This window comes from Scyliorhinus torazame, chromosome 5 (assembly GCF_047496885.1).
Source record: "Scyliorhinus torazame isolate Kashiwa2021f chromosome 5, sScyTor2.1, whole genome shotgun sequence".
NCBI classification, from domain to species: domain Eukaryota; kingdom Metazoa; phylum Chordata; class Chondrichthyes; order Carcharhiniformes; family Scyliorhinidae; genus Scyliorhinus; species Scyliorhinus torazame.
The window spans coordinates 144,032,249-144,101,067 of NC_092711.1; the positions used below are offsets into that span (position 1 = coordinate 144,032,249).

A 68,819-nucleotide genomic window follows, 5' to 3' on the forward strand; every position below is an offset into this window, starting at 1 on the left:
CTAACTCGCCAGGACAAGGGAGGGGAGAATATATGACTGTAATGTTTAGGGCAGCCTCCCCCTTGGTAATCGCAGGAGGAGCTGTACTTGTCCTTATCAACTTGCTCTGAAAGGCCTTGGTTTAAAGTTTGCAAAAATGCTTTTTCACAGACGGAGTTTTCCTTTGAGACACAAGCCTGTATTTCATTTCCAGCTGTCCAGCTGAATTGTTTCATTTTGTCGCTCAGTTTCCTGTGTCTTCAGGCAGGTAAAGTGACACCATTGCTATTCCTCAGCAAATTTGTGTTCCTTCAGGATTAGTCTTACCCTGTGGGTTTACTAAATGTCTCCTTTTCCTTCAATTCTCAGTATCTATTGGTTCTGGCCACAGGGAGATGAGGCTCAGTATCCTCGGCCCAAGGGCGATTGGTGATTGTGTTTTATCCACTAGGGCGGCCCCACCCTATCTGCCCAACTGTGTTGCTGCAAACTGCAGCCACCGGCTGGACTGGATTGTCTCATTCCTTTGTCTAATTATTCACTAAATATAGGCTGCTCAGAATTATTACCCCTTTTGTTCTCTAAACTTCTTCTGACCCATCCGCCAGCTTTCCTGTCCCCCAGCCGTAAGGTGTGGGTCCCAACCATCTTTCTGCATTAACTGAGATTGATGTTCCGCTATGAACCCTGTGATGGAGCTCACGGCTCCTCAATCAGAACCCGGAACATTCTTTCTTTTTGTATTCGGCATTATTTATTTATTTATTTTCTGATGCGATGGAGAAAGAAATCTAACAAATAGACAAAGGGAAAGAAAATGCAGTGAACTATGCGGCTTCAACTAGACACTCGAGTGAGCATTGGCCCACTTGCATGGCTTCAACAACCTGTGCAGCTTCAACCAGATGCTCGAGTGAGCGTTGGCCCATCTCCGCGGCTTCGAATCCGTCAGTCACGTTAGCGTGGCTTCAACCAGAATGGTCCGCCTGCGTTCATTCCCTGGTGCGCGGTTTCAGATAGACACTTGAATGAACGTCAGTCACGCCTGTGCAGCTTCGTCAACGTTGGTCACAGCCAGACATAGTGTTAGAGCTAGGAGGGCCAGGCACGTCGAGGATCACCGAGGGTACTGGGCGCAGGGGTGGGGGAGGGGGGGGGGGCACCACGCCACCACGCCACCAGGAGTGGGATAACGTACAGCACAATAAATACCTCTTTGCACAAACATTATGATGCCTCTGTCACTTTCTTCTGCAATGCGGGCAGACCCCTGGTCCCTTTGCCCATCTCTCCAGGCACCCCCCCCCCCCCCCACCACCACCTGATGTGGCACCCACCCACCCTCTGGCCGTGGACATGTCCCTGAGGCTCTGTCCCATCCCCTGGGTGTGCGGATGCTGCGTGTATGCTCTTGTCCCCCGCAGTGTCCAGGCATCAAGGTTTGATTGCAATGCTAGGCAATGACTCCCACATGCTACAAGGCCTGCCCACCCACAGGAATCCTCTTGGCATCTGTGAAGGGCTCACAATTGCCAATTCCCTATCAGCAACAGCCTTCAGCCACACAGCCAGAGGCATCAGCAGTCGGTGGGGGTTACGGGTGGCTGTTGGGGCAGATGGGCAGGGACAAGGGTTGCCCCCGGAACTGGAACACATGATCCAGGGGTTGGCATGGTGGTGCCCGAGTGGTTGCCACCCCCAAGGCCTCCCCCCACCCCACCCCATGGCAACCCACCCCTGCGGAAGGTCCCCCACCCCCCCCGAGTACTGGGGCAGCATGCCCAGTGCCCCCGGGCTCTTTGCCTGTGAGCAAAGATGGCTACTCACCTCCTCGGCTCACCTCAGGAGTTCTTCTGACTGGTTCAAGCTTTACAAAAGAAATACTAATCGCCGCCAGTGTGAGCACTTGCTGAAGAGATCGCTGAATGACGGAAGGCCATTGGATCTGGGGTAGCTCTCGTTAATTGTATGGAAATAGGGCTGAAGAGGTGATAATTGGTTTCTCACCTCGCTACGGCGAGATCCTGATTTCACCAAGGGCAACGGGCCGGTTGCATCGCAAACTGTTTGGCGCCTGGCGCGGATCTCGTTTTTGGCATTTCCCGCTATTCAGCGGCCTCGTTACTCTCAAAATTCAGTCCTGGATGTAATTGAAGCAGAAACAATAACAGCAAAATCCAATTCCTGTAATCACTTGTGAACTTGTTGGTGTCTCAGCAGGTGCGATGAATCATGGGTTCCCTTCCCACACTGAGAGCAGGTGAACGGCCTCTCTCCAGTGTGAACTCGCTGGTGTGACTTCAGGCTGGATAACTGAGTGAATGCCTTCCTACATTGAGAGCAGGTGAAAGGTTTCTCCCCAGTGTGAACTCGCTGGTGTATCCGCAGGTGGGATGAATCTCTGAATCCCTTCCCACACTGGGAGCAGGTTAACGGTTTCTCCCTGGTGTGCACTCGCTGATGTGTCCGCAAGGTAGATGAATCACTGAATCCCTTCTCACACACCATGCATATGAATGGCCTCCCTCCAGTGTGGACTCGCTGGTGTCTCCGCAGGCTGGATAACTCAGTGAATCCCTTCCCACACTGGGAGCAGGGGAATGGCCTCTCCCTGGTGTGAACTCGCTGATGTGACTTCAGATTAGATAACTGAGTGAATCTCTTTCCACATTGAGAGCAGGTGAACGGCCTCTCCCCAGAGTGAACTCACTGGTGTTTCTTCAGGCTGGAGAACTGAGCGAATCCCTTCTCACACTGAGAGCAGGTGAACGGCCTCTCCCCAGTGTGGCTGCGTCGATGAATCTCCAGCTGAGATGGGATTGTGTATCCATTCCCACAATCCCCACATTTCCATGGTTTCTCCATGTTTTGGGTCTCCTCGTGTCTCCCCAGGTCAGACAGACAATTAGTTGAAGCCTTGACCACACACAAACTGGTGAAGGGCTGGTTTAGCTCAGTGGCTAGACAGCTGGTTTGTGATGCAGAACAAGGCCAGCAGCGCGGGTTCAATTCCCGTACCAGCTTACCCGATCAGGCGCCGGAATGTGGCGACGAGGGGCTTTTCACAGTAACTTCATACTTGTGACAATAAAAGATTATTATTAACACGTGTATGGTCTCTCCCCGCTGTGAATGGTGTGATGTATTTTTCAGGCAGTGTAACAGGTTAAAGCTCTTTCCACAGTGAGTCCCCTGGAACACTCTCACTCGGGTGTGTCTGTCTCGGTGCTTTTCCAGTCACATTGATGTTTAAAATCTTTTGAAGCCAACAGATTGGGCAAACATTTCTCCTTCTAGATTCAAAGGCCGATGATACTCAGATCCCAAGGTATCGAGTGACTCTGTAAGACCGAGACGTGACAATTGAGATCTCTGTCTGTAATTCCTCCTCTTGTAATATCTGTAAAAGGAGTTTACAAAAGTCAACACTCAGTACAGGATAGAAATTCAGAACAGAGAATTCTAGTTTCTATGGAATATTCCTTCCTCTCATTCCCCAATACCTCGACTACAATACCTATTCCCCAGACCTAGTCTCCAGGGAGTGGACTCGGAGGGATGGAGTTTCGGAGCTGTGAGTACAAAAAAGGCCTCAAGGGAACTCAATACAGTTCCAAAAACAAGTAGCAGGATGGTCTGGACTGGGCAAATACACCGGTTATAAAGTTTACAGGAGGGACAGAGAATTCGGCAGAGGGGGTGGAGTAGCCTTACTGATTAGAAATACTATCACCTCAATGGTGAGGATTGGATTTGTTAATTGTCACATGTACCGGGATACAGTGAAAAGTATTGTTCTGCGTACAGTTCAGACAGATCATTCCATACATGAGAACAATACATTGGGCAAACATCAATACACAAGGCGCCTTCTCCTCCTCCAAAATAGCCCCGTAAACCACCAATACTACCCCTTCCCCAGTCCCCCTGTCGCCCCGGCTCTACTGGGAAGCTCTATCTCCTTTCTGGCAAAGTCTCGAACCTGCATATATCTAAATATTTCCCCTTGCTCCAGCCCATACTTCGCTCCCAGCTCCTTCAATCCCGCAAAACGACCCCCAAGAAATACGTCTTTTAGTGTCCTAATTCCTTTTCAATCCCATCTCCGAAAATTTCCAATCCCACTTCCCTGGCTCAAATGGGGCAGCACGGTAGCATTGTGGATAGCACAATTGCTTCACAGCTCCAGGGTCCCAGGTTCGATTCCGGCTTGGGTCACTGTCTGTGCGGAGTCTGCACATCCTCCCCGTGTGTGCGTGGGTTTCCTCCGGGTGCTCCGGTTTCCTCCCACAGTCCAAAGATGTGCAGGTTAGGTGGATTGGCCATGATAAATTGCCCTTAGTGTCCAAAATTGCCCTTAGGGTTGGGTGGGGTTACTGGGTTATGGGGATAGGGTGGAGGTGTGGACCTTGGGTAGGGTGCTCTTTCCAAGAGCCGGTGCAGACTCAATGGGCCGAATGGCCTCCTTCTGCACTGTAAATTCTATGATAATCTATGGTTATCCTCTCCTTAAGGAGAAAGTCGGCATAGCTTTATTACAGGAAACTCATCTGGATGATGAGCACTTTAAATTGAGGCGGGATTGGGTGGGGCAGGTTTTTTCATCTTTTCATCAAGTAGCAGGGATGTGGCAATCCTTATTAATAAAAATATCCATTTTAAGGTTGAAACCTGCACCAAGGACAAAGGAGGTCGATATGTGATCATTAGAGGTTTGGTGCATGGAGATGTTGTTTCAATAATGGATGTTTATGGCTCCCCGAATTGCTCCCGGAGTTCATTACTAAGGCCTTTGTGGATTTTGCAGTTAGCTTCAACTAACTCTTTTGTGGTTGGTGATTTCAACTGTCCCTTAAATCCGCTGGTAGATAAGCTCCTGGTTACCAGGACCCCCCAACCCCCTTCCACCCCCACCCCCCCTCCACCCCCACCCCGCAAGCCAGGGCATTGGCCTTTACTTGTGAGGAGGTGGGTTATGTGGATGTTTGGAGAACTTTGCACCCGAGGGGAGGAGATTTTACCTTCTTTCCAGCTCCACATCAATGTCATACTAGATTCAACAACATTTTAATATCAAGGACGATCCTACACCTGGTGTCCTCTTGCACCGTCGTGACCATCGGTTGTGGACCATCCCACTGTTTCTCTGGAATTCTACTCGAGGGTTCACCCCCAGGTCGAGAATGTGGAGGTTTGTTGCCTCTCTGATAAGAGATACTTAATTTACTAAGCATTGTAAAAACGAGTTTGAGTTTTTCCTTTGGATTAACACGACCCCTGGTATTCCCCCTCCATTTTATGGGAGACATGTAAAGTTTATGCTCGTATGCTGAAGAACCAGCAATGTCTGGGGGTTTGTTTCACGAAGGCCGAGCAGAATTATAAGGAGATTTTGAATAAGCTATTGCTGCAGGAGGTTAATGCGGCAAGAGTGGCTTTGGACTCCCTATTGATTCAGCAGGTCGAGAAAGGTTTGCGAGGCAGACATTGTACGAGGTTTGGAATAAACCACGCAAATACTTGACCTGTTTGACAAAGAAAAAGGCCGACATTGGAACAATTCCCTCTGTGCGACTTGGGGGAGGGAAAAGGGTTGTGAGGACAGAGGAGATAAACAGGGATTTGGGGAATTCTGTGCAGGATTATAAAGTCTGTGAAGTCTGGTGAAGTGTTGCTGGATATGGAGCATTTATTATCTTCCCTGAAGCTTCCGTGGATATCAAGTGGATTCAATTATTCTATTAAAGGTAAAGTCGCCAAGGTCCCAGATTACCATAGGCTGCTTTCCCCTTTGAGGGGGAGAGCTGACCTGGTGGTGATTTAACCTGAGGATCAACACATGTCGGGTGAGGGACAAAGTTGAGAAGGTGGGATCTTCATGAATAACTTCAGCTGGGAATTGAAGCCTCGCTCTGCATCAACGAACCAGCTGTCCAGCCAACTGAGCTAAATCTTGTTGTCTGTTATATTACAGGCTGGTCGGGGCAGGGCTCCATGGATGGTTTATAGTTGTCATATTTGAGCGTGAGAGAGAGTATCGACAAATAAATGTGTCAAGCTGAGGGAGCAAAGGATGTCAATGTCTTTAAGAGAGAGAGAGAGACCTGGGCCAACTTTTCCAGAGTCTCTACCCTCCCGGGATTCACTTCCTTTCCCTTCAGTTGCTGCAAGTGACCAATTGAAAGCGAGAATGAGAAAAGAAATGGAAAGGGGAGAAAATAAAGTGTTTTACTCGCAGATGTTGGATACAGGAGGGCGTTTCAGTCTGTGTGAAGCCCAATCTCCTTTCACACAAAGCCCGCGCTGATTGGAGGACCAGCGTCCTTCCGGTCCTAACTCTATCCATTAGCCAACACCTCACAGGAAGGTCAGGGGCTGGGATTTCCTCCACACATGCGCAGTACCTGATCACCCGCCCGTGCGGCGGATAGAGCGGGTTCCCCAGCGCAGGGGATTGTGGGAGCTACGGCCGACACTGTCCAAACTCCTGGGGTGAAAAGTGGAGGAGGCTTGGGCGGTTGTGTGCGAGCTTGGTGTCCGCCCCCGGGCCGATTCGAAAGGCAGGCCGCCTCTGGGAGCTTCCTGGATGGGGTGAAACAGCAACTCGGCGCCCATTGCTCCTGGTCCCCGAGGGAAGGGGAGAAGACCGGTTTCGGAGTACTGCGACCAGTTGTGTTTCAAGTCAGCGGTTGAGCTGCGGAGACGCTGCTTCGGACTGCGAGGTTTGCTGTCGGCGGTTTTGAGTTCGCCCAATGGAGGACGAAGGAATGGAGGAAGGATGGCAGCTGGATAGGCTGCTGGAAGCGGCGGGTCGGAACCGGGGTGTAGATTGTCCGATGGGCGGCCTGCGGCCTGCAGCCCGGGGTGGGTTGCTGCCGTTCCTGGGGTCTCCGGGGGTTCGGCCCCCCTGGACGCCCTGTGAGCGGTTGGGACTGACTCTGGGACTTTCTTCCCCGTTGTCGACTGTTGCCAACATTGGAGCGACTCTGGCCGCTGCCATTGGAGGACTTTGAGGACATGTTGTTCCTTGTGAAATTTCGGCAGGAGCGCCGGGGTCATGATGTGGAACGTGCAAAATTAATGGACTCTTTTTACAGACTTTTTTTATGTGTGCTGAGGGATTTGTTTTCATGTTTTCTTTGCTTTTGTTTTATTTAGCAGCCTATGACATTTAACTCATTTCGGTTTCTCCGAAATGGTATTTAGTATTAGTGGTGGAACGCTAGTTGGTGCGAAACTGCTCTCCCTCCGACTGGTCCCGTGCCTTTGGGCGGGGTCCAGGAGGGGGGAACCCTCTCTCCTCCGCCGCGCCTGGGTCTGGCTCTCCGGAGGTCTGTGCTCTTAGCGAGGAGGGGCCTTTCCTCCGGGGTGTCGGCTGCAGGTGAACGGTGGTGGGTGAGCAGGGATTAGTGTTCGGTGATTGATTCTATCCTGCTAAATCTTTTCTGGGGTGAATTGAGGCCTGGTGATTGGGTTTTTGATATGATACTGTTAAAATGAATCGAGGCCCTGTGGGTCATATTTGTTTCCGAAGCGGCCGTATTGTATCGGGGCCTTGTGCCTCGCGACTGCTTGCTTGTGTTTAGAGGTCGTCACCTTGAAATGTACTTGTGTTTTGTGGATTTTATTTTTGTTTTTTGTTTCATCTCTTTTGGAGCGGTCGTATGGTACCGAGGCCTTGTGCCTCGCGACTGCTTGTTTTATGTGTTTAGAGGCCGTTACCTCGAAATGTACTCGTGTCTTGTGGTTTTTTGTTCCTTTTTTCTTTGGAATGGTCGTTGGGTTTCGAGGCCTTGTGCCTCACGACTGTTCGTGTTGTGACTGTTCGATTGTTACTTGAACTATGCGTAGGGCCTGTGCCTTGCGGCTGGTTGTGATAAGTGACTGGCTAATTGGTATCTGGAAACGTATTTCGGCCCTGTGCCTTGCAGCTGTTTGTGTTCAATGACTGTTACAATGTTACTGTGAAATGTAATTGGGCCTTGTACCTTGCAGCTGTTTCGTGTTCAGTGACTGTTTAATCGTCAATTTGAAGTGTAATGAGGCCTGGAGCCTTGTAAATTGGTTTCTGTAATAATTGTGACGACAATAAAAGAGTTACTCGCAGATGTTGGATACAGGAGGACGTTTCAGTCTGTGTGAAGTTCAATCTCCATTCACACAAAGCCCGCGCTGAATGCCTGGAGGACCAGAGTCCTTCCGGTCATCCAACCCTTCCCATTGGTCAACGCCTCAGCAGGAAAGACAGCGGAGAGTTTTCCCTCGCACATGCGCAATCTAGCCTCTCCCTCGGACATGCGCATTCCTGGGCCGGGGGGAGGGGAAATCAACGTGAGGCTTCTCGGTCTGGCCGGAGCTGTCAGCCGATTGCCTGGAAACCTTGTCTCGAGCAAGGGGGAACAATGAGTGGGGCGGAGGAAGTATGTTGACCAATGGGAAGAGTTGGTGAACCGGAAGGTCTCTTTTCCACCATCCAATCAGCTCCCCCCGTTGTTCGAACGTGGAAGCTGGACAATGAGGAAATCTGGGGCCTCACACAGACTGAAAACTTATTCCTGTCTCCAACATCTGTGAGTAAAACACTTTATTTTCTCCCCCTTTCCATTTCTTTTCTCATTCTGACCTTCAATTGGTCACTTGCAGCAACTGGAGGGAAAGGAAGTGAATCCAGGGAGGGTGCAGACTCTGCAAAGCTAGGCCCAGGTCTCTCTCTTCAAGACATTGACATCCTTTGCTCCCTCAGCTTCTCACATTTATTTGTCTGGCTAAAAGGATGGTCTCTTTCCCAATGTTCACAATTAAAGGGGTGGTTTGTCCATGCGATGGCTGATATTGAAGGGGACAGTAAATTAATACCAGACAGAGACATTTCTCGTGCTGTTATATGGTACACATTAGATATATTATTTATGGTTCTGTAATAAAGTACAATCCAGTCATCTCTTCCCTTGGAGGGTTATTAGTCTCTGGATTTCTCTTCCACAGGGACCAGTGGGGTGTGGGGGTCATTGAATATATTCATGGATGAGTTGGACAGATTTTTAATAAATTGTTATGTTTTAAATCATTTTTAAACACTGAATACAACAGAATAACAAAAAAAAATCGTGGCAAATGGGCACCGAACGGAACAAGGAGATATTGCCAACATAAATCCAAGCAACACATTGCAGAATTCATTTGGAACAGGATATTTGAGGGACCAGAGCCTCGAGATGAAATGCCAGATCAATTGAAGAACCAGTTAACAGGTTAAAGTAGTGAGTGGGGAAAGAGGGTAAGATTATATAACAATTCAGTTTGTAAACCCCAAAATATCACAAACGGACTAACAGCGTAATCAAATTAAAATGAATAACACAACATAGATGACATAGAACTCCTGTAGTGCAGAAGGCTATTCGCCCGTTCACATCTGCACTGAGCCTCAGAAAGAGCATTTCACTGAGGCCCACTCCCCATCCAATCCTCGTAACCCGGTGCATTGATCATGGTCAACCCACCTACCCTACACATCTTGGACACAAAGGGGCAAATTAGCGTGACCAATCCACTTTCACTGCACATTTTGGACAGTGGGAGGAAACTGGAGCACCCGGAGGAAAGACACAAGGAGAATATACAAACTCCACACAGAAAGCCACCCAAGGATGGAATTGAACCTGGGTCCCTGGCACTGAGGTAGTAGTACTAACCACTGTGCACTAAGTTAAATTGAATTCACTCATGGAAAGCCCAGGAGGAGCAAGTCAGTCAAATTGGAGCCTATTTATTTGAGATAGGAGTCCCACACTTTACCCAATGCATCAGACTCAGAATGAATTACAGACATTAAAAATTGAATGGAGATGCATTCCATAATCAGCCTATGCCAGTTTTGGATAGAGGGAGAACTGACTGGTCTGCTTCTGTATTGAGCCAGATGAATGTTGGCTCCATCCTAACCCAATCCCTTATGAACATAAGACGAGAGGCCAATTGATGAAGCCTGATTTTCGGGACACCATCTCCTCCCTTCGCTCCTGGTGATTGGAGCTTAACAAACTTGAGGCAAGGTTTATTTTTGTTCCAGATAGGGTCACAGATGTTTACAGCTTGGAAACAGGCCCTTCAACCCAGCTTGTCCATGCCGCCCAGTTTCTATCACAAAGTTAGTCCCACTTGCCAGCATTTGGCCCATATCCCTCTGTACCCACCCTGCCCATGTAACTGTCTAACTGCTTGTTAAAGGACAAAATTGTACCCGCCTCTACCACTGCCTCTGGCAGCCGTTCCAGATGCTCACCACCCTCTACCAGCCTCCCCGAACAGGTGCTGGAATGTGGTGACTAGGGGCTTTTCGCAGTAACTTCATTTGAAGCCTACTTGTGACGAGCGTTTTTCAATTTATTTTCATTTCATTCATTTCTATGTAAAGAAATTTCTCCTCTGGTCTCTTTTGTATCTCTCTTCTCTCACCTTAAACCTGTGCCCTCTAGTTCTAGACTCCTCTACCTTGGAAAAGATGTTGACTATATGCCTTTTCTATGTTCCTCACTTTGTAGACTTCTAGAAGGTCACACCTAAGCCTCCTTCGCTCCAGGGAGAAAAGTCCCAGCCTATCCATGTGCGGTCTTACCAATGTCTTGTCCAACTTCAATAAGACATCCCAACTCCTGTATTCAATATTCTAACCAATAAAACTGAGCATACTGACTGCCTTCTTTACCATCCTGTCCACCTGCGACTCCACCTACAAGGAGCTATGAACCTGTACTCCTAGATCTCTTTGTTCTGTAACTCTCCCCAACATCCTACCATTAACTGAGTGGGTCCTGCCCTGATTTGATTAATTTCCCAAACGACTCTGGTCAACAGCAGTATAGGCAGCATCTGCAGAGGGTACAACAGTCTGGGCAACACATTCATTTTAATGAAGGCAATCCTCCCTCACCATGAAATCGTAAGAGCCAATCACCGGGCAAGGTCCCACCTAATAGTCATCATCAGCTGTGGAAAGTTGACCTCATATAGCTGCCTAAAAGAGGGGCCATTGACATCCCCAGGTTTGTAAATGGCTTGGAGGGGGGGGTGGGGCATCTGAAGGGGAAGTTAGCAAGAGGAGGGGGCTTACCCCTCAACCCCTCCCCACCGGCATGGGCTCGAACTCAGTAAAATTGATCTCGATACAAGAGAAGCCACTAAATCTATCCACTGCTCGAATAATGTCCAGGACTGAAAGACTGGGGTTCAACACAAACAGCAGCCTGTCATCTGCACACACAGTGATCTTGTGCTGCCTCACCCCACCCTCCAGGCCCGACATCAGAGGATCCGATCTGATATCCTCCGGAAAGGGCTCAGTGGGCAACGCAAACAGCAAGGGGGACAGAGGGCAGCCCTGTCTAGTCCCTCTCTGAAGCTCAAGGCTTGATGCTCTTAAACCATTGGTGAGCACCGCCGCTGCTGGTCTGTGATGTAACAATTGAATCCACTCAATATAATCCTCACCCAACCCAAAGCCTCACAGCGGATACACCAGATAATTCCACTCAACTCAAGCAAAAGCTTTCTCTGCATCGAAGGAGATCACCAGCCCATCCAGTGCATATTTCTGAAAAGCCTGAATCACATTCAGCAACCTTCCAACATTGTTACTGGAAAATCTTCTCCGTATAAACCCAGTCTGGTCCTCCCGCACGATTGTCGGAAGGATGTCCGCCAGCCTTATCACCAAAACATAAGATCGCAGTTTCAAGTCAACATTCAAAAGAGAGATTTGGCAATAAGAGGCCCACTCCTCTGGGTCCTTGCCCACCTTCAGAATTAAAGAGATAGTAGTCTCAGAAAGAGTCAGTGGCAGCATCCCAGAGTCAAAAGAGTGACAATACATACCCACCAACGGGTCCAATAACAAATCCTCAATCCCCCTGATAAAATTCACACCCACAGCCATCCGGTCCCTGGTCTTTACCCGGCTGCAACTCCTTCACGGCCTTTGACACTTCTTCCCAAGAAAAGGGAGCATTAAGATTTTCTGAGGCCTGCAGAAGCTTCAGGGAAGAGAGAAAATGCTCCACACCCACCAACACATCACCAGACTGCTGAGACTTGTGTTATCCTGCATAGAATTCCCCAAATCCCTGTTTATCTCCTCCGTCTTCATGACCCTTTTTCATCCCCCAAGCCACACGGAGGGATTCGCTCGAAGGTCGGCCTTTTTCTTTGTCAAACAGGCAAGTATTTGCTCGGCTTATTCCCAAACTCGAAAACTTTGACCTCACAAACTTTCAACTTTTCTCGGCCTGCTGAGTAAACAGGGAGTCCAAAGCCACTCTTGCTGCGTTAACCTCCTTCAGCAATAGCTTACTCGGGCCCTCCATATGATTCTCCTCCACCTTCACCAAACAAACCTCCAGACGCCGCTGGTTCTCCAGCATCCTGCACCTTTTATTAGCAGTGTGAGAAATGATCAGCCCCGAGCATAAACTTTACACGTCTCCCACAAAATGGCAGGGGAAATCCCAGGGTTCGAGTTAACCAAAAGGAAGAACTCAAACTCTTCCCGGAAGTGCATAATAAATGAACTCGGGGAGGCTCCAAACCTCCACATTCTCGACCTGGGGGTGAGCCCTCGAGCAGAAACTCCAGACAAACGGGGGAAGGTCTGTGATTATGATGCTCCCTGTGGTGCAAGAGGACACCAGGTGTAGGATCGTCCTCGGCACAAAGAAGTCGGCGATTCTAGTCTGACATTGCTGTGGGGCTGGAATGAAGGTAAAATCTCTGCTCCTCGGGTACAAAGTTCTCTAAACATCCACATAACCCACCTCCTCACTGTTATGATCCCGGACCAGACCCCAACAGTGGCTCGGATACTGGCCAGAAACCCCAATATTTTATTTGTGTTTTGTACGACTGTGAGGAAAGGATACCTCACTCCAGGTGTGATTTTATGAAAAATAGGGCCATGCTGTATGAAAACAAACTTTATTACTGGCACAATATTAAAATAAGTTTAACATCACACCAGAAAACTGCTGACAATTAGCCCTTAAACAATGCTAATCAATACAGTGAATACAGTAACCCTTAACTGCTACCTTTATTCCCACTCAAACAACAAAAACACATCTCAGCTCTCAATCCACCGTTAAACAGTTAGCCCTCAGAGATGTTCTTTGAGAAAGGGAGATCTTGTGTCACTGCGTTAAAGAAAAGATCTGAATCTTGTCAGAACCATGCAGAAACTCTGGCTGTATTTCATCGGAAGCTGTTTCAGCTTGTTACAGCTCACCTTCTAATTCCACTCTTCTGCTTGGAAAGAAACTGCTAATCTAGCTCCAGGCATATCTTTTCAACTGAACTGAGATGCTTGACCTGTGCTCATATCTTCAACTAATTCTCAACTAAAACACTGCTTTCCTGCAAAAAGCCTGAAACCGTGGCTCCTCCCAGTACTGACATCATCTTACCAAGATTAAATCTAATTAACTCCACAGGGAATCCCCTTCATCCAAACAACTTTCCACTAGCCCATGTTTTTTACGATGCTTTAATTGCACCTCTGGCACCAAAACTTAATTTTCTTTCAAACTAGGATTTCTTTTAGAAACTTGACTGCCGCAGTGACACACACTAACTCAGGTTTTTAACCCTGACTGCGCTAAATACCCAGAATACAAAAACTCTGAAATTCCGACAGTCATCAAATTACAAGCCAAGGCCAACGCCCTAGCTTGCAGCGTGGGGGTACCGGGAGTTTATCTACCAGAGGATTTAAGTGGCAGTTGAAGTCACCAACCACAAAAGAGTTAATTGAAGCTAACTCTGCAAAATCCTTTATAATTAACTCCGGGGAGTAATCCGGGGATCCAGAAACATTCACTATTGAAACAACATCTCCATGCACCGAACCTCTAATGATCATATATCCACCTGCTTTGTCCTTGGTGCAGGTTTCAACCTTAAAAGTGATATTTTTATTAATAAGCATTTCCACACCCTTGCTACTAGACGAAATGGAGGCAATAAACGTGGCCCACCCAATCCTGCCTCAATTTAAAGTGTTCCTCATCATCCAGATGGATTTCCTGTAATAAAGCTATGTCAACTTTCTCCTTAAGAAAGGAGAAGATCTTTTTCCTTCTGATAGGGTGATGGATGCCCCGTACATTCCCTGAGAACATTTGAAGATTGACTGCCGCCATTAGTTAGGCGACAGAGAGAACAGGAACAGATTTTCACACCACAATCGGGCATGCGCCATTACCCCCTCCTCCAACTCACTTTACACCAGAGGCACCAAAGTCTCCCCAAACTGCTCCTTTCACAGATAAAAGCCCCGTCTGTACCAGAGTAGGATAAAGTCAACAAAACATAAACCCTCCCATAATAACAAAAATACAAAAGAATCACCACCACAATAGATCCAAGGGGACATTCCTCAATAAGACTGAGGACCCGGAGGATTAACCCCACGGCCAGACTGTCGTTACCCTCAGGATACCTTCTCCAAAATGAGGAGAAGAAAAGTAACTTTTGTAAATTGTTTTTACAGGATATTAGAAGAGGAGGAATTACAGACTGAAATCTCAAACATCACGTCTCAATCTGACTGAGTCTCTCAATTCCTTGTAACTGAATATCACCGGACTTAGAATCTAGAAGGAGAAATGTTTGTCTTTTCTGTCCGCTTCAAAAGATCAGTGTGACTGGAAAAGCCCCGAGACACACACACCCGAGTGAGAGTGTTCCAGAGCACTGACCGTGGAAAGAGTTTGAACCAGTTACACAGACCAAAAAAAAATCACACCATTCACAGTCTGGAAAGACCGTACACGTGTTGTGTGTGTGGACGAAGCTTCAACTGATTGTCAAATCTGGAGAGACACGAGGACACCCCACCCTGGAGAAACGGTGGAAATGTGGGGACTGTGGGAAGGGATTCAGGGTCCCATCTGCACTGGAAGCTCATCGGCGCAGTCACACTGGGGAGAGGCCGTTCACCTGCTCTGTGTGTGGGAAGGGATTCATTCAGTTATCCGCCCTGCAGAAACACCAGCGAGTTCACACTGGGGAGAGGCCGTTCATCTGCTCTGAGTGTGAGAAGGGATTCACTCAATCATCCCACCTACGGACACACCAGCGTGTTCACACCGGGGAGAGGCCGTTCATCTGCTATGTGTGTGGGAAGGGATTCACTCAATCATCCGACCTGCGGAAACACCAGCGGGTTCACACTGGGGAGAGGCCGTTCATCTGCTCTGAGTGTGAGAAGGGATTCACTACTTTAAGGAGTCTGCAGATTCACCAGCTAGTACATACTGGGGAGAAGCCGTTCACCTGCTCTCATTGTGAGAAGGGATTCAGTCAATCATCTGACCTGCGGACACACCAGCGAGTTCACACTGGGGAGAGGCCATTCATATGCTCTCAGTGTGAGAAGGGATTCGCTCAGTTATCCGCCCTGCAGTCACACCAGCGAGTTCACACTGGGAAGAGGCCGTTCACCTGCTCTCAGTGTGAGAAGGGATTCACTACTTCATCGAGCCTGCGGAGACACCAGCGAGTTCACACTGGGGAGAAGCCGTTCACCTGCTCTCAGTGTGAGAAGAGATTCACTCAGTCATCCGAACTGCGGATACACCAGCGAGTTCACACTGGGGCGAGGCCGTTCACCTGCTCTCAGTGTGAGAAGAGATTCACTCGGTTATCCCACCTGCAGAGACATCAGAGAGTTCATACAGGGGAGAAGGCATTAACCTGCATTTAATGAGAGAAGGGATTCAGATATCGATACTCCCTCCAGGAACCCTCGCGAGTTCACACCTGGAAGAAGCCATTCACCTGCTCTGAGCATTCAATGATCCGGAGACACCAGCGTGTTATTTCTGGGGAGAGACCATTCATCTGCTCTCAATGTGGGGAGGGGTTTTGTGATTCATCACACCTGTTGTGACTCCAACAAGTTCACAATAAATTATAGATGTTGGCTCCGTTGTTATTGTTTCTGCTCTCACTGACATCCAGGACTGCATTTTGTTCATTCTGACATCTGGTGAATGGTGATGATTGGAGGGTTTCTTTCTGCTGGACTGGCCGGTCTAACACCTCTGCCTCCAGTGGGCTGACCATTTTTGAGGTTAGTTGTGATTACCTGGTTCCAAGTTTGACGAGGAGCACAGAATGAAAAGGTGTTTGCAGGTTGGAAGATATTTAGTTCCCAAAGCAGCCATGTTGCCATGAAGATGGGCTGTGGTGGTTACAGGGTTCTTTTGTCTAATTTATCTGGGTGTTTCTCACATCTTTGTATCATTGGAACATAGAATCAGGAGTTGGCCATTCAGCCCGTCCCTTTGTGTTATTGGTGTTTAGAAATCTGTCAGTCTCTGTTTTAAACACACTCAATGACTGAGCTCCAACAGCCCTCTGGGGTAGAGAATTCCAAAGATTCACAACTTGTAGATCTCTGTAGATCAAATGATTGCCCTGTTCTATCCCCGTATCCCTGTTGGTTTCTTTCCCTCAAAAGCCCATCCCATTTTCTTTTGGAAACATTTCATCATCTCCGCTTCTACCCCCCTCCTCGGAAGTGGGTTTCAGGTATTTCCCAAATACTGCCAATCTCTGGTTCAAGTCTAAGATTTTCTTCAAATGTAAACGAGAATCAAAGGGCAAAGCAGGAGGCCATTAAGCCCACCATTCCCATGTTAGTTCTTTGAATGAACAATCTGATTGGTCCCATCACCCTGCAAGTTTATTTTCCTGCAGAATCTGTCCAGTTCCCTTTTGAAAGTTACAGTAGAATTTACTTCCTGCACCATTGTCAGGCAGTGAATCCCAAATCACAACTCGTTCTGTTTTAAATCAAATAGCAAAGGGGCTGGTTTAGCACACTGGGCTAAATCGCTGGCTTTTAAAGCAGACCAAGGCAGGCCAGCAGCACGGTTCAATTCCCGTACCAGCCTCCCCAAACAGGCGCCGGAATGTGGCGACTAGGGGCTTTTCACAGTAACTTCATTGAAGCCTACTTGTGACAGTAAGCGATTTTCATTTCATTTCATTTCAAATACCTTCACGAGATACTGTGTTTGGATTTTCACAGGGTATTTGAAATGCAGTGAAAGACATGATTGTTACATAAAATCAAGTCTCAGTCTTTATGAGTGATCTTCGTGAGTGGACCGAGTGTGATATATCCAAGTTTGGAAACTAGTTCTAAAAATAAATTACATTTATTTGAGCGGCACAGTGGTATAGTAGTTAGCACTGTTGCCTCACAGCACCAGGGACCCATGTTCAATTCTGGCCTTGGTTACTGTCTGTGTGTGGTTTGTACATTCTCCCCGTGTCTGTGTGGGTTTCCTCCGAGTGCTCTGGTTGCCTCCCAGTCCTAAGATGTATGGGTTAGGGTGATTGGCCCTGATAAATTGCCCCCCCCCTCCGTGTCCAGAGATGTGCAAGTTAGGTTATGGGGTTATGGGTGAGTGGATATGGGTGGAGTGCTCTTTGGAAGAGTCGGTGCTGACTCAATGGGCTGAATGGCCTCCTTTTGCACTCAAGGGATTCTGTATCTATTTCTATACCAACTTTCATGAACACAATCTCCTAAAGCTTTTTACAGCCTTTGAAGTACTTTTGAAGTGTAGTCACTGTTGTAATGTCCTCCCCTAATAGGCGCCGGAATGTGGCGACTAGGGGCTTTTCACAGCAACTTCATTGAAGCCTATTGTGACAATAAGCGATTATATTATTATAATGTCGGAAATTCTGGGTATGCCTCATTGATAATATTTTGTTTTAAAAATCAATCACTCGTCCATCTTCACTGTTATGAGTAACAAGGTTAAGGAAACCATGTTAAACTCTAAAACGTGACTGGACCTTTATTTTAAAAATTAATTCTGTTCCAAACCAAAGCTGAGTGAGGCAAAATTGTTTCCAGTAACAAATTGTTCCAGAATTTTGTAAAGTTACAGAAGATCATATATTGCCAATGTCTGGCTCAAGTCGAAGACTCAATGTTCAATCCAATCTAGGTTAGTAAGAAAGAAAGGTATTGTCTTTCACAAAACTGTCATTTTCAACTAGTGAATATTGTATTAACCAAATATATTAATTAAAGATTACTGTATTAATTAGCTACCAGTCAGTAACAGATGACTGATTAAGTAATGAGCATTATTTGAGTTCCAATTAAATAATCAATAATGGATCAGTAGTTACAGTAAGAGACTCAGTTTTATTTGCTGTAAAAATGTAAAAGCTTAATTGCTGTGCTTGTAAAGAATGTGCAATGAGGATAAATGTACTGGCAAGAGAGACCTTCAAACTCTGATTAGCCTCAACATTTGAAACTGTTTGAATGAGTCTGCACCGACCCACTTAAGTCCTCACTTCCACCCTAACCCCGTAACCCAATAACCCTTCCTAACCTTTTTTTTGGACACGAAGGGCAATTTATCATGGCCAATCCACCTAACCTGCACGACTTTGGACTGTGGGAGGAAACCGGAGCACCCGGAGGAAACCCACGCAGACACGGGGAGAACGTGCAGACTCCGCACAGACAGTGACCCAGCGGGAAATCGAACCTGGGACCCTGGTGCTGTGAAGCCACAGTGCTATCCACTTGTGCTACCGTGCTGCCCCACATGTTACAACATGCTCATGTTACAACAGGCCCAACTCTGACGTGAAGTAATGGTCACTTTGGGGATAAAAGCAGAGGTTCTGAAGGTCTTCCTTGCTGCCAAGTACTGAAGATTCTTGAGGCTGAGTTCCAAGTAAATTACTGTCAAAGGAGCCAGAGAGGGTTTCGCTTCTACAGACTGATCACCCGCATGAAGTTGTAAAAGTCAATGTCTGAAAGTTTCTTTGAATAAACTTTTTAAATTTAACATCAAGAGAATTCTGCCTTTGCCTTAATTGCCTTGTCTGAACCAAAGTGAATTTCTTAAATGGTAAGTTGGGGGTGGCTGAAATCAATAAAGTTCCAAATAACAAGTTCAGAAAACACTGGTGCAGCACAGTAGCATTGTGGATAGCACAATTGCTTCACAGCTCCAGGGTCCCAGGTTCGATTGCGGCTTGGGTCACTGTCTGTGCGGAGTCTGCACATCCTCCCCGTGTGTGCGTGGGTTTCCTCCGGGTGCTCCGGTTTCCTCCCACAGTCCAAAGATGTGCAGGTTAGGTGGATTGGCCATGATAAATTGCCCTTAGTGTCCAAAATTGCCCTTAGTGTTGGGTGGGGTTACTGGGTTATGGGGATAGGGTGGAGGTGTTGACCTTGGGTAGGGTGCTCTTTCCAAGCACCGGTGCAGACTCGATGGGCTGAATGGCCTCCTCCTGCACTGTAAATTCTATGATAATCTATGATAAATCTTCAATTTAAAAACTTGCATTTCTATAGCACCTTTCACAACCACAGGACGTCCCAAAGTGCTTTACAGCCAATGAAGTATTTTTGAAGTGTAGTCACTGTTACAATGTAGGAAAAGTAGCAGCCAATTTACACACAGCAAGATCCCACACACAGCAATGTGATAATGAGCAGATGATCTGTTTTTAGTGATGTTGATTGAGGGACAAATATTGACCAGGACACCGGGGATAACACCCCTGTTCTTCTTCAAAATAGTGGCTGTGGGAACTTTTACACCTACCTGAGAGGGGCAGACAGGACCTCAGTTTCACATCTTATTTGAAAGAAGGCTGTTCTGACAGTGCAGCACTCCCTCAGTGCTGGGACGAGGAATGTTGGATGTGATTTTTGTCCTCAAGTCCTTGGACTGGGTTTTGAATCCACAACCTTCTGACTCAGAGGTGAGAGAGCTGCCCACTGAACCACGGCTGACACTCGAGACAATACAAAGTTAGAAATGGAAAGTTACCCTTTAAAACCCCCCACCCATTGTCTCCAGTGCCTAAATCTAATAATAAACACCCCAATATAAATAACGTGGATTTGACTGACAAATGTTTAAGTGTTGGTTTAGAGCCACAAGTTCTGACTTCCCATTTGAGCCTCGGGCACCTTTCTGTCTCTATTGCTCATGTCAATGACAGTCAGGCAATAGAGCTGAGGCTGAATTTAGCTGAGAATAACGGGGCCTGTGCGCAGTTGGGAAAATGCCATGGACGTCGCACTAATAGAGAGACAGGAAAGTGCTGGAGGACTGACTGGGAAATGGGCCTCCAACCAATTGTTATATCGGTCACTCAGAGCTAAAGAGAAACCTGTCTCTGTAAATACATATACAGGGAAGAGGCTGCAATGAAATCTGTCCCTTTTAACCTGCACAAAAGCAGGAGGCTCAGATTCACAGCTTGCGGGAGGAGACCATTCAGCCCACCGGGTCCCCGCTATCTCTTTGAGAGGACTCTCCCATTCCTCCAAATACTCTGCTCTTTCCCCAGAACCCTTACAAGTATTTACCATTTGGAAAGATACAACTGAATCTGCTTTCAGACAGGTCAGAACAACTCGCTGTGTCAATAAATAAAATAAAATCTCATCCCCCCCCCCTCTGGCTCCTTTGCCAATTACCTCAGAGGGACTCACTTTCTGTTAAAGAGCCTGTCAACCCCTCTCACCCACTTTCCCTGAACGACATCAATCTAATCATGAAAAATCAAATGTTGTAATGATAAATGTTTATTAATGAAGCATAACATGGTTAAAAAAAACAGAAAATGACTTGAGGATCAAAGACAACCAGAGTAAAAGGATGTTCACAATGTTCTGGACCCAAATTGTTTCTCTTTAATTCATCTGGAGCCTGTTCCCTGCTCTCTTTGTGGAACACCTCCGCTCAGTCCTCAAGCATGACCCTGACCTTCCGCTTGCTGCCATTAGAATTCACCGCCTTGCTCTCAGGCTCACATTTCTGTCCTCGGCCTGCTGCAATGTTCTGGAGAAGCCCAACACAAGCTGGACCAACAGCCCCTCGTCTTCCCATGAGGCACTTTACAGCCTTCTGGACTCAACATTGAGTTCAACAACTTAAGACCCTGAACTCTCTCCTCCATTTTGATTTGTTTTTTTACCGAGTGACAGTCTGCATCTTGTTTACATGTTTTGTTACTTCCAGACAGAGCTGTCCTTTATTCTGCCATTAACACTTACTCTGGACCAATGCTATAGTTCTTTTTTTAAATTTCTTTAGAGTCTCCAATTATTTTTTTCCAATTAAGGGGCAATTTAGCGTGGCCAATCCATCTACCTGCATATCTTTAGGTTGTGGAGCTGAAACCCACAGACATGGGGCGAATGTGCAAACTCCACACAGACAGTGACCCGGGGCCGGGATCGAACCTGGGACCTCAGCGCCGTGGGCAGCAGAGCTAGCCACTGTGTCATCATGCCGCCCCAATGCTGTTTCTTTACTGCAACCAGTACCTCTCCCTTTGCCTTTTGTAACATGACATTTTTGTCTTTTAATCTCACCCACCCTCTAACCAATCCCTGACTTTCTCTCTTGTTCTACCTGACCCTCCCCCTTTCTCACCAGCATCAAACCCATCACATTTCTCCCTCTCTTTAGTTCTGAAGTAGAGTTACATTGGACGTGAAACGTCAACTGTTTCTCGCCCCACAGATGCTGCCAGACCTGCTGCGTTTTTCCAGTTCTTTCTGAATTCATTTTCGATCTGTCTGTAGTTGGGGAAAAACACTATTTAGTGTCCAGGAGGATACGGAGTAAACCACTGAGGACTGAGATTAGGAGAAAGTTCTTCACCCAGGGAGCGGTGAGTCTGTGGAATTTGCTACCACAGGAAGCAGTTATGGCCAAAGCATTGTATGTTTTCAAGAAGGAGTTAGATAGAAATCTTGGGGTTAAAGGATCAAAGGACACGGGGGGAGCGGGAACAGGTTACTGAGTTGGGTGATCAGCCATGATCAGAATGAATGGGAGAGAATGCTTGATGGGCCGAATGGCCTCCCCCTGCTCCTATTTTCCATGTTTCCATTTCAGTAGAAATTTTCACTCCTGTTCCGATCCCAGTTGACGTTATAACGGAACAGGAAGATTCATAATGGAACCCTGGCTCAAAAGACTTTAACTTTTTTAAATCAGAATCACGGGGCTACTGATTAGTTTATCAATAAGAAAAAAATTAAACATAAAAATGGATTATAATACAATCCTCCTTTACACCTCCTTCCGCTTCACCAATACACACAAGTTTTCAGACTCACATGGATGACAAAATACATTTGAAGCCCCAAGGATCTCATTGCACAAAGTTAGTGTTTCTGGATTTCTCCTGAGAATCCCCCCAGAAGACTGTCATATAAGAGTTTCCAAACTCCACTCCCAAAATACTTTAAAAAATATTCCCTTATAAGAATACCTTTACTTAGTGATCCACATTCCAAAATCCAGTCCAACTTTTCCAAAGGGGCCTTTTGACTCTATTTTTAGCAGTACATCCGGGCCAGGATTTTGGATCAACCCATTTATGATTTCACTGCTTTCATTGACTTTCACTGTTACTCAAATTCTGATATCCAACCAATACTTTGCAATTTGTTCATAGACGGTATTAACACATTTTGACAGTGAGGATTATTTTTAGGAAACGTTTGTCTTGTATTTTCACTAACCAATTCCTTCTCAGCTTTGTCTGATTCTTGAACAGAATCCTGTTCTCATTCCAGGTTTTCAGACCCAGCTATCCCTGAGTTTCCTCTGAATCTTCTTTCCTGCACATTACTCCAATGTACAGCTTTTCTTATAGCAAAGCTGAGAGAGTTGGTTTCTCTCTCCAGCTTCTCCGAGCAGAGTTGGGAGCTGTTCACTGCTCTGTGATCTGATTCCAACTGCCTGCAACTACTGCTAGCTTTCAGCTATAAACTAAAGAACAAAAGAAAGCTGTTTGCTACTTTACAGGGCCTCTCTAGTTGTTAATCAATTATATTTCCTTTATGTGGAGCTATCTAAACACAACAGTATCTCAGGATGAAGCTAACCCCTACGCAGACAGCCTTTAACATCTAACTACAGCTCCCTTCGAGGCACAAAACTATAACTTTTTTCTAATGTTTATCCATACAAAAATAAATCCCTTAAAACTACCTTTGGTTACCTAATACTCTCAGTCTCAAAGAGCATCAGCCCACTGGAAGCAAAGTTGTGAGACCGGCCAGTCCAGCAGAGAGAAACCCTCCAACCCTCCCACTTCACCAAGTGTCAGAATGAACATGGTTCAGTCCTGGATGTGATTAACAGCAGCAATAACAGCAGAGTCCAACCCCTGTCATCATTTGTGAATTCGCTGGTGTGAAGAACTTTCTCCTAATCTCAGTCCTCAGTGGTTCACCCCGTATCCTCAAAATTCACTGGTGTTTCAATAGATCGGATGACCGAGTGAATCCCTTCCCACAAACCCTTCCCACAGGGCTACTTCCTGGTGTGAGTGCACTGATGTTCCACCAGTACCGAAGAGCTTTCAAACCCATTCCCACAGTCAGAGCATTTAAAGGGTCTCTCATTGGTTTGGGTGACATTGTGTCTCAACGGGTTGGGTAAATGAGCGAATCCCTTCCCACACTCAGAGCAGGTTAATGGCCTCTCCTTGGTGTGAACTCGCTGGTGTCTCATCAATTGGATTGCAGTAGTGAATCCCTTCCCACACTCAGCAGGTAAATGGTCTCGCCCCAGTGTGAACTCGCTGGTGGATCAGCAGGTCGGGTGACTTAGTGAATGCTCTGTCTTACTTGCTCAATCCAGTTGCTCTTTTCTCTTTTCTAAGTTTGTGGAAACTTTTGCTGTTGTTTTTTGATGCACGCTTTCTCTCGGACTCCAATTTCCAAGACATTTAATGATTTTGGAGAGGAAAGGGAGGTTGAAGATGGGGAGGCAGTTTGCACAGAGGGTGGGATCAAGGGCTGGTTCTTCATGGAGAGGGTGATGTTAGCAGTTTGCAGAGTGAGATAGGAAGTGAGGGAACAGTGAAAACAATCAGCTCACATGGGGAACATGTCTGCTCAGTAACTTAGTGAGGATACGGTCAAGGGAGCAGGAGGTGGGTCTCGTGGACAAGGTGAGCTCAGAGGGCAAGAGGAGAGATAGGAGAAAAACTAAAGAAAGGTGGGAGGTCAAGGCTCAGGGAAGGATGAAGTTTCGAGATAGTTTGAGCCGGTGGGTTAGTGGGAGGGAGGCAGCTGATCGATTGTCTCAGTGACAAAGAAGCAGCACAAGCTCCTCACACCTGGGGGTGAAGATGGAGGAGACAGGAGAGGGACAGCACTTCAAACTTATGTTGGAGACATTAAAAAGACATGTCACACTACATTTAACATAAAGCTGATTTATTTATCCTTTATCCAGAATATTAACCCCTAATTGAGCAGGAGTATATTAGCATCAGCAGGAACAGACCCAATGAACACAATTGCATCCTGGATGTTATCCACTGCAGAATCCAATCACAGTAATTACATGTGAACTTGCTGATGTATTAACAGGCTGGACAAACAATCAATCCCTTCCCACACACTGAGGAGGTGAACAGCCTCGCTCCAGCATCAGCACATTGGTGTGTAGTGAGTTGAGGTGATCGCCTGAACCCAGTCCCGTATGAGAGCACCTGAACGGTCGCTTGTCAGTGTGAACACGTGGATGGGATATCAGTTCTCCCAAACCTCTACAGCACTCCCTGGAGGTGAGCGTTCAAACAGGTTATCAGTGTGACTGCGCTGGTGTTTCCGCAGTTTGGATAAATGAGTGACTCCTTCCCCACACTCGGAACAGGTGAATGGCTTCTCCGCAGTGTGACTGCGTTGGTGTTTCCGCAGGTTGGATAAACGAGTGAATCTTTTTGCACACTCGGAGCAGGTGAACGGCTTCTCCCCAGTGTGAACCCGCTGGTGTGTCAGCAGGTTGGATGAATGAGTGAATCCCATCCCACAGTCAGAGCAGAGGAACGGCCTCTCCCCGCTGTGAACTCTCTGGTGGTTCAGCAGGTTGTATGAATGAGTGAATCGCTTTCCACACTCAGAGCAGATAAATGGCCTCTCCCCGGTGTGAATTCGCTGATGTGTCACCAGAGTGGATGACTGAGTGAATCCCTGCCCACACACGGGACAGTTGAACTGCCTCTCCCCAGTGTGATTGCGCTGATGAGCTTGCAGTTCAGATGGGTATCTGAATACCTTCCCACAATCCCCACATTTATATGGCCTCTCTCCAGTGTGAATGTGCTTGTGTTTCAACAGGCCAGAAAATCGCCTGTAGCCCTGTCCACACTCCGAGCACGTGTACGGTTTCTCCCCATTGTTAACGGTGCTTTTTCCTTCCATGTTCAAAATCTGATGATACTGACTTTACGATGAATTGGGCGACTCTGTCAGATCCTGATGTGAGGTTCAAGTTTCCCGACTGCAAATCCTCCCCTTCAAACACCCTGTCAAATTGATTTAAAACAGAAAAAAAGGGAGTGAGAGAGAACCCACAAAAACAGAAAGGCAGGTTGTGAAACTGAGCTGAATGAATCTGGTCATTTGTGGGGCCGGCACTAGGAAAAGTGACCACGAAAACTGGTGGATTGTTATAAAAACACAACTGGTTCACTAATGTCCTCAGGGAAGGGAAGCTGCCACCTGGTCTGGGCCGAGAGAAGACTCTGGGGGGGGGGGGGAGAGAGGGAGGTGGAAGACATTTTTAAAATATAAATTTAGAGTACCCAATTCATTTTTTCCAATTAAGGGGCAATTTAGCATGGCCAATCCACCTACCCTGCACATTTTTGGCTGGTGGGGGCGAAACCCACACAAACACGGGGAGAACGTGCAAACTCCACATGGACAGTGACCCAGAGCTGGGATTGAATCTGGGACCTCAGTGCCGTGAGGCAGCAATGCTAACCACTGCGCCACCGTGCTGCCCCAGGGAGGGGGAAGACTTGAGGGAGTGGATTTTATATATCTTAAACTCGACCAGAGCTTTCATGTTACATCCAAAACCCTTCACCTGGAGGTTATGTGAATGCTATCATCTACAAGTGTCCCTCCAAGTCAAAAAACTCCCCGAATTGTCTGACTCAGTACTGGATAAGCAGAAATGCCCTCCATTTAAACATTGGAAAGAGGAAAGCAATCATCTTCAGTTTCTGTTACAAACCCCACTCCCTAGCTATTCTCTCGATTGCAACTCTGAGGCTGAACCAGTCTGTTCATAATCTAGTTGTCAAATTTCATCCCAAACTGAGTTTCTGACTACACAGCACGAACATTGTCTATTTCCACCTCAGTAACATTGTCCCGATTTGCTGCTGCCTCATCCCATCAGCTGCTGAAATTCATTCATTCCTTTGTCACCTCAAACCTTAACTACTCTAATGTTCCCCTTGCCAGCCTCTCAGATTCAACTCCACATAAGGTCACACCAAACTCTGCTGCTTGTGTGCGTATTCACACTAATACCTGTTTATCCAGCACCTGGAGTGACCAACTCCAATGGAGAAACATAGAAAATAGAAGCAGGAGGAGGCCATTCGGCCCTTCGAACCTGCTCCACCCTTCATTATGATCATGGCTGATCATCAAGTTCAATACCCTGATCCCACCTCCCCCACCCCCCCCCCCCCCCGCCCCCACACCCCACCCATATCCCTTCAGCCCCAAGAGCTCTATCTCATTCTTTTTTCAACATTTCACAACGTTTTGGCCTCAACTATTTTCTGTTGTAGTGAATTCCACAGATTCACCACTGCCTGGGTGAAGACATTTCTCATCTCAGTCCTAAAAGGTTTACCCCTTATCCTCAAATTATGAACCCTACTTCGGTCTCCCCCACCATCCGGAACATTCTGAATCTATCCTGTCTAATCCTGTTAGAATTTTCTAAGTTTCTATGAGATCCCCTCTCACTCTTCTAAACTCCAATTAATATAATCCTAACTGACTTATTCTCTACTCATATGAAAATCCCGCCATCCCAGGAATCGGCCTGGTAAACCTCCGCTGCTCTCCCTCCATAGCAAGAACATCCTTCCTCAGATAAGGAAACCAAAACTGCACACAATACTCCAGGTGTGGGCTCACCAGTGCCCTATACAACTGCAGTAAAACATCTCTATTCCTACACTCGAATCCTCTCGCTATGAAGACCAACATACCATTTGCCTTCTTTACTGCTTGAATGCCTGCCACTGCCTTGCGAGGTGGGGTAGATGGTGGGAGGTCTTAATGACGAAACCTTTGTCAGGGGGAAATGGGAAAAATCTCTTGAGACTGGACTGTGGAAGGATTGTGGAAACTGGAGCCATGAGCGTTTTAGGGGTGCCAAGTGGATACCATTTACATGGTGGAGGAGGCCAAAGAGTTGTCCAAAAACAAAAATATACTCTTGTAACATTCCAGATATAAATATTTGACTTACACTCTGCCTATTCTACCTGCCAACAGTGTGCACACAGCTCCATCGGACCTCATGCTGTTCCCAGACACTCCATGCTGGTCCCCAACATATAAACACTAAACCTCTGTCCAGCTCCACTCCCCTGAAGCCTACCTCCCTAACCCTAACTACCTGCACAGTCAGAAGTCCCTCTCATCAAACTTCCTCCCCACTCACTCAGAAGCCCTTCAAACCCCCTCCCCTTCTCACTCAGAGGTTCCTCTCTTCAGAAGTGCTCCCCCACTCACTCCAACTGCCCCTGCGTGCTCACAATCTACTTTCCCCAATCTTTGTACCCCATTCCCTGTGGCTATTATTTAGATCCAAAACATTAACTGTTTCTCTCCACAGATGATGCCAGCCCTGCTGAGTTTATCCAGCATTTTGTGTTTTTATTTCACATTAGGGCAGCACAGTAGCACAAGTGGATAGCACTGTGGCTTCACAGCGCCAGGGTCCCAGGTTCGATTCCCTGCTGGGTCACTGTGCGGAGTCTGCACGTTCTCCCCGTGTCTGCATGGGTTTCCTCCGGTTTCCTCTGACCGTCCAAAGACATTCAGGTTAGGTGGATTTGCAATGATAAGTTGCCCTGAGTGACTAAAAAAGGTTAGGAGGGGTCATTGGGGTACGGGGACAGGGTGGAAGTGAGGGCTTAAGTGGGTCAGTGCAGACTCGATGGGCCGAATGGCCTCCTTCTGCATTGTATGTTCTATGTCCTATTACCAACATCTGCAGTATTTTGCTTTAGTTTGAACCTTCTGGGCAACCAATCCGGGAAGCCAAAGGCCAACCAATAAAGGCAGTGAAAGGCCAATCTGGGCAGTGGAATGTTCTCCAGCTGGCTCTTTCCAGCTGTTTCGTTTTGAGGGTTGTCATCATCCGGGTCGCTGGCCCCCTGAAGCCCCGCCCACTCGTCCCGCAAAGCCGCGCGTGCGCATTGCTGCCCACCGAAACAAGATGGCGTGCGCTAACTCGGGCCTGTTCCCGGGAACAAAGCCCTGGAGTAGAAAGTACGGGATCTGCAGGCTTCTTCCGGGTCTTGCAGCCTGAGCGAGTATTTTATAAAGCCTCTGCTCCCTCCTCACCCGGACTCGTCTCCATTCCTCCCTCCGCCACACTGACTCTCACCTACCGAAAAATCTATCTACTGCATCCGCAGGGTTCCGAGCAAAGTGACACTGCGCATGCTCGATAAAGCCTCGCACTGCGCCTGCGCACAGGGCTCCAGTGGGCTGAATAGGGCACATTCACATACGCCAGGGATGCTGGGTAATAACAACACCATTGAAACCCCGAATCGGGAGTAGAAAATGTTACCTAATTGAAATAATTCTGCTATCTTCTATTTACCAATGTGATTTAAATGGCTGCTCTCCTAAGAGAGTACATTGAGCTTTTAAAGGTTTCCCTCGGCTCCCCTCCAACGTAAAGTAAAGTCTCACTGCATTCAATATCAGAATAACTGGTTCCTCTCCTTATTCCTTGATACTGAATATTTTTTCAAAGCACCTCCCAAAGTCACCACCTCCACTACCTAGAAGGACAAGATGTGGAGATGCCGGTGTTGGACTGGGGTGAGCACAGTAAGAAGTCTCACAACACCAGGTTAAACACGTTTGTTTCAAATCACTAGCTTTTGGAGCACTGCTCCTTCCTCAGGTAGAAGGACAAGGGCGGGAAACACATTGGACTTGCAATTTAACTCCAAGCCACACACCAAGTTCCTTCCCTGTCGCTGGGTCAAAATCCTGGCACTCCCATCCTAACAGTCTGTGATTGTACCTTCACCACATACACTGCAGTGGTTCAAGAAGGTAGCTTGACAGCATCTTCTCAAGGGCAATTAGGGATTGACAATTTTAAAAACTGGCCTGGCTAGAGATTCCCACACCCTGTGACAAAACAAAAATAAAAATAATTCACTGTATTATAGAATGAGGCAGCATAGATGGAAGTTACTTGGCTATCATGTCTGTGCCAGGTCGATGGAAGATCTATCCACTTAATTCCACAACCTAGCTGTCACTGTCAAAACAATATATCTCGCTGTAGCAATGAAAATTATGGAAATGTTTTTTCAATTGGATACTTCTCAGACACACTCACTCTGTGTATTAAGCAGAAATCAAGGGTTCACTGGTTAGTTGTTTTTTTAAATTTAGAGTACCTGATTATTTTTGTCCAATTAAGGGGCAATTTAGCATGGCCAATCCACCTAACCTTCACATCTTTGGGTTGTGGGGATGAAACCCACGCAGACACGGGGAGAATGTGCAAACTCCACACAGGCAGTGACCCGGGGTCAGAATTGGTCCCGGGTCTTCAGACCATGAGGCAGCAGTGCTAACCACTGTACCACCATGCCGCCTGTCTAGTTACTTAAGCATAGTAAAGGGAGTGACAGAATAGATTAATTATGGAGTTACAAAACACATACCATTCAAGTAGGGGCAGCATGAAGACAAGTGGTAGTTGTAGGGAATTCTATAATTACGGGATAGAAAGCATCCTTTGAAAGCAGGATTGAGAGCCCCACATGGTATGTTGCCTGACCGGTGCTAGGGTGAGGGACATCAATAACCAGCTTGAAAGGATATTGGAGAAGGAGGGGGTGGATCCAGTTGTTGTGGTCCACGTTGGGACAAACAACATAGGCAAGACTGGGAAAGAGGACCTGTTGGGGGAATATCAGGCACTAGGAACTAAATTAAAACAAGTCCTCAAGGGTCATAATCCCTGGATCACTATCTGAGCCATGTGCAAATTGGCATAGGGATTAGAAAATTAGGGAAGTAAACACGTGGCTGAAGGAGTGGTTCGGGAAAGAGCGGTTTCATTTCATGGGGCACTGGCATCAGTATTGGGACAGGAGGTATCTGTACCATTGGGACGGTCTCCACCAGAACCGGTCTGGGACCAGTGTCCACATGGAAAAGATAAATAAGGAGGTCACAAGGACTTTAAACTAGCAAGTGGGGCGGGTAGAGAAACGGGAAGTAAATGGTTAATGTAAAGCAAAGCAGCAGGTTAGCACATGGGAAGAACTCAATTGTTATTAATGGAAGGTGCCTCAAAAATAAGGTATTATAACTAGCATTCAAAACAAGACAAATGTGTTGACGGCACAAATCATCGCAAATGAATATGATTTAGTGGCCATTACAGAGACACGGTTGCAAAATGCTCATGACTGGGAGTTAAATATCCAGGTGTATCAGACTATTGGAAGGAGAGACAGGAAGGTAAGGTGTAGCTCTGATATGTAAGGATGGCATCAGGGTGGCAGAGAGAGATGATATAGAGAAAAAGGTTGAATCCATTTGGATAGAAATTAGAAAATAATAATCTTTATTATTGTCACAAGTAGGCTTACAGTAACACCGCAACAAAGTTACTGTGAAAATTCCCTAGTCGCCGCACACTGGCGCCTGTTCGGGTACACAGAGGGAGAATTCAGAATGTCCAATTCACCCAACAGCACGTCTTTTGGAACTTGTGGGAGGAAACAGGAGCATCCGGAGGAAACCTATGCAGACCACAGAGAGAACGTGCAGACTCTGCACAGACAGTGACCCAAGCGGGAATTGAACCTGGGACGCTGGTGCTGTGAAGCAATAGTGCTAACCACTGTGCCACCATGCCGCCCATAGTAAGGAGTAAGGCGAATAGTAAGGAGAAACGTTCACTGATAGGCGTAGTCTATAGGCCACCAAATAATAACATCACAGTGGGATGGGCAATAAACAAAGAAATAACCAATGCATGTAAAAATGGGACGACAATTATCATGGGAGATTTTAATCTACATGTTGATTGGTCAAACCAGTCGGCCGGGGCAGCCTTGAGGAGGAGTTCACCGAATGTTTAGTTTTCTCGAACTGTATGTAATATAACCTACGAGAGAGCAAGGTATCCTAGATCTGGTCCTGTGTAATGAGACAGGATTGATTAATGATCTCTTGTTAGGGATCCTCTCGGAAGGAGCGATCATAGTATGGTTGAATTTAAAATACAGATGGAGTATGAGAAGGTAAAGTCAAAAATCAGTGTTTTATGCTTAAACAAAGGAAACTACAATGGGATGAGGGAGGAGTTGGCTAAGGTAGACTGGGAGCAAAGCCTTTGTGGTGGGACAATTGAGGAACAGTGGAGGACTTTCAAAGAGATTTTTCACAGTGCTCAGAAAAAATATATACCAGTGAAACCGAAGGGCTGTAGGAAAAAGGAAAATCAGCCATGGATATTTAAGGAAATAAAGGAGGGTATCAAATTGAAAGAAAAGGCATACAAAGTGGTAAATATTAGTGGGAAACTAGCGGACTGGGAAATCTTTAACGGACAACAGAAATCCATGAAAAAAGCTATAAAGAAAAGTAAGATAGATTAGGAGAGTAAACCAGCTCAGAATATAAAAACAGACAGCAACGTTTCTACAAATATATAAAACAAAAAAAAGAGTAGCTAAGGTAAACATTGGTCTTTTAGAGGATGAGAAGGGGGATTTAACAATGGGAAATGAGGAAATGGCTGAGGCATTGAACATGTATTTTGTGTCAGTTTCCAGGCATAATCACATTGAATAGCAGAGCTGGCTCGAGGGGCCAGGTGGCCTACTCCTGCTCCTAGTTCTTATAGGTGGGCCTTATATCCAGGTAGACATGCTGATTAGATATCATTTAGACTCCAAACTTCATTCTATCTTGAAATTAAATATACAATTAAAGTAAAGCCATTTTAAAATACTTTCTTTTTTTTTTAAAACATGAATTTAGAGTACCCAATTATTTTTTTCAAATTAAGGGGCAATGTAGCATGTTCAGTCCACCTACCCTGCACATTTTTGGGCTGTGGGGGTGAAACCCACGCAAACACGGGGAAAATGTGCAAACTCCACACGGAAAGTGACCCAGAGCCGGGATGGAACCTGGTACCTCGGCGCCATGAGGCAGCAGCGCTAACCACTGCTCCACCATGCTGCCCTCCATTTTCAAATTCTAATATTCTCAACACTTTCCTGGGACATTGGAAACCAAAAGTCGAACCACTTTCAGCAGAGCAGCCTTTCCACTTGTCGACACAGTCTTCCCAGTCAAATAACCTGAGGCTCCCTTTAATCATGAACCAATCAGGTCACTTCAGGTTTGATAGCAGCAAAATTCAGAGAAGGTCACGTTACTCCCCCTTAATTCCTCCATTTTAATCAAAATTAAAATCAGTTGTACAATATAACAATCTTAGAACACATCACATTTGTCAGTCAAATACATATTGTTTATACGGAATATGTTTATTATGAGATTTAGGCACTGGAGGCAAAGGGTGGGGGTTTTAAAGAGTAACCTTCCCTTCCTAACTCTGTATGTCTATAGTGTCAGCCGCGGCTCAGTGGGTCGCTCTCTGACCTTGGTGTCAGAATGTTGTGGGTTCAAATCCCAGTTCGGGGACCCGAGAAGAAAAATCAAAACCAATTGTATGAGTGCCATCACCGAGGGAATGCTGCACTGTCAGAGGTGCCGTCTTATGAATGCGTTGTCAAGCAGAGAACCCATATGCTCTCTCAAGGGGTTGTTAAATAAATTACGGAGCCAACATTTTTGACTTGTCGCCAACTATCAGAATGAACAAGTTGCAGTCCTGGATGTGATTAACAGCAGCAGGAACAGCAGAATCCAACCCCTGTCATCACTTGTGAACCCGCTGGTGTGACAGCAGGTGGGATAACTGAGTGAAGCCCTTCCCATATTCAGAGCAGGTGAATGGTCTCTCCCCAGTGTGAACTCGCTGGTGCCTCAGCAAGTGGGATGAATCAAGGAATTGCTTCCCACATTCGGAGCAGCTAAAAGGCTTCTCCCCAGTGTGGATTCGCTGGTGTGTCCGCAGGTCAGATAGCTGAGTGAAACTCTTCCCACACTCAGAGCAGGTGAATGGCCTTTCCCCAGTGTGAAATCGCTGGTGTGTGAGCAGGTTAGATGAATCAGTGAATCCCTTACCACACTGAGAACAGATGAACGGTCTCTCTCCAGTGTGAAGTCGATGGTGTCTCAGCAGGCTGGATGACTGAGTGAATTCCTTCCCACACTCTGAACAGGCGAATGGCCTCTCCCCCGTGTGAACTCGCTGGTGTTCCCGGAGGGTGAATGAAACACTGAATCCTTGCCCACACTGAGAGCAGGTGAATGGCCTCTCCCCAGTGTGAACTCGCTGAAGTGTCTGCAGATTGGAAGATGTACTGAATTCTTTCCCACATGTGGAGCAGGTGAACGGCCTCTCCCCAGTATGAACACGTTGATGTGTTTCCAGGTTAGATCGGGATTTAAATCCCTTCCCACATCTGGAGCAGGCGACCGGTCTCTCACCAGTGTGACTGTGTCGATGAATTTCCAGCACAGATGGGGATCTGAATCCCTTCCCGCAATCCCCACATTTCCACTGTTTCTCCATGTTCGGGTGCCCTGATATCGCTCCAGGTTAGACAATCAATTGAAGTCTCAAACAAAACATGGGTACGGTCTCTCTCAACTGTGAATGGTGCGGTGATTTTTCACGCTGTCTAACTGGTTAAAGCTCTTTCCACAGTCAGTGCACTGGAACACTCTCACTTGGGTTCCTGTGACTCAGTGCTTTTCCAAACACACAAATCTTTTGAGACAGGCAGAACTTACAAATATTTTTCCTTCTAGGTTCAAAGGCGATTATATTCCGTTCCTGATTAATTGAGTGACACCGTCAGGAGGTGATATTTGTGTTTTGAAATTCTCGTCTAATATCCTGTAAAAGGAGTTTTCAAAATTAATTCACTGTCAGTACAGGATAGAAATTAGAACAGACAATTCTAGTTTCTGCTGAAGATTCTTTCCTCTATCATAAATCACCGTCCCACACACTCTCCCTCCATTCTCACTCTCCTGTATCTAATATTCACCCTCCCAGTTCTCTTGAGGGTGCTGATTCAGGTTGATTGACAGATCCCTGCTTCCTATCCTGGACACAGAAACCCAAAAATCTTTGCGCAGGCTAGCCAGACAGATATATGTCTATATTACTGGACTAAAATGATTAATGTATAGAATTGTTTCAGTTGGTTGAGATACAGGGGATTGTCATTGATCACGACTTTGAAATTGCTGCCTATAAGGGTAGTCAAGCAAAGACAATCAATAATTTCCCAATTAAATTGGATGGGTGATACAAGGTTGCAGAATTGGACCCACTCGAGACTGACAGAATTGCTTGACAGAGTTGGCATCGACTTGAAGTCTGCAATAGACTCCTTCTGTGCTTCAATTACTCTATAACTGGAAATATATAACGCAGCTACAGTACTATATTACTGGAAGACTAGAAATAATAAATATATTTTATTACACAACCATAAACATCTAATTTGTACCAGGGGCAGCACGGTAGCATTGTGGATAGCACAATTGCTTCACAGCTCCAAGGTCCCAGGTTCAATTCTGGCTTGGGTCACTGTCTGTGTGGAGTCTGCACATCCTCCTCGCGTGTGCGTGGGTTTCCTCCGGGTGTTCCGGTTTCCTCCCACAGTCCAAAGATGTGCAGGTTAGGTGGATTGGCCATGATAAATTGCCCTTAGTGTCCAAAATTGCCCTTAGTGTTGGGTGGGGTTGCTGGGTTGTGGGGATAGGGTGGAGGTGTTGACCTTGGGTGGGGTGCTCTTGCCAAGAGCTGGTGCAGACTCGATGGGCCGAATGGCCTCCTTCTGCACTGTAAATTCTATGATAATCTATGATATAACAACACTGGACATATCACCGTCCAATATTAATTTACCGTCCCCCAGATATGGTTCTGGGTTTAGGGAGATAGGGCGGGGGGGGGGGGGGGGGGCGCAGGTAGGTCTAGGTAGGGTGCTCTTTCATTGGGTCGGTGCAGACTCGATGGGCCAAATTGCCTCCGTCTACACTGTAGGAATTCAATGGTTCTGTTCTATTCTATCTCCTGGGAAAACCAGCCCTTTAAATGTGAAGATTGGGAAAGAGACCATCCTTTTAGCCAGAAAAATAAATGTGTCACGCTGAGGGAGCAAAGGATGTCAATGTCTTTAAGAACGAGAGAGACCTGGGCCAAGCTTTCCGGAGTCTGCACCCTCCCTGGATTCACTTCCTTTCCCTTCAGTTGCTGCAAGTGACCAATAGGTGAGAATGAGAAAAGAAATGGAAAGGGGGAGAAAAGAAAGTGTTTTACTCACAGATGTTGGAGACAGGAGGAGGTTTCAGTTTCTGTGACGCAAAATCATTTGCACAACATCCGCGCTCTGATTGGCCGAGGACCAGAGTCCTTCTGGTCCTCCGACATTTCCCATTGGTCAACACCTCAGCTGGAAGGTCCGGGATTCGGCTCATACCTGCACATGCGCAGCTTCCCCTCTCCCTTGAACATGCGCATCACTGCTTCTGGGCTGGGACACGAGTGCGCAAGCGCTGTTGTTGAATTGTTTGGATCAAGCACATTGGGCCTCTTCGTCCCGGAAAAACCGGGGGACAGCGGCGAGGTGAGTGGGAGGCTTTGGAAACAGTTTGTGGATCCGCAAAAACAATGTAATAATTGGTAAGTTCCTGGTTCGGAGCTTCTCCCACCCGGTACCAAGCCCAGGTTAACGATCGCCATCTTTATTCAGCGAATGGAGGATGGTGGCCGGGAATAAATAATTCACTCTGATTGGCTGGAGGACCAGCCGCCTGTTTTAGTCCTCCAGATCCGCCCCTCCGTCCTAATGGTCCAGCTGGGGGAAGAGAACAAACAACCAGAATAGGCCCTGCCCCTCATTCACTCTGATTGGTTGGAGGACCACGTAACGGCATCAGTCCTCCAGCCCGCCCCAGGACCACTTTGGACTCAAATCAATGAGGATTCTGATCTCTGAGAAGGATGGAAACCCTGGGAGGTGGGCGGGGAAATTTCAAAAACACCCACTGCAGGCCCCCAACTAAACTCATTCATTTTATTTTCAGTCTGCAGACAGGAGGTGGAGAACTGAACCCAGGGAGAGGGAAGGAAAAAAATGGTGGACATGGTGACATGGGTTTGGATTTCAGACCAGAGAGGAGAGAGTGTGTGTGGGATGGGGATTTCCAGCTTTGAGTGAATGAGAGGAAAAATGCTACATAGAAACGAGCGAGAATTGTGTGTTCTGAACTTTTTTTAGAATTTACAGTGCAGAAGAGGGCCATTCGGCCCATCGAGTTGGCATCGGCCATAAGACATAGGAGCGGAAGTAAGGCCATTCAGCCCATCGAGTCCACTCCACCATTCAATCATGGCTGATTTCAACTCCATTTACCCGTTCGTCTCTCCATAGCCCTTAATTCCTCGAGAAATCAAGAATTATCAACTTCTGTCTTGAAGACACTAAACATCCCGGCCTCCACCGCCCTCTGTGGCAATGCATTCCACAGACCCACCACTCTCTGGCTGAAGAAATTTCTCCTCATCTCTGTTCTAAAGTGATTCCCTTTTATTCTAAGGCTGTGCCCCCGGGTCCTAGTCTCCCCTGCTAACGGAAACAACTTCCCTACGTCCACCCTATCTAAGCCATTCATTATCTTGTAAGTTTCTATTAGATCTCCCCTCAATCTCCCAAACTCCAATGAATATAATCCCAGGATCCTCAGACGTTCATCGTATGTTAGGCCTACCATTCCTGGGATCATCCGTGTGAATCTCCGCTGGACCCGCTCCAGTGCCAGTATGTCCTTCCTGAGGTGTGGGGCCCAAAATTGCTCACAGTATTCTAAATGGGGCCTAACTAGTGCTTTATAAAGCTTCAGAAGTACATCCCTGCTTTGATATTTCAAGCCTCTTGAGATAAATGACAACATTGCATTTGCTTTCTTAATTACGGACTCAACCTGCAAGTTTACCTTTAGAGAATCCTGGACTGGACTCCCAAGTCCCTTTGCACTTCAGGATTATGAATTTTGTCACCGTTTAGAAAATAGTCCATGCCTCTATTCTTTTTTCCAAAGTGCAAGACCTCGCACTTGCCCACGTTGAATTTCATCAGCCATTTCTTGGACCACTCTCCTAAACTGTCTAAATCTTTCTGCAGCCTCTCCACCTCCTCAATACTACCTGCCCCTCCACCTATCTTTGTATCATCGGCAAACTTAGCCAGAATGCCCCCAGCCCCGTCATCTAGATCGTTAATATATAAAGAGAGCAGCTGTGGCCCCAACACTGAACCCTGCGGGACACCACTCGTCACCGGTTGCCATTACGAAAAAGAACCTTTTATCCCAACTCTCTGCCTTCTGCCTGACAACCAATCGTCAACCCTTGGAAAGAGCACCATACTTAAGGCCAAACCTCCACCCTATCTCCGTAACCCCAACTAACGTTTTGGGACTCTAAGGGGCAATTGTTCATGGCTAATCCACCTAACCTGCACATCTTTGGACTGTGGGAGGAAACCGGAGCACCCGGAGGACACCCATGCAGACACAAGGAGAACGTGCAGACTCCACATAGACAATGATCCAAGCTGGGAATCGAACCTGGGACCCTGGAGCTGTGAAGCAATTGCGCTAACCACCATGCTGCCCTAACACCTTTTTGTAAACGCCTTTTACAGGATATTACGAGGGGAAGATTTACAGATGGGAAATTCAAATAAAACTTCACATCAACATTTAACAGTTTCTCTCTTTCATCAGGACCTGAATATCATTGGCCAGTGAATCTGGAAAGATAATTTTTATTCTGTGGGAAAAGATTTTGAACATCTGTGTAACTAGAAAAGCAACGAGACACAGAAATCCGAGTGAGAGTGTTCCAGTGAACTTTCTGGAAAGAGCTTTAACTAGTCTCAAAAATTATCGCACCATTCACAGAGGGTAGAGCCTGTACCTGTGTTCTGTGTGTGCACAAGGTTTTAACTGATCGTCAAACCTGTAGAGACACAAGCACACCACAATCATGCTGAAAATGGGGACTGTGGGAAGGGATTCAGATCCCCATGTGCGCTGGAGATTCATTACCGCAGTCATACTGGCGAGAGACCATTCACCTGTTCTGACTGCAGAAAGGGTTTCACTCAGTTATCCATCCTGCAAATCTACCACTGAGTTCACACCAAAGAGCAGCCATTTACCTGTTCTGAGTGCAGGAAGAGATGCACTCAATTATCCATCTTGCAAAACTACCATCGAGTCCACACCAGAGAGAGGCTATTTACCTGTTCTGAGTGTGGGAAGATGTTCAGTCATTCATCAACCCTTTGGAGACACCAGAGAGGTCATACGGGGATGAGGCCGTTCACCTGGACTGAATGTGGGTAGAGATTCACTCAGTTATCCAACCTGCTGAGACACCAGCCAGTTCACACTGGGGATAGACTGTTCACCTGCTCTGTGTGTGGAACATGATTCACTCAGTCATCCAACCTGCTGAGACACCAGGGCAGACACACCAACAAGAAACCCTTTAAATGCTCTGATTGTGGGAGTGGATTTAAAAGCTCTGAAGGCCTAATGGTCCAACGGCCCATCCACACTGAGGAGAGGCCGTTCAGCTGCTCTCACTCTGCAAATATTTTCCAAATGTCATTCAAGCTGCTGACACACCAGCGGGTTCGCACTGAGGGGAGACCCTTCACAGATTCTGAGTGTGGGAAGGGATTCACTCAGTCATCCAGCTTGCTGCGAGACCAACACAGTCACACCAATGAGAGACCTTTTAAATGCTTTGATTGTGGTAATGTCTATAAAATCTTAACGCATCCCCCAGTACATTCACACTGGGGAGAAGCCACTCAGCTGCTCTCATTGTGCCAAGAGGTTGAGAAGGTCAACCCCCTGTGGACACACCAACAAGTTCACAAGTGATGACAGTTTCTGCTGTTGTTGCTGCTGTTAATCACATCCAGGACTGAACCTTGTTCACTCTGATACTTGGTGAAGTGGGAGGGTCGGAGGGTTCCTTCCTGCTGGACTGGCCAGTCTCACAACTTTGCTCCCAGTGGGCTGATGCTCTTTGACCCTGGGAGAGCACATTTCCACTGAAATGATCCACAAAAGCTGATGAAGGACATTTATTTCATCCTGGACAGTAAATAGTGTTTTTCCCCTCATTACAGGTAGATCTAAAATAAATACATTTGTCTCTGTTCCATTGAGTCTACAGCATAGGGCCAGGCGAGTCGGCTCAATTTGCCTGTCAGTATTTACGCCCCACATGAGCCTCCACCCACCCCTTTTCATCTCCCCCATCAGTATCTCCTTCTATTCCTTTCTCCCTCACGGTAAGAAGTTTTACAACACCAGGTTAAAAACTTCTTACTGTGCTCACCCCAGTCCAACGCCGGCATCTCCACATCATTTCTCCCTCATGTATGTATCTAGCTTACCCTTCAATGTATTCATGTTGTTCACCTCGACCACTCACTGTGGTAGTGAGTTCCACATTCTCCCCACTCGCTGGGTAAAGCGGTTTGTCATCAAATCCCTATTGGATTATTGAACCCCTTCATCATCTTAAAGACTTCCATCAGGTCACCCTTCAGTCTTTTCTGGAGAAAAGCAGCCCCAGCCTTTCCTGAGGGTAAATGCTCTCAGTTCAGGTATTATTCTTGGGAATCTTTGTTGCATCTTCTCCAGTGCCTCTGTTTCCTTTCTCTAAATGGAGATCACAGATGTTGACAGTGCTCCCAGTGGAGTCTAACCCTGGTTCCAAACATAATCTCCCTGCTCTTCAATTCTGTCCCTCTAGATTGGGACCCTACATATAACCCTATACCCCCTCATCCTTGTTCTATCAGCTAATGGGAACAGCCTTTCTTTATCCACCTGACCTAAACCTGTCATAATCTTGTCCACCTCTCTCAAATCTCCCCTCAACCTCCTTTGCTCCAAGATCAATAACCCCAGCCTGACATCGACAATAAAGAACAAACAGAATATGTTAATACCTGGGATCAGATGAGAATGTTTAATTTCTGTTTTAAAGATATTGGGATTATATGGTCCTGGACAATAAATGATTGGAATACTTTACCTTGGGTGTGGGTGAATGGAATATATCAATCTGGTATTCACCTATGTTCCAGTGAAATTCTGGAATGTGAAGACAGGATGAATAAGTTGATCACTTTCTCCTGGAAATATTTACATCTTAGCCCATGAACATAAGAAATCCACATTTGAAAGCCCGGCCGCTACATGAAATATCAGCACCATAACAGGGGAGATAAGAAAGACAGACACTCACTTTGATCTTCAGAGCATCTGAGAGTTAAGAATATGTGACATGATTTTGGGGATACCGGTATGGGTGTGCAGATGTGATTTGCTACATGTGAAAAATAACAAGCCTAAATTCATGATGAAATGGACTGAAGACCGGGTCCCAAACACACAACTACTGGAGACACAGCAGGAGATGAAATGGTTAATGTGGCCAGGGGATTGAGACACCATTGTGACATCATCAAGACATTGACACACTCCAGAGAGAAACTGACTTTAAAACAATCCGGTTAGAATTAAACACACTGGACATGGGCAAAGTGGGAGTGAAATTAAAGCGATAATGGGACAATGAAGGGCTTGGGAGAAATAATACGGAGTAAGAACTGTCCACAAAGAGAGAGCTGGGGAATCTTTTACATCCATGTTTGATCTGTTGCTTGAAGCATCTGTCCTTATGAACCAGTAACCTAGAACTCACCGCACAAGAAGAAAATATGGAGTAGATGTTACCCCAGGCGGAGCCATGAACAGAACTGGACAATAATGGAGTGAAATTGAGTGAGGATTTGTGGAAAGTTTTGTAAATTCTTAATGGGATGTGGGAGTCGCTGGACCAGAATTTATTGCCCTTGAACTGAGTGGCTGCTCGGACATTTCAGATTTTAACCGGGTCTCCCCGATTTCTAGTCTCTGCCACAAGGGAAACATCCTCTCCGCATTCTCTCTGTCAATTCCACTCAGGATCTCGCGTGCTTCAATAAGATCATCTCTCATTCTTCTTAACTGCAATGGATACAATCCCAACCTGTCAAACCTTTCCTCAGAGGATAACCCCCTCATTCCAGAATCTGAGAGTCAACCTCCTCTGAACTGCTTCTAATGCAATTACCTAATTTCTGAAATAAGGAGACCCAAACTGTACACAGTGCTCCAAGTATGGGGTGGGATTCTCCGTCCTGCAGCGCATCCCTGCCAGCAGCGGGATTCTCCGTCCTGCGACGGGTCCCTGCCAGCAGCCTGATTCTCCGTCCTGCGGCGCATCCCTGCCAGCAGCGGGATTCTCCGTCCTGCGGCGGGTCCCTGCCAGCAGTGGGATTCTCCGTCCTGCGGCGCATCCCTGCCAGCAGCGGGATTCTCCGTCCTGCGGCGCATCCCTGCCAGCAGCGGGATTCTCCATCCTGAGGCGTGTCCCTGCCAGCAGCGGGATTCTCCGTCCTGCGGCGCATCCCTGCCAGCCGCGGGATTCTCCGTCCTGCATCGCATCCCTGCCAGCAGCGGGATTCTCCGTCCTGCGGCGCATCCCTGCCAGCCGCGGGATTCTCCGTCCTGCGGCGCATCCCTGCCAGCCGCGGGATTCTCCGTCCTGCATCGCATCCCTGCCAGCAGCGGGAATCTCTGTCCTGCGGCGCATCCCTGCCAGCCGCGGGATTCTCTGTCCTGCAGCGCATCCCTGTAAGCAGCGGGATTCTCCATCCTGCGGCATGTCCCTGCCAGCAGCGGGATTCTCCGTCCTGCGGCGCATCCCTGCCAGCAGCGGGATTCTCCATCCTGCGGCGTGCACCTGCCAGCAGCGGGATTCTCCATCCTGCGGCGCGTCCCTGCCAACAGCGGGATTCTCCGTCCTGCGGCGTGTCCCTGCCAGCAGCGGGATTCTCCGTCCTGCAGCGTATCCCTGCCAGCAGCGGGATTCTCCGTCCTGCAGCGCATCCCTGCCAGCAGCGGGATTCTCCATCCTGCGGCGTGTCCCTGCCAGCAGCGGGATTCTCCGTCCTGCGGCGTGTCCCTGCCAGCAGCGGGATTCTACGTCCTGCGGTGGGTCCCTGCCAGCAGCGGGATTCTCCGTCCTGCATCGCATCCCTGCCAGCAGCGGGATTCTCCGTCCTGCGGCATGTCCCTGCCAGCAGCGGGATTTTCCGTCCTGCGGCGCATCCCTGCCAGCAGCGGGATTCTCCGTCCTGCGGCGCATCCCTGCCAGCAGCGGGATTCTCCGTCCTGCGGCGCATCCCTGCCAGCAGCGGGATTCTCCGTCCTGCGGCGCATCCCTGCCAGCAGCGGGATTCTCCGTCCTGCGGCGGGTCCCTGCCAGCAGCAGGATTTTCCGTCCTGCGGCGCATCCCTGCCAGCAGCGGGATTCTCCGTCCTGCGGCGCATCCCTGCCAGCAGCAGGATTCTCCGTCCTGCGGCGGGTCCCTGCCAGCAGCAGGATTCTCCGTCCTGCGGCGCATCCCTGCCAGCAGCGGGATTCTCCGTCCTGCGGCGCATCCCTGCCAGCAGCGGGATTCTCCGTCCTGCGGCGGGTCCCTGCCAGCAGCGGGATTCTCCGTCCTGCGGCGTGTCCCTGCCAGCAGAAGGATCCTCCGTCCTGCAGCGCGTCCCTGCCAGCAGCAGGACTCTCCGTCTTGCGGCGAGTCCCTGCCAGCAGCGGGATTCTCCATCCTGCGGCGGGTCCCTGCCAGCAGCGGGATTCTCCATCCTGCGGCGGGTCCCTGCCAGCAGCGGGATTCTCCGTCCTGCGGCGTGTCCCTGCCAGCAGCGGGATTCTCCGTCCTGCGGCGAGTCCCTGCCAGCAGCGGGATTCTCCGTCATGCGGCGTGTCCCTGCCAGCAGCGGGATTCTCCGTCCTGCGGCGGGTCCCTGCCAGCAGCGGGATTCTCCGTCCTGCGGCGGGTCCCTGCCAGCAGCGGGATTCTCCATCCTGCGGCGGGTCCCTGCCAGCAGTGGGATTCTCCGTCCTGCGGCGGGTCCCTGCCAGCAGCGGGATTCTCCGTCCTGTGGCGGGTCCCTGCCAGCAGCAGGATTCGCCGTCCTGCGGCGAGTCCCTGCCAGCAGCAGGATTCTCCGTCCTGCGGCGAGTCCCTGCCAGCAGCGGGATTCTCCGTCCTGCGGCGTGTCCCTGCCAGCAGCAGGATTCTCCGTCCTGCGGCGAGTCCCTGCCAGCAGCGGGATTCTCCGTCCTGCGGCGGGTCCCTGCCAGCAGCAGGATTCTCCGTCCTGCGGCGGGTCCCTGCCAGCAGCGGGATTCTCCGTCCTGCGGCATGTCCCTGCCAGCAGCGGGATTCTCCATCCTGCAGCGGGTCCCTGCCAGCAGCGGGATTCTCCGTCCTGCAGCGCGTCCCTGCCAGCAGCAGGATTCTCCGTCATGCGGCGGGTCCCTGCCAGCAGCAGGATTCTCCGTCCTGCGGCGGGTCCCTGCCAGCAGCAGGATTCTCCGTCCTGCGGCGGGTCCCTGCCAGCAGCAGGATTCTCCGTCCTGCGGCGGGTCCCTGCCAGCAGCTGGCTTCTCCATCCTGCGGCATGTCCCTGCCAGCAGCGGGATTCTCCGTCCTGCGGCGGGTCCCTGCCAGCAGCGGGATTCTCCATCCTGCGGCGGGTCCCTGCCAGCAGCAGGATTCTCCGTCCTGCGGCGTGTCCCTGCCAGCAGCAGGATTCTCCGTCCTGCGGCGGGTCCCTGCCAGCAGCAGGATTCTCCATCCTGCGGCGGGTCCCTGCCAGCAGCGGGATTCTCCGTCCTGCGGCGGGTCCCTGCCAGCAGCAGGATTCTCCGTCCTGCGGCGGGTCCCTGCCAGCAGCGGGATTCTCCGTCCTGCGGCGGGTCCCTGCCAGCAGCGGGATTCTCCGTCCTGCGGCGTGTCCCTGCCAGCAGCGGGATTCTCCGTCCTGCGGCGGGTCCCTGCCAGCAGCGGGATTCTCCGTCCTGCGGCGGATGCCTGCCAGCAGCAGGATTCTCCGTCCTGCGGCGGGTCCCTGCCAGCAGCGGGATTCTCCGTCCTGCGGTGTGTCCCTGCCAGCAGCGGGATTCTCCGTCCTGCGGCAGGTCCCTGCCAGCAGCGGGATTCTCCGTCCTGCGGCGGATGCCTGCCAGCAGCAGGATTCTCCGTCCTGCGGCGGGTCCCTGCCAGCAGCGGGATTCTCCGTCCTGCGGCAGGTCCCTGCCAGCAGCGGGATTCTCCGTCCTGCGGCGGGTCCCTGCCAGCAGCGGGATTCTCCGTCCTGCGGCGGGTCCCTGCCAGCAGCGGGATTCTCCGTCCTGCGGCGTGTCCCTGCCAGCAGCGGGATTCTCCGTCCTGCGGCAGGTCCCTGCCAGCAGCGGGATTCTCCGTCCTGCGGCGGATGCCTGCCAGCAGCAGGATTCTCCGTCCTGCGGCGGGTCCCTGCCAGCAGCAGGATTTTCCGTCCTGCGGCAGGTCCCTGCCAGCAGCGGGATTCTCCGTCCTGCGGCGGGTCCCTGCCAGCAGCGGGATTCTCCATCCTGCGGCGGGTCCCTGCCAGCAGCGGGATTCTCCGTCCTGCGGCGGGTCCCTGCCAGCAGCGGGATTCTCCATCCTGCGGCAGGTCCCTGCCAGCAGCGGGATTCTCCGTCCTGCGGCGGGTCCCTGCCAGCAGCGGGATTCTCCATCCTGCGGCGGGTCCCTGCCAGCAGCAGGATTCTCCGTCCTGCGGCGCGGCCTCACCAGCCGCAGGATTCTCCGTCCTGTGGTACATCCTTGCCAGCAGCGGGATTCACCGTCCTGCGACGTGCCCCCGCCAGCAGCAGGTGTCTCCATCCTGAGGCGCCTCCTTGCCAGCCGCGGGAGTCTCCGTCCTGTGGTGTGCCCCGCCAGCAGCAGGATTCTCCATCCTGTGGCGTGCCCCCACCAGCGGTGTTATTCTCCATCCCGCCAGCTGGCCAATGGGGTTTCCCATTAGGGTTCGCTGCCGGCGCAATGGAGAATCCAGCCAGTGCAGAATCCAGCCCATGGTCTCATCCAGGCCCTGTACAACTGCAACAAAACAGCCCAACTTTTATATTCCATTCCCTTTGCAATAAACAACAATATTCCATTCACCTTCCTAATCACTTGCTGTACCAGCTGGAAGGGCCCTTTCTTTTCATAACCTTATTTCCCCCTTTCTTTTATTTCTGCCGTTACATTTTTGGTCCATGGATGATTAATGGACAAGTCACTTTAAGGCAAGCAGCCTGTATCTTTAATTCAAGCAGAAGAATCCAGGCGTCTGTGCCGGTTTAAACTGGAGCTGCAGATCCTTAGGCACCAGTGTGAGAATTGGGGTTGGGACTCGGTTTGATTGATTCGCTGGTGGCCAATGAATTGGCCCAAAAGGCTGTGCTCCGAGGTAACAGGCGGTGATTGGATCCTATCCCACTGGGATGTTTTTCAGAGACCAAGCTTTCAGTTTGATTCTAGCAACACATGGCAGAACTGATTAACTCTCTCCAGAAAGCAGCTGTGAGTGCTATCTCTCTTCCCAGGTAGCCTGTGGGTGCTGTATTGCTGAAACCATGGAGATCCGAATACAAATCACAAACTGAAAGAAACGTTTGAAAAGAGGTGAGGTGCCTCTCCCGAAAAGTGTGAGTACTGCATTTCTAAACTACAGAGAACCTGAACAAATTAATCTACAGAGAAGATCACTTCAGGCTGTAAACTAAAGACTTTAATCTGCAAGCTTGCGGTGAAGAAAAGTGTGCGAGAAAACATCATCTGAAAAAAGGAATTTCTTTCACTTATGATTTTATCCCTTTCCACCCCTCTGTGTTTGTCTGTCTATGTGTGTCTAGAGGCTGGGGGCAGGTTAAAGTGGGAATTAGGAATTGGCTTATAGTTAATCAGTTGTGTTTGCTGCATATTTTATTATTGTTCTTGTTATAAATAAACAGTAATCGTATTTACATTTGCAACCATGGTGACTGATTACTGAGCAGCCAAGGGCCAAAGACATAGGGTATTTTTATAAGAATTATTGGTTAATTCACTAGTGCTGTGACTCCGGGGCACGTGGGACTGGAATTGACCGCGCACTAGCCCAAGGTGTCGTAACACGGCAAACTAACTTGTGATTCCTGTACCAGGACACCCAGATCCCTCTGTACCTCAGAGTTCTGTAATCTCTCTCCATTCAAATAATGTTGTTTTATTTAATCCTTTCTGCCAAAGTGGGCACGTTCACATTATGCTTCATCTGTCAATTTGTGCCCACTCACTTAATCTATTTGTTGGCCTTTGCATTCTCCTGAAGTCCACTTGACAAATTAATTTCCAATCCCTCTTTGTGTCATCAGCAAATTTAACCACATTCAACTCATTAATATAAATAGTTGCAAGTAGTTGAGGGCCCAGCACTGATCCTTGTGATACTCCACTTGTCACATCTTACCAACCCAAACATGACCCATTTATACCCACTCTCTGCTTCCTGTGAGCTAACCAATCCTCTATATGTTGCCCTCTAGTCTACACCATGAGCTCCTTTGTTGTGCAGTGACCTTTGATGTGGCACCTTGGGAAATACTTTCTGAAAACCGAAATAAACCACATCTGCAGGTTCCCCTTTATTGACATCCCATGTTACTCCCTCAAGGAGCCTTAATAAATGAGTCAATCAAAATTGACTCCCCGAACCCCATTTTATGTGTCAAAAGAAAAATCATAGGGCCGGCATGTGGCGCAGTGGTTATCATAGAATCATAGAATTTACAGTACAGGTGGCCATTCAGCCCATCGAGTCTGCACCGTCTCTTGGAAAGAGCACCCTACCCAAGGTCAACACCTCCACCTTATCCCCCACCCAACACCAAGGGCAATTTAGCATGGCCAATCCACCTAACCCGCACATCTTTGGACTGTGGGAGGAAACCGGAGCAAACCCACGCACACACGGGGAGAATGTGCAGACTTTGCACAGACAGTGACCCAAGCCGGGAATCGAACATGGGACCCTGGAGCTGTGAAGCAATTGTGCTATCCACAATGCTACCGTGCTGCCCGACTGGGACTGCAGAGTGAAGGACCCAGGTTCGAATCCTGGCCCTAGGTCACTGTTCGTGTGGAGTTTGCACATTCTCCCCATGTCTGTGTGGGTTTCACCCCCACAACCCAAAGATGTGCAGGTTAGGTGGATTGGTCATGCTAAATTGCCCTTAATTGGGAAAATAAATAATTGGGTACTCTAAATTTATTTTATAAAAAAGAAAAATCAAATCTACTCTTCCCCTCTGGTTCCTTTGCCAATCACCTTAGAGGGACTTGTATTCTGTGAAAGAGCCTGTCAACTCCTCTCACTCACTTTCCCTGAGCTACATCAATCTAATCATGAAAAATCCAGCAAAATCAAATATTGTTACGATTAATTGTTGATTAATGAAACAACATGGTTAAAAAAACTAACAGGAAATTACTTATAGCAAGCAGAGTAAAAGGATGTTCGCAATGTTTAGAACCCAAATGGTTTTTCTGTTCCCGTGACTCCCCACTTTGGACACAGGGGCACTGAATACCGGGGGTCACGTCACTACCATCCCTGGTCACCCTGTCCTGTGTCCTAATTGGTTGGATGTCCATTTCCCCGTCAGTCCTCCAGCATATTCCGGTCTCTCTTAGTGCGACATCCATGGCAGTTTCCCAACTGGGGTGCAGGCCCCATTGTTCTCAACTAAATTCAGCCCTCAGCTCCATCTCCTGGTTGTCACTGACACGAGAAGTGAGCCAGAAAACTGCCTGAGGCTCAAATGGGAAGTCAAAACTTGTGGATTAGGATCTCTGTACAGATCAGTAACTTTAAAAAAAATCAATTCCAACTCAACAGTTGAAAGGATCACACAACAGGCCTTACGGTTTTATGGGTTTTACTGCAGCAAACAAACCAGAAGCAACATTTTGTTTTTAATTTTTCCAATTAAGGGGCAATTTAGCGTGGCCAATCCACCAAATCTTTGGGTTGGTGGGGGTGTGAGCCACACAGACACGGGGAGAATGTGAAAACTCCACACGGACAGTGACCCGGGGCCGGGATTGAACTCGGGTCCTCGGCGCCGTGAGGCAGCAGTGCTAACCACTGCATCACCGTGATGCCTCAGAAGCAACCTTAACGAAACACTATTTTTGCCAGAAACCTACATCTTTATTTATAAAATAGAACTTTTGTCCTTTTACACAATCTAAAATTCCACTCCACGGTTATACTTTACTCTGCACCAGAAAGCCAAACTGAAGTCGCCGCATTATAGGAAGGATGTGGAAGTATTGGAAAGGGTGTGGAGGAGATTTACCAGGATGTTGCCTGGTATGGAGGGAAGATCTTATGAGGAAAGGCTGAGGGTCTTGAGGCTGTTTTCGTTCGAGAGAAGAAGGTTAAGAGGTGACTTAATTGAGGCATACAAGATGATCAGAGGATTGGATAGGGTGGACAGTGAGAGCCTTTTTCCTCGGATGGTGATGTCTAGCACGAGTGGACATAGCTTTAAATTGAGGGGAGATAGATATGACAGATGTCAGAGGTAGGTTCTTTACTCAGAGAGTAGTAAGGGCGTGGAATGCCCTGCCTGCAACAGTAGTGGACTCGCCAACACTAAGGACATTCAAATGGTCATTGGATAGACATATGGACGATAAGGGATTAGTGTAGATGGGCTTTAGAGTGGTTTCACAGGTCGGCGCAACATCGAGGGCCGAAGGGCCTGTACTGCGCTGTAATGTTCTATATGTCTCAGAACCAGTCAAAAGTGATGATATAAAGATTGTGGATACATTGATGATCATCTTCCACAATTCTATAGATTCTGGAATGGTTCCTGCAGATGTAAGGTAGCAAATGTCACCCCACTGTTCAGGAAGGGAGGGAGAGATAAAATGGCGAACTACAGAACTGTTAGCCTGACATCAGTATTGGGAAAATACCAGAATCTATTATAAAGGATGTGCTAAATGGACACCTGGATAAGAATAAACATGCATTTAGAGGGCAGCTTGGTGGTGCAGTGGTTAGCACTGCTGCCTCATGGCACCGAGGTCCCAGGTTCGATCGCGGCTCTGGGTTACTGTCCGTGTGGAGTTTGCACACTCTCCCCGTGTTTGCGTGGGTTTCACCCCCACAACCCAAAGATGTGCAGGTAGGTGGATTAAAAAAATCAAACATGGATTTCGGAATCGGAAATAATGTTTGATGAACCATTTAGGTTTTTGAGGATGTTACTATCAGAATTGATAAAGGGGCGTCTGTGGATGTAGTTCACTTGGATTTTCAGAAAGCTTTTGATAAACACCCCACAGGAGCTCATAGAATCAACAATCCCTACAGTGCAGGAGGCCATTTGGCCCATCGAGTCTGCACCGACCCTGTGAAAGAGCACCGTACCTAATCACAATACCCCAGCCTATCCCCGTAACCCCACCTAGTGACAATTTAGAATGGCCAATCCACCTAACCTGCACATCTTGGGTCTGTGGGAGGAAACCGAAGCACCCGGAGGAAACCAATGCAGACACAGGAAGAATATGCAAACTCCACACAGACAGTTGCCCAAGGTTGGAATCGAACCCCGGTGTCTGGCGTTGTGAGGCATTGTGCTAACCACTGTGTCGCCAGAGGTCAGTTTGCAAAATGAAAACACATGGGATAGGAGGTAATATACTGGCATGGATTGAGGATTGGCTAACAGGCAGAAAACAGAGAGGAGGAATAAATGGGTCATTCTCCCCTTGGCAGGTTGTGACTAGTGGGGTATCACAAGGTTCAGTACTTGGGTCCCAGCTGTTCATAGTTTATACAATGATCTGGATGTGGGAACCAAATATAATATTTCCAAGTTCACAGATGACACAAAGCTGGGTGGGAATGTGTGTTGTGAGGAAGATGTAAAACGGCTCCAGGAGGATTTGGACAGACTTAGTGAGTGGGCAAGGACATGGCAGGTGGAATATAATGTGGAAAAATGTAAGATTATTACTTTGTAGGAGGAACCGATGAGCAGAGTATTTCTGAAATGGTTAGAGATTAGAAAGTGTAGATGTACAAAGGGACCTGGGTGTCCTCATCAATAAGTCACTGAAGGCTAACATACAGGCGCAGCAAGTTATTGGGAAGGTTGATGGGATGTTGGTCTTTATCACAAGAGGATGAGAGTCCAGGAGTAGTGAAGACTTGCTTCAATAGTATAGAACCTTGGTTAGACCACAGCTGGAGTTTTACTCCCCTTACCTTAGGAAAGGTATTATTGTCACAGAGGGAGGGCAATGAAGGTTCACCAGACTTGTTCTGGGGATGGCAGGACTGTCCTATGAAGAGAGATAGAGGAAACTGGGCCTGTATTCTCTAGAGTTTTAAAGAATGGGAGGTGATCTCATTGAAACCTATAAAATACCGAATGGAATAAACAGGGGAGGTGCAGGTGAGATGTTTCCCCTGATTGGGGAGTCCAGAACCATAGAACCTAACAGCGCAGTACAGGCCCTTCGGCCCTCGATGTTGCGCCGACCTGTGAAACCACTCTAACCAGGGGACACAATTTCAAAATAAGGGGGAAGTCACTTAGGACAGGTCTCGGAGGAGACATTTCTTTACTCAGAGGGTTGTCAATTATTTGGAATTCTCTACCCCAGAGGGCTGTGGGAACTCAGTCATTGAGTGGGTTTAAAGCAGAGACTGACAGATTTCTAAATACCAATAACACAAAGGGATATGGGGATAGTGTGGGGAAAAAGGCATTGAAGTGGATGGTCAGCCATGATCGTATTGAATGATGGAGCAGGCTCGACGGGCTGAATGGCCAACTCCTGCTCCTATTTATTGAATGGTGAGCAGGCTCGATGGGCTTAATGGCCAACTCCGGCTCCTATGTTCCAATGATCAAAGATAGGTAGGAAAGTAAATTGTGAAGGGGACAGAAGGAGACTACAAAGTGATATAGATAGGTTAAGTGAGCGGGAAAAGATCTGGCAAATAGAGTACAATGTGGGAAAATGTGAAATTGTCCATTTTGGCAGGAAGAATAATAAAAATTATGTAAATGGTGAGAGATTGCAGAGCTCTGAGATTCAGAGGGTTCTGGGTGTCCAAGAGCATGATTCACAAAAGGCGAGTATACAGGTACAGCAAGTAATTTGGAAAGCTAATAGAATGTTATTGTCTATTGTGAGGGGAATTGAATACAAAAGTAGGGAGGTTATGCTTTATTTATACAGGACATTGGTGAGACCACATCTGGAGCACTGTGTACAGTATTGCTCTCATTTAAGGAATGATGTAAATGTGTTGGAAGCAGTTCAGAGAAGGTTTACTGAACTCGTACCTGGAATTGGAGGCTGGTCTTATGAGGAATGATTGGACAGGCTGGGCCTGTGTCCAATGGATTTTAGGTGACTTGATTGAAGCGTATAAGATCCTGAGGGGCCTCGACAGGGTGGATGTGGAAAGGATGTTTCCTCTTGAGGGATAATCATTTACGGCAGATGAGAACTTTTTTCTCTCAGAGGGTTGGGAGTCTTTGGAACTCTCTTCCTCAAAGGGCAGTGGAAGCAGAGTCTTTGAATATTTTGAAGGCGGAGCTGGATAGATTCTTGAAAATCAAGGGGGTGAAAGGTTATTGGGGGTCAGCGGCAATGTGGAGTTGAGGTTACAATCAGATCAGCTTAGAACTTATTGAAAGATGGAGCAGGCTTGAGGGGCCGAGTGGCCTACTCCTGCTCCTAATTCGTATGTTATCACATCCTTTATAATAGATTGTAGCATTTTCCCTCAGACTGATGTCAGGCTAATGGGTCTGTGGTTCTCCGTTTTCTCTCTCCCTCCTTAAATAGTGGGGTTACATTTACCACCTTCCAATCTGCAGGAACCATTCCAAAATCTATAGAATTTTGAAAGATGATCACCAATGTATCCTCTATCTCTCCAGCCGCCTCTTTCAACACTCTGGGATGTAGAGCAGCAGCTTTTGGGGATTTATTAACTTTCAACCACATTAATTTCTCCAGTTCCACTTTTTACAAATATTAATCCTTTTCATTCCCTCGTGCTCACTAATTCCTTGCTTCTCCAGTGTTTTGGGGATAATTTCTGTATCTTCCTCTGTGAAGATAGACATATTGTTTAGTTTCTCTGTCATTTCCTTATTCCCCATGGTAAACTCTCCTCTCTCTGCCTGGAATGGACTCACCTTAGTCTTTGCTAATCTTTTCCTTTTCACATTCCTATAGGAGCTTTTCCAGTCGGTTTTTACGTTTCTCCCCAGTTTGCTCTCATATTCTATTTTCTCCTCCTCAGTTTCTTTTGGTCCTCCTTTGCTGAATTCTAAAACAAGTTCCCAATCCTCAGGCTTTACAACTATTTTGGCCACTTTATGAGTCTCTTCCTTTGATCTAATGGAATCTTTAACTTCTCTTGTTAGCCACGGTGGCATCACTTTTCCGGTTGGATTTTTGTTCCCTGAAGGAATCTATATTTGGTGTATGTGTGTGAAATGAAAGTTGCCAAAGTCCCAGAGGACCAGAGGCTGATCTCCCTTTTGAGAGAGAGAGAGAGAGATAACTGGTGATTTAACCTGAGGGTAACCACACCTCAGGCGAGGGGCAATGTAGAGAAGGTGGACCCTTAATGGATAACCTCAGCCAGTACAACAGTTGAACCCCGGCTATTGGAGGCACTCCGCATCATGAACCAGCCATCCAGCCAACTGAGCTAACTGACCCCCCGGTAGATATATAATTCCTTAAATATTAGCTATTGCCTGTCTCCCATTTAATGTGGTTTCCCAGTCCACCTCCAACAACTTGCCCCCCCACACCCTGATAGTTTCTTCTGTGCGAAACACCCAGAGAAATTAAACAAAAAAAAACATGTAACCACCAGGGCCCATCTTCATGGCAATGTGGCAGGATTTGGGGGGCATCCAAACAGAAATGCAAACTAAATATCTTCTCACTTCCAAATACCCCTTCACTCTGTGATCCTTGTGAAATTTAAAACAAGGTAGTCGCAACAAGGTTCGAAGAGCATCAGCCCTCTGGAGACAAAGCCATGAGACCGGCCAGTCTAACAGAAAGAAATCCTGCGACCCTCCCCATTGACCAACAGTTAGAATGAACAAAATGCCGTCCTTGATGTAATTGAAGCAGAAACAATAACAGCAGAATCCAACCTCTGTAATCAACTGGGAACTTGTTGGTGTGTCAGCAGGTGCGATGAATCATGTATTCCCTTCCCACATTGAGGGGTGAACGGACTCTACCCAGCGTGAACTCGCCGGTGTCTCTTTAGGTTCGATAAGTCAGTGAATTCCTTCCCACACTGAGCGCAGGTGAATGGCCTCTCCCCTGTGTGAACTCGCTGATGTGTCCGCAGGTTGGATGAATCACTGAATCCCTTCCCACACTGAGAGCAAGTGAATGGCCACTCTCCAGTGTGAATGCGCTGGTGTCTCTTAAGGTCCGGTAACCGAGGGAATCCCTTCCCACACTGAGGGCAGGTGAACGGCCTCTCCCCAGTGTGAAATCGCTGGTGTGTCTTCAGGCTGGATAACTGAGTGAATCCCTTCCCACACTGAGGGCAGGTGAATGGTCTCTCTCCAGTGTGAACTCGCTGGTGTGTCTTCAGGTCTGACAACTGAATGAATCCCTTCCCACACTGAGAGCAGGTAAACTGCTTCTCCCCAGTGTGAACTCGCTGGTGTCTCTTCAGGCTGGATAAGCGAGGAAATTTCTTCCCACACTGAGAGCAGATGAATGGCCTCTCCCCAGTGTGAACTCGCTGGTGTAACTTCAGGCTGGATAACTTGGTGAATCCCTTCCCACACTGAGAGCAGGTGAACGGCCTCTCCCCAGTGTGAACTCGCTGGTGTGACTTCAGGCTGGAGAACTGAGTGAATGCTTTCCCACAGTCAGAGCAGGAGAATGGCCTCTCCCCAGTGTGAACTCGTTGGTGTTTCAATACTTGGGATGAAACACTGAATTTTTTCCCACACTGAGAGCAGGTGAACGGCCTCTCCCCAGTGTGAACTGGCTGGTGTGACTTCAGGCTGGAGAACTGAGTAAATCCTTTCCCACACACAGAGCAGGTGAACGGCCTCTCCCCAGTGTGACTGCGTCGATGAATCTCCAGCTGAGATGGGATTCTGTATTCCTTCCCACAGTCCCCACATTTCCACGGTTTCCTCATGTTTTGCATCTCCTCGTGTCTCTCCATGTTGGACATGAAGTCTCGTCCACAGACACAACCCGTGTACAGTCTCTCCCCGCTGTGAATGGTGCGATGTGTTTTCAGGCTGTGTAACTGTTTAAAGCTCTTTCCACAGTCAGTGCTCTGGAACACTCTCACTCGGGTGCGTGTGTCTCGGTGCTTTTCCAATCACACTGATGTTTAAAATGTTTGATGCCGACAGATCGGGCAAACATTTCTCCTTCGAGATTCAAAGGCCGATGATATTCAGATCCCAAGTATCGAGTGAGTCTGTAAGACCGAGACGTGACAATTGAGATTTCTGTCTGCAATTCCTCGTCTTCTAAAATCTGTAAAAGGAGTTTACAAAAGTTAACACTCAGTCCAGGATAGAAGTTCAGAACAGATAATTCTAATTTCTTTGGACCATTCTTTGTTCTCTCTTTCCCCAATACCGCGGTTCCAATACCACAAGACCATAAGACATAGAAGCAGAATTAGGGCACTCGGCCATTCGACTCTGCTCCGCCATTCAATCATGGCTGATACTTTTCTCACCCCATTCTCCTGACTCCTTCCCATAACCCTTGACCCCCTTATTAATCAAGAACCTATCTATCTCTTTCTTAAAGACATACAGTGATTTGGTCTCCACAGCCTTCTGCGGCAGAGTTCCACAGATTCACCACCCACTGGCTGAAGAAATTCCTCCTCATCTGTGTTTTAAAGGATCGTTCCTTTAGACTGAGATTGTGTCCTCTGGTTCTAGTTTTTCCTACAAGTGGAAACGCCCTCTCCACGTCCACCCTATCCAGGCCTCGCAGTATCCTGTAAGTTTCAATAAGATCCCCCCTCATCCTTCTAAACTCCAACGAAAACAGATCCAGAGTCCTCAACTGTTCCTCATACGACAAGCTCTTCATTCCAGGGATCATTCTTGTGAACCTCCTCTGGACCCTTTCCAAGGCCAGTGCATCCATCCTGAGATACGGATCCCCAAACTGCTCACAATACTCCAAATTAGGTCTGACCAGAGCCTGATGCACCTATTCCCCATACCTAGTCTCCAGGGAGCGGACAGAGGGACCGAGTTTCGGAGCTGTGAATACAGAAACCTTATCTCGGGGATTCACAGCTGAGTCTCCAGGGAGCAGACTCGGAGGGGCAGAGTATCGGAGCAGTGACTGTAGGAAGGATGAGCTTGCTGACCACTGCACCCTGGTACAGGAGGCCATTCAAGTGGGGGGAGGAAATAGTCATTGTCGGGGATTCTATAATATCCTTTGGAAGCAGGACCGAGAGTCCCACATGGTATGTTGCCTGCCTGGTGCCAGGGTGAGGGGCATCTCTAACCGGCTTGAAAGGATATTGGAGAGGGAGGGGGAGGATCCAGTTGTTGTGGCCCACGTTGGGACAAACAACATCAGCAAGACTCGGAAAGAGGACCTGTTTGGGGAAAATCACGAACTAGGAACAAAATTAAAGAATAGATCCTCAAGGTTATAATCTCCAAGCCACGTGTAAATTGGCCCAGGATGAGAAAATTAGGGAAGTAAACACGTGGCTAAAGGAGTGGTGTGGAAAAGAGGGGTTCAATTTCATGGAGCATTAGCATCAGTATTGGGACAGGGGGGATCTGTACCGTTGGGACAGTCTCCACCTGAACCGATCTGGGACCAGTGTCCTCGTGGAAAGGATAAATAGGGAGGTCGTCAGGAACCTAACGGCAGCTAATGACAAAACTACAAGTAGTGTACTGGTTAAAGCAAAAGTAACTAACAATCAAATAACAAACAAGCAAATAACAAACAAGCAATTAACAAAGAAGCAGTGCTGAGGGAGCGGTCAGGGGGAACAGCCCGACTAAGAGTTCTATAGACAAATACACGGAATGTAAGGAATAAACTAGATGAGCTGCAGACACAAATGCAAGTTGAAGATTATGATGTTGTCGCTATTGCAGAGAATTGGCTGCAGGATGGTCAGGACTGGGAACTAAATATACCGGTTATAAAGTTTACAGGGGGGACAGAGAATATGGCAGAGGACGTGGATCAGCCTTACTGATTAGAAATACTACCACCTCAATGGTGAGCGAGGAAACAATGAGGGGAAAGCATCCAGTGGTGACCATAGGAGTGGAACTGAGGAAGAAAAACAATCTAAAACTGTAATGGGTGTTGTGTATCGATCCCCTCGTAGCAGTTCTGAGGTGCTAGATTGTATAAAGGCAGAAATTTAGCAAGTGTGTAGCAAAGGCAGAGAAGTATTAATGGGGGGATTATAACTGACACAGATTGGGAGAGGCAGACAAGCACCTGTCAGAAAGGGAGTGAATTTCCAGAATGTGTCCGGGATAGTTTCTGGGTCCTCGGCGCTGGGAGGTGGCAGTGCTAACCCCTGCACCACCCTGCTGCCCCCTCATCTGCCCATGAACCAGCAAATCCATATTGTCCTGTAACCTAAGGTCTTGTTCCTCACTATTTACCACACCACTAATTCCTGTGTCAGCTGTTAACTTCCTAATTATACCTCCTGCATTCACATCCAGATCACTGATGTGTACTACAAACAACAAGTGACCCAGCACTGATCCCTGCAGAACACCATTGGACCCAGGCTTCCAGGCACAAAAACAACCTTCAAACATCACCCTCTGCCTCCTACGACTAAGCCAGTTTTGGATCCAGTTTGCCAAATTGCCCTGAATCCCCTGGGCTCTTACCTTCTGCATCAGCCTCCCATGTGAGAATTTGTCTAAAGCCTTACTAAAGTCCATGTCGACTACATGAACCGCACTACCCTCATCTACAACCTAGTCACTTCCTCAAAAAATTCAATCAAATTTGTAAGACATGCTCTCCCTTGTTTAATCCTTGCCTCTCCAAGTGGAGATTAATTCTGTCCCTCAGAATGTTTTCCAGTAGTTTCCCTGGCAGTGAAGTTAGACTCACTGGCTTGTAACTTCCTGGTTTGTCCCTACTTGCCTTCTTGAATAATGGCACCACATTAGCTGTCTACCAGTCCTCAGACACCTCTCCTGTGGCCAGAGAAGATTTGAAAATGTTTGTCAGAGCCTCTGCAATCTTCTTCTTTGCCTTCCACAACAGCCTGGGTTACATCTCATCTGGCTTTGGGTATTTATCCACTTTCAAACCTGGTGAAACTGTTCATACCTTCTCCCTCTCAAAGTCAAGTTGTTCAAGCAAATCACAACGTGCCTCCGTGATTTCTATACCTACATCATCCTTCTCTGTAGTGAACACAGATGCAAAGTACTCATTTAAAACCTCACCTGTGTCTTCCAGTTCCATGCACACACTGCCACATTGGTCCCTACTCCTACCCTAGTCAACCTCCTGCCCCAAATATACTTATAAAATTTTGTTGGATTTTCCTTTATTTTGTCCAACAGTTCATTTCCATGCTCCCTCTTTGCTCTCCTAATTCCTTTCTTAAGTAATCCTTTGCACTTTCTATGTTCCTCCAGGACATCCACTTTGAGCCCTCGGTATCTGTGATAAGACTCACCTTTAATTCCTTACCCAACCCTGGATATCCCTTGACATCCAGGGTTCCCTGGACTTATTGCTCCCATCCTTCACTATCATGGGAACACAGAATCATTGAATTTACAGTGCAGGAGGAGATCATTTGGCCCATCGAGTCAGCACCGGCCCTTGGAAAGAGCACCCCACTGAGGCCCACACCTCCACCCTATCCCCGTGACCCCACCTAATCTTTTTGGACACTAAGGGCAATGTAACACGGCCAAACCACCTAACCTGCACATCTTTGAACTGTGGGAGGAAACCGGAGGAAACCCACGCAGACACGGGGAGACTGTGCAGACTCCACACAGACAGTGACCCAAGCCGGGAATCGAACCTGGGACCCTAGAGCTGTAAAGCAGCGGTGCTAGCTACCGTGCCGCCATGTGCCTTTTGATTGAACCCCACTGCTCTGATGTAGATTTTTCTACAAGTGGCTGCTCCCAGCTGATTTTGTACAGATCCTGCCTTATTTTTAAAAATTTGCCCTCCCCATTCTGCAACGGATGAGACCCAACCTCAAATTCAGATGTTTCAATTTTATAGGCTTGCTCTTCCTGGGCTTCCCATGAGCGAATTCAATGTATCCATTTCAAGTTTGACTATGTTGTTAGTCAGTTTGCCAATACTTTGGGGTGTGTGAGCTGCATTGTTATCCTCCTGTTTTTATAGAATCTAACCCGCTTTCCCCACTCACTATGTGAACATGTTGACTGGTTGTTGAATTGCTGACATTTCATCTGGAGGCTGTGCTCCCTCAGATATCCTGTTCTGAATGAATTCCCAATGTCTGGTTGTATTTCTGCGGCAATATCTCTTGTTCTCTGGGCCCATTTCCCGCCAGTTTTTCTGCTGCTTTCATTGTTTGAAAAATGGTGAAAAGAAAAGTAATAAAAATATTGACATTTGCGGGTGTCTGGCGGGAGGTGCGCGTCTTCCCTTCCGACAGGGAGCCGCTTCAGCTCTTTCCGTGCAGCCTGGTCGGTGCTCAGGGTCTGACGGGGGAACAACCCAGTCAGTGACCTTCCCCTCCAACCGAGCCCGGGGCTGCGCATGTGCAGGGAAGAAAGGAAGCTGCGAGTTTGCGACGGAGCGCCCACCCCTGACCTCCCTGTGACGTTTTGACCAATGGGAAGAGCTGGAGGACCGGAAGGTCTCTAGTCCTCCAGCCAATCAGCACGCGGGCTTTGTGTAAATGATTGAACTTCACACAGACTGAAACCTCCTCCTGTCTCCAACATCTGGGAGTAAAACACTTGCTTTTCTCCCCCTTTCCATTTCTTTTCTCATTCTGACCTTCAATTGGTCACTTGCAGTAACTGAAGCGAAATGAAGTGAATCCAGGGAGGGTGCAGGCTCTGGAAAGCTTGGCCCAGGTCTCTCACTCTCTCTTAAAGACATGATGTGGAGATGCTGGCGTTGGACTGGGGTGAGCACAGTAAGAAGTCTTACAACACCAGGTTAAAGTCCAACAGGTTTGTTTCGATGTCACTAGCTTTCGGAGCGCTGCTCCTTCCTCAGGTGAATGAAGAGGTATGTTCCAGAAACATACACACATATATATATATATATATATATATATATATATAGACAGATTCAAAGATACCAGACAATTTGAAAGAAAGGTTGAATCAGATGTAAAGGTGTTCCAGTTAAATAAAGGTAACTACAGGGGCATGAGGGAGGAACTGACGAAAATCGACTGGGAGCAGAGCCTAGTGGGAAAGACAGTAGAACAGCAATGGCAGGAGTTTCTGGGAGTAATTGAGGACACAGTGCAGAGGTTCATCCCAAAGAAAAGAAAGGTTATCAGAGGGGGGATTAGGCAGCCATGGCTGACAAAGGAAGTTAGGTAATGCATCAAAGCAAAAGAGAAAGCCTATAATCTGGCAAAGAGTAGTGGGAAGTCAGAAGATTGGGGAGGCTACAAAAACAAACAGAGGATAACAAAGAGAGAAATAAGGAAAGAGAGGATCAATTATGATGGTAGGCTAGCCAGTAACATTAGGAATGACAGTAAAAGTTTCTTTAAATACATTAAAAACAAACGGGAGGCAAAAGTAGACATTGGGCCGCTCCAAAATGACGCTGGTAATCTAGTGATGGGAGACAAGGAAATAGCTGAGGAACTAAATAAGTACTTTGCGTCAGTCTTCACAGTAGAAGACATGAGTAATATCCCAACAATTCAGGAGAGTCAGGAGGCAGAGTTGAATATGGTAGCCATCATAAAGGAGAAAGTGCGAGAGAAACTAAGAGGTCTAAAAATTGATAAATCTCCGGGCCCAGATGGGCTACATCCTAGAGTTCTAAAGGAGATAGCTGAAGAAAAAGTGGAGGCGTTAGTTATGATCTTTCAAAAGTCACTGGAGTCAGGGAAAGTCCCAGAGGATTGGAAAATCGCTGTTGTAACCCCCCTGTTCAAGAAGGGAACAAGGAAAAAGATGGAAAATTATAGGCTAATTAGCCTAACCTCGGTTGTTGGCAAGATTCTAAAATCCATTGTTAAGGATGAGATTTCTAAATTCTTGGAAGTGCAGGGTCGGATTAGGACAAGTCAGCATGGATTTAGTAAGGGGAGGTCGTGCCTGACAAACCTGTTAAGAGTTCTTTGAAGAGATAACAAATAGGTTAGACCTAGGAGAGCCATTGGATGTTATCTATCTTGACTTCCAAAAGGCCTTTGATAAGATGCCTCACGGGAGACTGCTGAGTAAAATAAGGGCCCATGGTATTCGAGGCAAGGTACTAACATGGATTGACGATTGGCTGTCAGGCAGAAGGCAGAGAGTTGGGATAAAAGGTTCTTTTTCGGAATGGCAACCGGTGACGAGTGGTGTCCCGCAGGGTTCAGTGTTGGGGCCACAGCTGTTATCTTTATATATTAACGATCTAGATGACGGGAGTGGGGGCATTCTGGCTACGTTTGCCGATGATACAAAGATAGGTGGAGGGGCAGGTAGTATGGAGGAGGTGGGGAGGCTGCAGAAAGATTTAGACAGTTTAGGAGAGTGGTCCAAGAAATGGCTGATGAAATTCAACGTGGGCAAGTGCGAGGTCTTGCACTTTGGAAAAAAGAATAGAGGCATGGACTATTTTCTAAATGGTGACAAAATTCATAATGCTGAAGTACAAAGGGACTTGGGAGTCCTAGTCCAGGATTCTCTAAAGGCAAACTTGCAGGTTGAGTCCGTAATTCAGAAAGCAAATGCAATGTTGTCATTTATCTCAAGAGGCTTGGAATATAAAAGCAGGAATGTACTTCTGAAGTTTTATAAAGCATTAGTTAGGCCCCATTTAGAATACTGTGAACAATTTTGGGCCCCACACCTCAGGAAGGACATACTGGCACTGGAGCGGGTCCAGCGGAGATTCACACGGATGATCCCAGGAATGGTAGGCCTAACATACGATGAACGTCTGAGGATCCTGGGATTATATACATTGGAGTTGAGGAGGTTGAGGGGAGATCTAATAGAAACTTACAAGATAATGAATGGCTTAGATAGGGTGGATGTAGGGAAGTTGTTTCCATTAGCAGGGGAGACTAGGACCCGGGGGCACAGCCTTAGAATAAAAGGGAGTCACTTTAGAACAGAGATGAGGAGAAATTTCTTCAGCCAAAGAGTGGCGGGTCTGTGGAATTCATTGCCACAGAGGGCGGTGGAGGCCGGGATGTTGAGTGTCTTTAAGACAGAGGTTGATAAATTCTTGATTTCTCGAGGAATTAAGGGCTATGGAGAGAGAGCGGGTAAATGGAGTTGAAATCAGCCAAGATTGAATGGTGGAATGGACTCGATGGGCCGAATGGCCTTACTTCCGCTCCTATGTCTTATGGTCTTAATGCTTGGAATGCGAGCATTAGAAGGTGATTAAATCTTTACAGATCCAGAGATGAGGTAACCCCAAGTTAAAGAGGTGTGAATTGTGTCAAGCCAGGACAGTTGGTATGATTTCGCAGGCCAGATGGTGGGGGATGAATGTAATGCGACATGAACCCCATATCCCGGTTGAGGCCGCACTCATGTGTGCGGAACTTGGCTATAATCAGTCTCGCGGCAGACACGGAGGAGTTCATCAGGCGAATGAGGCTCTGGGAATTCTTCTATAGACCCCAAGAGGCCAACAGCCAACGCAAGCAGACTACCAATGAACCAGAACAGCAGACCGAGAGATCTGCGGTGCGGCAACCGAAGAGGAAAGAGTCGAATTGGACCCCTCCAGAATGCTGCTGCCCTCGACTCGACATGTATGCTCAAGCCGTCAGGAGTCGCGTCAATGCCAGATTCATCAGTCGCATTCACAAGACAGCCCCGAACGTCACCCAAGCACAACGCAATGCCATCCGCACTCTCAAGACCAACCGCAGCATCGTCATCAAACCAGCAGACAAAGGAGGGGCCACTGTCATACTGAACAGAACGGACTACTGCAAAGAAATGTACCGACAACTCAACAACCAGGAACACGACAGGCATTACCTGCAGATCCAACCAAGGAACACACCCGCCAACTCAATAGACTGATCAAGACCTTGGATCCAGACCTTCAGAGCACCCTACGTGCTCTCTTCCCATGTACTCCCCGCGTTGGAGATCTCTACTGCCTCCCGAAAATAGACAAGGCCAACACACCAGGCCATCCTATCATATCAGGCAATGGGACCCTGTGTGAGAACCTTGCTGGCTACATCGAGGGCATCTTTGAAACCCATCGTACAAGGAACGCCCAGCTTCTGTCGTGATACGGCAGACGTCTTACAGAAACTCAGCACCCATGGACCAATTGAACCAGGAACATTCCTCGTCACAATGGACGTCTTGGCACTCGACACCAGCATCCCCCATGATGACGGCATTGCTGCAACAGCCTCAGTCTCAAACACCGTTAACTGCCAATCTCCAGACGCAATTCTGCAACTCATCAGCTTCATTCTGGATCACAACGTCTTCACCTTAGACAACAAGTTCTTCATCAAGACACACGGAACAGCCATGGGGACCAAATTCGCACCTCAATATGCCAACATCTTCATGCACAAGTTTGAACAAGACCTCCTCACCGCACAGGACCATCAACCAACGTTATACACCAGATACATTGATGACATTTTTTTCCTTTGGACCCACAGCGAAGAATTACTGAAACGACTACATGATGACATCAATAAGTTCCATCCCACCATCAGACTCACTATGGACTACTCTCCAAAATCAGTTGCATTCTTGGACACACTCATCTCCATCAAGGACGGTCACCTCAGTCCTTCGCTTTACCGCAACCCCACGGATAACCTCACGGTGCTCCACTTCTCCAGCTTCCAGCCTAAACATATTAAAGAAGCTATTCCCTATGGACAAGCCCTCCGTATACACAGGATCTGCTCAGATAAGGAGGAGCGTAACAGACATCTACAGATGCAGAAAGATGCTCTCGTACGAACGGGATATGGTGCTCGACTCATCGATCGACAGTTCCAATGAGACATAGCAAAAAAACCGCACCAACCTCCTCAGAAGACAAACATGGGACACAACAGACAGAGTACCCTTCGTCGTCCAGTATTTCCTCGGAGCGGAGAAACTACAACATCTTCTTCACAGCCTTCAACATACCATCAATGAAGACGAACATCTTGCCAAGGTCATCCCCACACCCCCACTGCTTACCTTCAAACAACCGCGCAACCTCAAACAAACCATTGTTTGCAGCAAACTACCCAGCCTTCAGAACAGTGACCATGACACCACACAACCCTGCCATGGCAATCTCTGCAAGATGTGCCAGATCATCGACATGGGTACCACCATTACACGTGAGAACACCACCCACCAGGTACACGGTACATACTCCTGCGACTCTGCCAATGTTGTCTACCTTATACGCTGCAGGAAAGGATGTCCCGAAGCACGGTACAGTGGCGAGACCATGCAGACGCTGCGACAACGGACGAAGGGGCATCACGCAACAATCGCCAGGCAGGAACGTTCCCTTCCAGTCGGGGAACACTTCAGCAGTCAAGGGCATTCAGCCTCTGATCTCTGGGTAAGCATTCTCCAAGGCGGCACGGTAGCATTGTGGATAGCACAATTGCTTCACAGCTCCAGGGTCCCAGGTTCGATTCCGGCTTGGGTCACTGTCTGTGCGGAGTCTGCACATCCTCCCCGTGTGTGCGTGGGTTTCCTCCGGGTGATCCGGTTTCCTCCCACAGTCCAAAGATGTGCAGGTTAGGTGGATTGGCCGTGATAAATTGCCCTTAGTGTCCAAAATTGCCCTTAGTGTTGGGTGGGGTTACTGGGTTATGGGGATAGGGTGGAGGTGTTGACCTTGGGTAGGATGCTCTTTCCAAGAGCCGGTGCAGACTCAATGGGCCGAATGGCCTCCTGCACTGTAAATTCTATGAAGGCGGCCTTCAGGACGCACGACGATGCAGAATCGCCGAACAGAAGCTTATTGCCAAGTTCCGCACATAAGAGTATGGCCTCAACCGGGACCTTGGATTCATTTCACATTACATTCACCCCCCACCACCTGGCCTGCGTTTGCGAAATCCTACCAACTGTCCTGGCTTGAGATAATTCATATCTCTTTAACCTGGGATTACCCCTCTCTCCAGATCTGTAGACATATTTACCTGCAAATGCTCGCATTCAAAGCATTGTCTTGCATCTTTGACTTTGTCTATATATATATATATATATATATATATGTTTCTGGAACCTACCTCTTCATTCACCGGAGGAAGGAGCAGCGCTCCGAAAGTGATTTGAAACAAACCTGTTGGACTTTAACCTGGTGTTCTAAGACTTCTTACTGCGCTCACCGCAGTCCAACGCCGGAATCTCCACATCACTGTCTTTAAGAGAGAGTGAGAGACCTGGGCCATGATTTCCAGAGTCTGCACCCTCCCTGGATTCACTTCCTTTCCCTTCAGTTGCTGCAACTGACCAATTGAAGGCCAGAATGAGAAAATAATTGTTTTATTCTCAGATGTTGGAGACAGGAGGTATCAGACAGTGTGAAGCTCAATCTCCAGTCACACAAAGCTAGCGGTGATTGGCTGGAGGAGGAGAGTCCTTCCGGTCCTAACTCTTCCCATTGGTCAACGCCTCAGCAGGAAGGTCAGGGGATGGGCTTTCCCTCGCCTCTCTCTCTCTCTCTCTCTCTTGGACATGCGCAGTCCCGGGCCGGGGGGAGGGGAAATAACCGAGAGGCTTCTCGCTCTGGCCAGAGATGTCAGCCGGTTGCCTGGAAACCTTGTCTGGGGAGGAGGGGGAACAATGAGTGGGGCGGAGCTGGTGTGTCTGCGCGCCGGACCTGCGCACTGGACTTTGAGACGTCACCGCGGATTCCACTGCGTGCGCCGGAAAGTTGTTGACCAATGGGGCGAGTTAGTGAACCGGAAGGACTCTCTTCCCCATCCAATCAGCTTCCCCGTTGTCTGAATGCGGAAGCTGGACACTGCGCAAAACTGGGGCCTCACACAGACTGAAAACTTCCTCCTGTCTCCAACATTTGTGAGTAAAACAATTTATTTTCTCATTCTGAAGGGAAAGGAAGTGAATCCAGGGAGGGTGCAGACTCTGCAAAGCTTAGCCCAGGTCTCTCTCTTAAAGACATTGACATCCTTTGCTCCCTCAGCTTGACACATTTGTCTGGCTAAAAGGATGGTCTCTTTCCCAATGTTCACAATTCAAGGGCTGGTTTCCCCAGAAGATGGCTAACATTTAAGGGGCAGTAAATTAATATCAGACAGACATGTTTTGGATTGGATTGGTTTATTGTCACGTGTACCGAGGTACAGTGAAAAGTATTTTTCTGCGAGCAGCTCAACAGATCATTAAGTACATGAGAAGAAAAGGGAATAAAAGAAAATACATAATAGGACAACACAACATATACAATGTAAAAGAGAGAGGTTAGTAATAATGTTAGGTTTAGAATTAAATTTTAAAAGATTAGAACGAGTATAAGTTAAGTCAAAAGTTGATCTGTTTGTGAGAGCTCGCAGAGAGTCGCCTCGCTCCGGCGCCATCTTGGTAAAGCCAAGTGTGTCTTGTGTTGTTATATGGGACAGATTAGATATATTATTTATGGTTCTGTAATACAGTACATTTATTATTATTTCCAGTTGTGTAATATTGTACTGTCGCTATGTTATATATTTCCAGTCATCTCTTCCCTCAGAGGGTTATTAGTCTCTGGATTTCTCTTCCACAGGGACCAGTGGGGTGTGGGGGTCATTGAATATATTCACGGATGAGGTGGACAGATTTGTAATGAGTTGCTTTTTAAAAATTCATTTTTTTAAACAATGAGTGCAACAGAGTAACAGAAAAAATGGTGGAAAATGGGCACAGAGAGGAACAAGAGATATTGCCAACATAAATCCAAGCAATACACTGCAAATTTAAAAAAAAAATTTTTTAATAAATGTTTTCATTCCAGGTTTTTCAATAATTTTTACAAAACACTCCAAAAAGGAAAATAATACGAAGAAAACAGGGCAATATGCCAACAAAACAAAATAACTTAACCCTCTAAACGATTAACAATTTAACACCCATCTCAAAGCAAAATGGGGCATGCGGCCCTTACAAAAAGCAAAAGAAATCAGCCCGCCCCCCTCCTCCTCCACCCCCCCCCCTCCCCTCCGGGTTGCTGATATTGCTGACCTCCCCCTAACGTTCCGCCAGAAAGTCAAGGAACGTTGCCACCGCCCGGAGAACCACTGCCAGGACCCTCACAAGGCAAACTTTATCTTCTCCAACCTAAGAAACCCCGCCATGTCATTGACCCAAGCCTCTACGCTTCGGGGCTTCGCGTCCCTCCACATTAACAAGAGTCTTCTCCGGGCTACCAAGGAGGCAAAGGCCAGAACTCCGGCCTCTTTCGACCCCTGCACTCCCGGATCATCCGATACCCAAAATATTGCTGTCCCCCAGCTCGGTTTGACCCGAGTATCCAAGACCTTGGACATAGCATTTGCGAAGCCCTTCCAAAATTCCGTAAGCGCTGGGCATGTCAAAAACATATGGGCGTGGTTTGCTGGGCTCCCTAAACCTCATATACCTGTCCTCTACCCAAAAAACGTACTCATCCTCGCCCCCTGTCATATGCGCCCTGTGCACCACTTTAAGCTGGATCAGGTTGAGCCTGGCGCAAGATGAGGAGGAATTGACCCTGCCCAGGGCATCAGCCCACAGGCCCTCATCCAGCTCCTCACCCAGCTCCTCCTCCCACTTGCCCTTCAGCTCCTCCACCGAGGCTGCCTCCGCCTCCTGCAGCTCCTAGTATATCTCCGATATCTTGCCCTCCCAGACCCACATGCCCGAAACCACCCTGTCCTGTATCCTTTGGGCCGGCAGCAGCGGGAATTCCCCTACCTGCTTTCTCACGAATGCCCGAACCTGCATATACCGAAAGGTATTTCCCGGAGGTAACCCAAATTTCTCCTCCAGCGCCCTCAGACTGGCAAAAGTCACATCGATTAATAAATCCCCCATCCTTTTAATTCCCGCTCGGTGCCAGCTTAGGAAAACACATTGCAGAATTAATTTGGAACAGGATATTTGAGGGACCAGAGTCTCGAGATGAAATGCCAGATCAATTGAACAACCAGTTAACAGGTTAAAATAGTGAGTGGGGAAAGAGGGTAAGATTATATAAAAACAGAGGATAACAATTCAGTTTGTAAAATATTACAAACAGACTAACAGCATATACAAATTAAAATGAATAACACAACATAGATGACATAGAACTCCTATAGTGCAGAAGGCAATTCACCCCTCAAGTCTGCACTGAGCCTCAGAAAGAACACTTCACTGAAGCCCACTCCCCATTCTATCCTCGTAACCCGGTGCATTGATCATGGTCAACCCACCAAACCTACACATCTTGGACACTAAGCGGCAATTTAGTGTGACCAATCCACTTTAGCACAGTGGAACCACCCTTTCGGCAATGGCACCACTCGGTTCTGCCATGATTAACGCTCGGATAATAGAAGAAAGATGATGGATAATAAGCACACGGCACATCTACCATAACTGAGATAAGATAATACGAGTCCCTGGAACACTCGAGGAGAAGAAGAAGACATTCAATCGGTGCTCACAGAATAACAACTCCCTTCAACAGGATAAAAGATAACAAATTCAGACACCAACACCATGATAGGGAAAGAGTCCGGATTAGAGCCTGAGTTAGTCTGAGCTGCAAATCATTGCTCCAATCCTTGCCCTTCGAGGATTTAGCGAAGGCCAAGGCAGTAGTCGGATTATTGAAAGACTTGACGGAGTTGTCAGATACAATTTACAGGGTCACAGAATAAAGCAACATAATTCACTGTACGGTGAGGTGGGAGCCAGGTCCTACCTCACCTGACCCGTCTCCAGGACCCTCTGGTGACCTTTCAAGTTGTGGAAGTGAAAGACTACAGGCCTGGGATGAAAACATACCCCGGCCTCAAAGACAGGATCCGATGCCCTTTCTAATTTGAATCGCTCAGGCTTCACATCCAGCTTGAGAAAACGTGGCAGCCGGTCCTTGAAGAACCTAACGGGAGCCTCACCCTCCACACCTTCTGGCAGGCCGACGACTTGGATGTTCTTTCTCTGACCCTCGGTTCTCCAGGAGTCCACCACACCACTCAGCCAGTATTCCAAGGATTAAATTCTTGCCTCTGCCGAGGAGGCATCTTGCTCAACATTCTGGATTCTCTCCTCGGGATCATCGAATCTCTTCATGGCGTTTCGCAGCGTGGCCTC

The 68,819-nt window shown here is 47.8% G+C and overlaps 1 protein-coding gene across 1 annotated transcript; it reads right to left on the reverse strand.

Annotated features, from left to right (window-relative positions):
- Positions 1-24,260: 24,260 nt before the first annotated feature.
- On the reverse strand, positions 24,261-59,350 carry LOC140419977 (uncharacterized). The gene is made up of 4 exons (XM_072504013.1): positions 58,745-59,350; positions 53,631-54,846; positions 33,052-33,696; positions 24,261-25,253 (listed from the first exon to the last, which is right to left on the reverse strand). Exons 2-4 carry the CDS (start codon positions 54,530-54,532, stop codon positions 24,596-24,598), a joined length of 2,205 nt encoding a protein of 734 aa, XP_072360114.1. The 5' UTR covers positions 54,533-54,846; positions 58,745-59,350; the 3' UTR covers positions 24,261-24,595.
- Positions 59,351-68,819: the final 9,469 nt, after the last annotated feature.

Coding starts and splice junctions, on each gene's coding strand:
- LOC140419977 (XM_072504013.1), bottom strand. CDS start 54,532: ATGTCCAACATGGAGAGACACGAGGAGATGCAAAACATGAGGAAACCG. Junction 33,697..53,630: donor AGGCCATTCACCTGCGCTCA/GTGTGGGAAGGA, acceptor CGCCTGCTCCAG/ATGTGGGAAGGGATTTAAAT. Junction 25,254..33,051: donor TCACACCAGCGGGTTCACAA/GTGATGACAGGG, acceptor GGAAGGAAAAAG/CACCGTTAACAATGGGGAGA.